Source organism: Pollachius pollachius, assembly GCF_949987615.1.
Source record: "Pollachius pollachius genome assembly, chromosome: 13".
Taxonomy (NCBI): Eukaryota; Metazoa; Chordata; class Actinopteri; order Gadiformes; family Gadidae; genus Pollachius; species Pollachius pollachius.
In genome coordinates, this window is record NC_136946.1 from 21394740 (window position 1) to 21460307 (window position 65568).

General features: G+C 47.9%; 3 protein-coding genes across 11 annotated transcripts in view; 2 read left to right on the forward strand and 1 right to left on the reverse strand.

Annotated features, from left to right (window-relative positions):
- Positions 1-13029, forward strand: part of snx13 (sorting nexin 13) — a 36000-nt gene extending 22971 nt beyond the window's left edge. For 3 of the 9 annotated variants that reach the window (XM_079749688.1, XM_079749681.1, XM_079749683.1), the window contains exons 13-26: positions 409-605; positions 755-859; positions 971-1103; positions 3983-4020; positions 4408-4477; positions 5531-5709; positions 6572-6691; positions 6800-6910; positions 7059-7220; positions 8304-8375; positions 8508-8653; positions 9757-9825; positions 9940-10052; positions 10476-13029. In XM_079749688.1, the coding sequence (XP_079605814.1) occupies positions 409-605; positions 755-859; positions 971-1103; positions 3983-4020; positions 4408-4477; positions 5531-5709; positions 6572-6691; positions 6800-6910; positions 7059-7220; positions 8304-8375; positions 8508-8653; positions 9757-9825; positions 9940-10052; positions 10476-10711 (1751 nt within the window). In that variant the 3' untranslated portion in view covers positions 10712-13029. The remainder of the gene's footprint in view (positions 1-408; positions 606-754; positions 860-970; positions 1104-3982; positions 4021-4407; positions 4478-5530; positions 5710-6571; positions 6692-6799; positions 6911-7058; positions 7221-8303; positions 8376-8507; positions 8654-9756; positions 9826-9939; positions 10053-10475) is intronic. The other 6 variants (XM_079749682.1, XM_079749684.1, XM_079749685.1 and 3 more) reach the window with 3 other exon arrangements.
- A 17962-nt stretch (positions 13030-30991) lies between these two features.
- On the forward strand, positions 30992-34195 carry btd (biotinidase). Its single transcript, XM_079749968.1, has 6 exons — positions 30992-31306; positions 32273-32422; positions 32509-32657; positions 32777-32954; positions 33047-33667; positions 33821-34195. Exons 1-6 carry the CDS (start codon positions 31040-31042, stop codon positions 34091-34093), a joined length of 1638 nt encoding a protein of 545 aa, XP_079606094.1. The 5' UTR covers positions 30992-31039; the 3' UTR covers positions 34094-34195.
- A 717-nt stretch (positions 34196-34912) lies between these two features.
- LOC307084630 (serine/threonine-protein phosphatase 6 regulatory ankyrin repeat subunit A-like) lies at positions 34913-60157 on the reverse strand (the record flags this gene model as incomplete). The annotated part of the gene is made up of 29 exons (XM_079749092.1): positions 34913-35471; positions 36103-36194; positions 36286-36368; positions 36546-36628; positions 36706-36854; positions 37110-37193; positions 37295-37382; positions 40241-40460; positions 40891-41008; positions 41657-41744; positions 42236-42437; positions 44439-44513; positions 44631-44657; positions 44857-44968; positions 45124-45264; positions 46259-46327; positions 46487-46550; positions 46836-46918; positions 47308-47422; positions 48621-48699; positions 49322-49426; positions 49798-49905; positions 52481-52623; positions 53160-53247; positions 54351-54551; positions 54969-55039; positions 56349-56427; positions 57607-57690; positions 59990-60157. The coding sequence occupies 29 exons, from the start codon at positions 60155-60157 to the stop codon at positions 35170-35172; spliced, it is 3321 nt and encodes a 1106-aa protein (XP_079605218.1). The 3' UTR covers positions 34913-35169.
- Between the last annotated feature and the right edge of the window lie 5411 nt (positions 60158-65568).

Here is a 65568-nt window from a genome sequence, read left to right on the forward strand (position 1 = left end):
ATCATGGGCCCCTAGAATCCGTCTCCTTTACCCCCCCTTTTCGGCGCCCCTGGGTGTGAGTCCAGTTGTGGTCACACACCATTACGGAGGCCCCGTTAACACACCTTTGGTCGCGCTATGAATCATATGGGTAGCTTGTCATGTTGGAGGAAGGAACTCGTAGAGTAAAAGGGTAGGGTGCATTCCAATAGTCGTGCCAGAGCTACTTGGATCGCCCTTGCTTCATTTATCTCCAAACGCTCTACTCTGTCTCTGACGGTACCCAGTGTCCAAGTGTGAAGTAGGCTGTAAAACATGCCTAAATCTGCCTCCCAAATAGCTTCGGACCGGTGACCGACGTCATGTTGTAATGACGCTGGTGTTGTGTGTGTGTGTGTGTGTGTGGTTTGTGGGGTGGGTGGTGTAAAGACTACATGCAGGTGGTGGGAGCGCAGGCGGAGCTGTTCTTCTGGCTGACGGTAGAGGGCTACCGGGTGACAGCGCAGCAGCAGCTGGAGGTGATGCATGCCTGGCAGCGCGACGGCAAGAAGCAGCCCAGCAGCACCACAAAGGGCCTGCTGAAGGCAGCCGCGCAGGGCGTGTTCGAGCAGTACCTCTCGGAGAAGGTAGCGGCACCACGCGGGCCGGCCATCCCTGCTTAATAGTAGCGACGCCCTATGCGGTTATCAGTCATATTGAAGCTGAAAAAGATGGCTCGTTTTCTCACCAGCTCTCTCTCCTCCTTTCGTTCTGTCGCTCGCCCCGCGACGGCCAGGCCTCCCCAAGGGTGCAGGTGGACGAGGCCTCTGTGATCAAACTGGGGGAGAAGCTGCTGAAGGAGGACCCCACGGCGGAAATCTTTGATGAGATCCAGAGAAAGGTGCAGAGGAAGGCTCATCACTTGGCTTTATGGCTTTGCGTTGATATAGGTGCAGTTACCCTTCAGCATTCATAAAGTGTGTGTGTGTGTGTGTGTGTGTGTGTTCTCCAGGTGTACGACATGATGCTGCGTGATGAGCGCTACTACCCGTCCTTCAAGCAGAGCCCGCTGTACGTGCGCATGCTGGCCGAACTGGACATGCTGAAGGAGCCCAGCTACCGGGGCTCGGACGACGGCGACGGAGGTGTGTGTGCTGCCGTAACTGTGTGTGCGTGTACATTTGTTTGGTTTGTCTTTGCTGTGACCCATGTTTAAGGGCAGTGATTCTTAAACTAGGGGTCGCGACCCCAAATGGGGTCTCCAAAAACTTCCGTGGGGTCGGCAATTATTTTCTGTATTCAGTCTGAAATTATTATTATGCCAGGTAAAACAAAGGAAAATCATATTGGGGGAAGAAATCTGCCTTTTTCTTATTTATACGCAGTTAAGAGAAGAGAGAACATATGTTTTTGTCTTTCAATGAGATCTGGTTCAGCCTATGGGCTACTCCGCTGATAGAAACAATGTAACTATCTGCTCCCACTATATGCAAACTCAACTTGTCCCCGCTATTTCAAGTAAAACAAAATAAAAAGACATAGGTAGCTTAATAGCCAAAATGGAGAGGTGGCTGCTTAAAAAATCGAACAAAAGTTCGGAAGTGCCAGCTACCAGTGCGTCTACTCCTCCGCGATCCTCAGATGGGACAAGTCTACAGGCCGGTGAGAATAAAAAGGAACAAACGAGGCGTCGGCATTATCAGAAAGAATTTCTAAAATATGGATTCACTTGCCAAGTAAAAGATAACCTCGACCACCCACAATGTGTGATTTGCGGCGATGTTCTGGCGAATGAGAGCTTAAAACCTGTCAAAGTGAAACGACATCTCGAAACCCGCCATCCCGAGGACGCTACGATACCAATTACTTTCTTTCTGCGAAAAGAAGCTGCCCTGCAAGGGCAGGAGACCGTAGTGCATGGGCAAGCTACCTCGCCCACCAAAGCCTTGGCAGCTTCCTACGAAGTGGCCCACCTTGTGGCAAAAGCACAGAAGCCACACACAATTGCCGAAAGCCTCATCCTCCCTGCAGCATTTGCGATGACCACCGCAACGCATGGTGAAAACATTGCAAGTGCGCTCAAGCAAATCCCCCTCCAATGATACAGTGTCCAAGCGCATTATCGAGATCGCTAATGACATGAAATGTCAGATAATCGAGAGAGTAAAAAACTGCAGGTTTTCTTTACAGTTAGGTGAGTCTACTGACGTGACAAGTGTCGCGCAATTATTGGTGTTTTTTCGCTACAGTTATGAAGGAGAACTTCACGAGGACATGCTGTTCTGCTCTCCGATGGAAGGAAGATGTACCGGCAGTGACATTTTTAATTGTCTCAATGGGATGGAAGACGCAGGGCTGCAATGGGCCAACTGCATATACACAGACGGTGCGGCAGCTATGTTGGGGAAAAATAAAGGGCTGAAAGCAAAGATCCTTAGCGTTGCACCACATGCCAAGTTCACCCATTGCATTATCCACAGAGAGGCCCTGGCATCCAAGACACCCGAGCTTAACAATGTTCTCCAGACAGCAATTAAAATGGTGAATTTCATCAAATCTCGCCCACTCAATACTAGACTCTTCACCCTTCTCTGCCAGGAAATGGGGTCTACACACAAATCCCTTCTTTTCCATTCTGAAGTTAGGTGGCTTTCACGGGGCAAGGTCCTTACACGCCTATTTGAGTTGCGAAGCGAGGTGCGCACCTTCCTCTCAGACGCAAACTCCGCTTTTGCGCACCATCTCACTTACTCGGAATGAATAGCCCTTGCTTATTTGTCATGCATATTCGACAAATTAAATATGCTCAAGCTTTCACTACAAGGCCTCAACACTAACATCCTGACCCTCTCGGACAAAGTGAATTCTTTCACCAAAAAGCTGCAGCGTTGGGCAGTCCGTGCGGAGAGTGGGGATTTTGAGATGTTTTCGGAGCTGCGTGACTTTTTGGAGGAGGATGACGTGAATGTCAATTCATTGAAGGCCTCCATCAACGCTCATCTCCAAAGCCTCCTCGAAAAATTCCATCAATATTTTCCGACGGAAAATGTGGAGAATTATGATTGGATATGACAACCATTCACCAGCTGCTCTTCAAACGATCAGTCATCTGAGCTCGAAGATGCACTGCTTGAGCTATCCAGTAACCGAACCATACAGACATCGTTTGCCTCAAAATCACTGGATGAATTCTGGCTGTCTGTTGCGCAGGAATACCCCGGATTGTCCAAGGCTGCCATGGAAATTCTAACGCCTTTCTGGTCAACCTATCTGTGCGAGAAGACATTTTCGTCCCTCGCATATAAAAAAAATAAATAAATACAGATGTCGGCTCAGCTCCGTGGAGGAAAATCTCTGTGTCGCCGTATGCTGCATTCCTCCTAGAATTAACTTGCTATGTTCACGGAAGCAGGCCCACCCTTCACATTGAAATTGTTAAAGATAGTAAACCAGAAAAGCGAAATAAAAAAAATACCGTTATTGTTATCGCCATGAATATAATCCATGTAACGTTGTAGGCCTAATGCTGTGTGTGTGTGTGTGTGTGTGTGTGTGTGTGTGTGTGTGTGTGTGTGCGCTTGTGTGTGCACGCACGCCACGCACATAGCGTTCTGATCTGATAGCGGCAGCCTACACTTGTTTAATCGTGATTGTTTGGTTTTCTCGGTTCTTGTTCATATGGAATAAATAAAACTAATTACTTTGCTTACTATTTTTTGCTTGATTTAGTTGTTAACGTTTGAGGGGGTATTTTGAGTAAGGACTTAGAATGGGTTTGGGGAAAGTGGGGTCGTCAGACCTCGCCATACATTTTCGTGGGGTCGCCAGACAAAAAGTTTAAGAACCACTGTTTTAGGGGATTGAACATTCGGTTTTTAATACTAGGTTGTTGTCTGATGATGGTGTATAGCCAAGGTATAGGCTATGGTCAGATGAGGGCGTATAGCCAGGGAATAGGCTACTGCCAGCACTTACTTGTAAGCATGTGGACCTTTTTAATTGTGGTATGTCTCTTGCTCTGCAGAATCCTTCAACGGCTCGCCCACGGGAAGCATTAACCTAGTACGTTTACTGTCTTGTCTTACTGTTTTATTATCGCTGAATACATAGTCCTAATTTGTGTTGCTTCTTAATAGCCCCCAATTTTTGCAGTAGGCAATGTAGGTAATATTGTTCTTGACTAAACAGTGAAATTAATAATAAGTGGTAATCAGTAATGATTTTAATTGTGTTTGACTGCAAAAATTGTTTCATACTCTTGAAAATGGTTAAAATAAAAACTGGCCCCAGCCAATGGAGGATTGAGATGATTGGTTTGCTGGTACAAAGATTCCGGGTTACACATGAATTTGGTTGCTTGGCTTGTTAGGTAAAAAGACAACATTCCCATGTATTTTGGAACCTTCTCTGGAAGTTCTCAAATGTTTCTGACCTCCTCCCTTTGTTCAGTCATTGGATGACCTGTCTAACTCCTGCCATGATGACACTATGCAAATCCATGCCTTCATCTCTGATACAGGTACGCTCCCTTACACACTCTGAAGTCATTCCTTAACAGACCGTGTTGATGTTTAGCAGTGCTCCCAGGCATGAGATGATTAACCCGACATTGATGTCAAACATGCTGGTGAGATTTTAGCAATGCACTCTTAAGATCTCTGGATGTACTTGTGTGTAGTAGTAAACTTGGAACATGCAGACGTGCCAGACAAGCAAGAACAATGTTCTTTTTTTAAACCTCACTCTTACATTATCATGTTGATACGGAATTAAAATAACAAGAGTCCTATAAATAATAAATCGACAACATCCAAACAAAACGGCTGACTTTCTGCACGCTCCTATGCAATACCTCTTCCTATACGCTCCGCCTGTAAGGCTGATTGTGATTGGCCCACTGGAGAATGTTTTAACATCCGGTATTATAAAAGAGTGTTTTACTTGTGTATTGCAAAGTGTCTCCTAGCCCTTCCCTGCTCCCTCGCCCTCCTCCCCTCAGGCTCTCTTTATTATTTGATCCTTCCCGCCATTGATTAAAATCATCTGTTTGCTTTTTTGCCATTATGCATGACACACACGTTGTGTATTCCATAATTGCTCTCCTTCCACCATTACTTTCAACATTTTTTTGTTCTTCCTTTTTCCTTCTTCTGTTCCTTCCGGTCATTTTCCTTTTCTGTCCCTCCCTCCACTCTATTCCTGCTCTTCCTCTTCCTGCTTCTCCACCGACCACACACTCTCCCTTTATTTCCTTCTTCCTGCCTGCTATGGAATATTCACTCTCGCTTCTTGATTACATCATCCCCCTCCTCTTTGATCACCCCCCCTCCTCTTTGATCACCCCCCTCCTCTTTGATCACCCCCCCTCCTCTTTGATCACCCCCCTCCTCTCTGATCACCCCCCCTCCTCTCTGGTCACCCCCCCTCCTCTCTGATCACCCCCCCCCCCCCCCCCCCCGATCATCCCCTCCTCTCCCTGGGCTCCTCTGCTGCTCTGCCGTCCCCTCCCCCTACCCCCAACCTACCCCATGTGGTTGTGGTCGTGGTGCCTTTGTGGGGGGTGCGGGGTTAGCTGATCCTCCTCTCCCTGGCTTCTGGGGTGCCTCAGGGGTGTGCAACGACCACGGCAAGACGTACGCGCTGTACGCCATCACCGTGTTCCGCCGCAACAACGACGGCAGCGAGGACTGCTGGAAGACCTACCGCCGCTACTCCGACTTCCACGACTTCCACATGAGGATCACCGAGCAGGTGGGCGGCGGGGCTCCCACTAGTTTACACATCTGCGCACACATGAACATGGCCAGAGGGGTCAGGTCCGGACATTACCCGGAGTCTAGCCCTTATTTAAATATTAGAGGATTTCTCTGTCAGATGCGTGCTCAATTACTGGAAACATTCTGTTTGGTTTAGGCCGGGTAAACGTCAGCACTATCTGTGAATTCTTCTTCTTTGTGTTTACCCATCTTGAAAATATGCCAGAAGTCCGATTTGTTGTGTTAAACCGACCCAGAGCTCGGCTGGTCACGCAGTCTTTGGCCTGCTGTTCACTGTTGTAGGGCTAGCGGGATACCCGTCCAAGCAGCACTTGTTATCTCCATCGGGGGCGTTTTGAAACGTGACGTATCCCGCCAAAGGAGGAGCGCTGCTGCTCCGATGGCTTCCCTGGGAAGCCCTGCCTCCTCGGCAGCTACAGACGCTAGACAGACAGGACTGGTACCGGCGATGGTGACTTCAGTACCCCACCTCAGATCACTGATTCAGAGTCGAGCCCTCTGATTGGTCTTAGCGCTATCCAATTACGTCCAGAGCCATTTTGGTCTATGCCCGTTGACAACGGCCCTAGGAAATTGAAAATGAACTGAGAGGTTTAAGACTTATATGCATTTGGGAAATGTAATGCTGATGTCAGGTTACCTTTTGAGCTAGTCTACCATTGGACTTGTGAAACTAGTGTCTGACAGAGCGGGCTATTGCCTGTCTTACTGACTGTGACTTGTTGTACGGTGTGGCATAGGGTACAGTAATGATGGTGGAAATAGGGCTTGTAGCACTACAAGGGGACGTGGGCCTTTACTTTGACAAAATAACCGCTAACATAATGACTCCTAAGTGTTCGCTGCAGTACGAGAACCTGACGTCTATCCTGCGGCTGCCTGGGAAGAAGACATTCAACAACATGGACCGGGACTTCCTGGAGAAGAGGAAAAAGGACCTCAACGCCTACCTCCAGGTACGGGCTCCTACTCACGACCATCTCTGTGTCTAGCCTTGTGTGTGTGTGTGTGTGTGTGTGTGTGTGTGTGTGTGTGTGTGTGTATTCACTGCGTGTGCTCTCCAGTTACTGATAAACCCAGAGATGGTGAAAGCCTGCCCTACTCTGCTGCCCCACGTCTATGACTTCCTAGAGAACAAGGCCTACAACAAAGGCAAAGGAGACTTTGCACGCAAGGTCAGTGAGTCGCAGACCCCCCCCAGAGGCTGTGGGTTGATGGGCGGATGTGTTCGTGATTTCGGATGCGGTTGAGATTTGTTTGATTCCGGTGCCGTTCACCAGAGTGGTTGTCCTAAACTCTCTCTGGCGGGGCGTCGCTCTCCAGATGGACACGTTCGTGAACCCGCTGCGGAGCTCCATGAGGAACGTGTCCAACGTGGTGAAGGCCTTACCCGACAGCCTGGCCGAGGGAATGAACAAGGTCTCCGACAACATGGGCCGCATGTCGGAGCGTCTGGGCCAGGACATCAAGCAGTCCATATTCAAGGTGAGCCCCGGCCCCCGCCAGAAGGTCCATGGATCCCTGCATCCAGACCATGAAGGTTTTCCTTTAAACTGATATTTCACTCTTCATTTTGGAGCATCATTTATAATATTGTGGTGAGGTGTTGGAAACAGAAGCTGAGGTGTACCAGATTGCTCGCTCGCTGGCCAGCACCCCATCATCCAGAGTTATTTTCAAAATGTTCTAACATGAATTTGTAAATGTTTGCTTTTGATAAGACTATGTTTGTCAATGATTGCACTTCTCACCATCCCTGAAAGGAGGGATCCCCCACTCTGCGTTTCTCCTCCAGATTTCTTCCTTGTTAATGAATCAAATTTTTCATAGCTGTTGGGATGTTGGGATGCTAGGGTCAGGGGGGTGTCATAAATACATGGCCTGTAGAGCCCTTATGAGACTCTGACTATTTATTAAGGGCCATACAAATAAGATTGACTTGACTGCATCTATTTCGGGGCCTTAACTTGTAACACAATGATCATTCAACGTATATATTAACATACTCGTCAAATAGTCATATTATACATAAAACTATTGAAGGTATAACCAATCTAAATCTCTCAAGTCCCCCTTGAGCCTGCCCCTGTGGGCTGGTTAGGGGCCCCTGTGGGCTGGTTAGGGGCCCCTGTGGGCTGGTTAGGGGTCCCTGTGGGCTGGTTAGGGACCCTTGTGGGCTGGTTAGGGGTCCCTGTGGGCTGGTTAGGGGTCCCTTTGGGCTGGTTAGGGGCCCCTGTGGGCTGGTTAGGGGCCCCTTTGGGCTGGTTAGGGGCCCCTGTGGGCTGGTTAGGGGTCCCTTTGGGCTGGTTAGGGGCCCCTGTGGGCTGGTTAGGGGCCACTTTGGGCTGGTTAGGGGTCCCTTTGGGCTGGTTAGGGGTCCCTGTGGGCTGGTTAGGGGTCCCTGTGGGCTGGTTAGGGGCCCCTGTGGGCTGGTTAGGGGCCCCTGTGGGCTGGTTAGGGGCCCCTGTGGGCTGGTTAGGGGTCCCTGTGGGCTGGTTAGGGGCCCCTGTGGGCTGGTTAGGGGTCCCCGCTACAGAGCTGGTGCTGACGTTGGCTCTGTGTGTTCAGGTCCCTCCGCTTCTTCCCAAGTCGGACATCGACCCCGAGCACTGCCGCGTGCTGGCCCAGCTCGACGACAACGTGAGTGTGTGTGCGGGACAGTTTGAGAATACATTGAAGCACTGTACAATACATTTAGTACTGCCGCTCCAGAACCTGACAAGCTGGTGTGTGTGTGTGTGTGCGCGTCCCTCCGTCCGTCCGTCTGTCCAGGTGGACGACAACATCCCTCTGCGCGTGATGCTGCTGCTGATGGACGAAGTGTTCGACCTGAAGGAGAAGAACCAGTGGCTGCGAAGGAACATCAAGAACCTGCTGCAGCAGCTCATCAGGGCCACGTATGGAGACACCATCAACAGGTCGGCACAGCCTCATCCCTCCCTTAGCTCCCACCCTCACCCCTACCCTCACCCCTACCCTCACCCCTACCCTCACCCCTACCCTCACCCCTACCCTCACCCCTACACTCCTACCCTCACCCCTACCCTCACCCCTACCCTCACCCCTACCCTCACCCCTACCCTCACCCCTACACTCCTACCCTCACCCCTACCCTCACCCCTACCCTCACCCCTACACTCCTACCCTCACCCCTACACCCCTACCCTCACCCCTACACTCCTACCCTCACCCCTACCCTCACCCCTACCCTCACCCCTACACTCCTACCCTCACCCCTACCCTCACCCCTACCCTCACCCCTACCCTCACCCCTACACTCCTACCCTCACCCCTACCCTCACCCCTACCCTCACCCCTACCCTCACCCCTACACTCCTACCCTCACCCCTACCCTCACCCCTACCCTCACCCCTACACTCCTACCCTCACCCCTACCCTCACCCCTACCCTCACCCCTACACTCCTACCCTCACCCCTACACTCCTACCCTCACCCCTACACTCCTACCCTCACCCCTACACCCCTACCCTCACCCCTACACTCCTACCCTCACCCCTACACTCCTACCCTCACCCCTACCCTCACCCCTACCCTCACCCCTACCCTCATCCCTCCCTTAGCTCCCACCCTCACCCCTACCCTCGCCCCTACACTCACCCCTACCCTCACCCCTACACTCCTACCCTCACTCCTACCCTCACCCCTACCCTCATCCCTCCCTTAGCTCCCACCCTCACCCCTACCCTCGCCCCTACACTCCTACCCTCACCCCTACCCTCACTCCTACCTATACCTAGCTAACTACTCACCCCTACCCTCACCCCTACACTCCTACCCTCACCCCTACCCTCACCCCTACACTCCTACCCTCACCCCTACCCTCACTCCTACCTATACCTAGCTAACTACTCACCCCTACCCTCACCCCTACCCTCACCCCTACCTACACTCCTACCTAGCTAACTTCTCACCCCTACCTACACTCCTACCTATACCTAGCTAACTACTCACCCCTACCCTAACCATACCTGACTAACTGATGGTTTTCTGCTCGCAACAGGAAGATCGTGGACCACGTGGACTTCCTGACCTCACCGGAGCAAGTGGCAGACTACGTCAAGAAGTTCAGGTACCTCCTGTCCCTCTTACCCCTCCCTTCAGCACACGCATATCATTAAGCCCACTGTGATTGGTTAGGGGGACGTGTCAGTCACCCTCTCCGGCCCCACCCATTTCTGTGCAGGGACTCCTACTGGCCCAACGGGATCCTGGCAGAGAGCCCGCCCACCCGGGACAAGGGGACCCGCATGAGGACCCGTGTCGCGGCAAAGACCAACCTGCTGGGCATCATGCCAGGTGGGGACACACACACACATATGTGCAATACATTTTCTGAACATGGGTGGCCCCACTGGGAATCAAACCCCAACCCTTGCAGTGTTCTGCCAGTTCAAAACTGGCAGAACAGAACATTTTCAATTTCTTTTCGAGGTTTGAAAAATGATAACCTATTAAAAAGTCTGGAAATGCCAATGAATATAAAATCCGTAGTACCAGATCGATAGTGCTTGGCGCTTAGTTTTATGAACATCCTTACTGTACCAACAGCGATATATTCTTTCACCTTCTTCTGACGAATGTACTTCATGTAAGTCGCTTTGGATAAAAACGTGCTCAATGTAAATGTGAATGGCAACCATCTCCATGCACCTGTACGCCACGGCTTACAAACCATAATAACCTGACCTGTCTCCGGGTCTGACGGCTTCCCCCCTCCAGACGAGCTTAAGCACATCATCGGCGCGGACACCACCCGGAAGGGCATACTGCGCGTCTTCGACATGTTCCAGCACCAGCCCATGAACCGCCGGCTGGTCTACGTCTTCCTGGAGAGCTTCCTTGAGACCATGTTCCCGCAGTACAAGTTCCCTGAGCTCTTCGTCAAGCTGCACTCACGCTCGCCCCGCACCCACCGCTACAGCCAGAAACTCAAGAGCACCGCCCTCAAGAGGTGACAGGACAGAGGTGGAGATGGAAGGGGGGACGGGCCACCGGGCAGCAGAATCCCAAGGCGTGGAGGCGTATGAGATGGGCACGTCGCAAGCGTGCACATGTAGACCACCGCCATACACACACACAGATAGACTCAAGAACAACCACGATGAAGAGTGAAGCGATTTGGGGAAGCGAGGTGTGTGTGTGTGTGTGTGTGTGTGTGTGTGTGTGTGTGTGTGTGTGTGTGTGTGTGTGTGTGTGTGTGTGTGTGTGTGTGTGTGTGTGTGTGTGTGTGTGTGTGTGTGTGTGTGTGTGTTCTCTTCCATTCTCTGGACCTCTCTTGGTCTCCCATCGACACTCCCCACCATGGTTCTTCACTCCTTCCAGCTGAGACTTTAGAAAGACTGAAATGACCGGGAACAAGTCGACACTCGCACACTGCCCTCCTGACACACAAACACGAACAGACGTTGTTTGATTTTCTATGATCTTCTGTTTGGACATTTTATTTAGGTGTTTAGCTTTAGCTGGCCCAGGCCGTGCCCACCCCCTTCCTGGTCCAGAGAGCAGACCACATACTGTTGATGTTGGACGGTTGGTTTCTAACCTGCAGTGTAGCCCGCATTGACCCTCACCTTGCCTTACCCTCCTGCTTCTCTCGGCTTGCATATAGACAGATTGAGCTCTTATTCATTTGTTTGACCTTTATGTGTTGAGGAAGATTGAGCGAATAATCACTTTGGTTTTAGATAATTGTGTATATTACATAATCGCATATTTAGAAAACTGATTTTGTCAGTTGCACTGGTTCAAAAGGACACGTCTTGTTTTTTAATGTGACTAAACTCTCTCTGCATCAACCTAATTCTAAAGAGTTAGTCAAAGGCTTCCAGGCCTTTCCAGACTGTAAGAATGCCCCATTCAACACTACTGTCAAACTACCAAAGCACCTGCACACACACACCTGCGCACACACACACACCTGCATACACACGCACACAAGCAGATGATACTCCAAACACTACTGTGCTCCATATCAGTTTTCATGTGGGGTTAAAGGTTAATCCACAATGCACTGTTCACCTTTAACCCTTTCCATTAAAAGGGTTAAATCTATACTGTGGTGTTGGCGGCCCTCTGGCTTTGAAAAGTGTACTACTTTAGTATAATGTTTAAGAGAATGTACTTTGGTCTGGTCTGTACTTTGTTCATTGAGAGCGTTGTGTGTCTGTATGAACGTGCGTGCGTGTATGTTTGTAGCATGATGAACTCTTTTCAGTCCGAAACTGTGCCAGTGTGTGCTAGTGAGCCAGCCTTAAAACGCTTTATTATATTAGTGACCAAGACGTAGCTCTCCTTGAGACGCACACACACACACACACACACAATGGAGCGACACAAGGAAACAGATTTATCCCTAATTAATCACTTATTTGGTTTTTTTTTATTTTTGTGCACTATTTTTCTTCAGTGCATGTATATTTGAATAATTGGGTACTGAAAAAAAGTTTGAGCATACGTCTAGAGATTAACAGGTCAAAAGTAAATCAAATCAAATAATCAAGCCAACAATTTACATTCCGTTGTTGTAAAAGGACTTCTTTAATTAACCGACCTGTAACTTAGTTTTTATGGTTTTTACTTTGAGTTTTGTTTTTGTTTTTTTGGGGGGGTTACGTGACTAGCTCTTAAGCCAAGGCCTTGGCCTAGAACAAACTTGCTAGATGTTTAGTGAGATGTGGCTACCGGTCAGAGGCGCTCTCCTCCAATGGAATCGCAGGAGTGACACTTCCTATGACCTCATTGAATCGCTGCTTAAAGCAGCACAGAAGGGAGTGGTGGGCAGGATGTGTGACTACCTGCCTAGACTGTACCGGAACCCTCCCTACCCATCTGCTGGGATTGGCTTGCACTGAGCAGCCCTGTTGGACTTTAATTGGCTTGAGACGAAGAGAACTGTTGAACCTCTTGCCCTTTAAGAGCTGAATATCTGTCCCCATACTCGATGCAGTGACTTCCCCTTTATGTGTCCCTATCTGTCCATAAAGGAACTTGTCATGCTTTTGTTTTTTAAATTCCCAATGTATATGAATCTATGATGATAAAAAATTGTGCATATGTGTACAGTATGTGTTAATAGTGTGCCTAAATGTACTGTCAATTCTATTTTCATATTTTTCCTTATCTACAAAAAAAATGAATCAAAGTCATGGTAATTTTAAGCGACTGAAGAGGATTTAAGGGTGTTGTTTTTTTTTTCGCATCATGCATATCAAACTGCTACTTTTGGAGCAGCCGTGCTCAGATCAGTATAACACTAATAAAACAGTAACTGAGACTAACTGACCAATTGAGTGTTTCATATATACACTGTAAGGGCTGTATGTACATCAAGAACAACAAAGTAATTGGCTTTGTGTATTGCTGGGTGATATGCAAGCATCAACTATTCTGTATTACAGATTTGAGGGGTATTCCACCAAAGTCGCTAACGAATGCGGCGCTTAGTTGATTAAGCCCGACGCCAACTTCCACTTGAGGCTAAAGCCAATCCATCAACGTAGTTCAAGCCATGCTTACGTTATCGTGGATTACGCGCGGCCACTAAATATGTAACCAGCCCAGAACCGTGAATGTCGAATCATGGATCAAATGTCCGAAAAGGACCGAGCGGGATGTTTTCCAGAGGCGAACAGAAGCTGCTTGTGGAGGTCTATGACGAGTACAAGCATATAATAAATCAAAAAGGGAACACCGTATCCATTAATAAAAACGGAGGCCGGTTGGCAATACAATCGCCGATCTTCTGAATGAATAAGTAGCATTAAGCGTAACATATTTAAATATAATATTGTCAGTAGATTTGTGTTCAGTTAGAGAGTCTCGAGGTATGTTGTCCTTGCACCCGGACGTCCGGGGTTTAATCCCCACCTAAATTAGCCTGGCTCGCCAGACCTCATCTCAATCTGGGAACCACACAATCATTTTCTCGTATTTGAGGCGTGGTTCACCCGGAGCCGTTTATTGGGCGCTACGAATGTCTATCATATTAGTCTGTAGGCCTACGTAGCTTATAGCCAATCAAAGCCTGTTGGTAGAAAGGGAAAAGACATCCTTCTTGGTAATGAAAGAGTTTAACGCCGAAAGTTGCTTTTTTTTCCAAATAAAATTGCGTTCTAAACTACTTAATGTGCGTTCACACCAAAAGCGAATTGCGCTGCCAAGACGCTTTGGTCGCTCATAAAGTATCGCTGCGAATATTTCTGTTCGCTTTTGTCGCTCATGACGTACAATTCAATTTTGCAGACGCATTTAAAGGAGCCGTATGCTTTTAGTACAGACAGCCATATCAAAGAGTGAACTCCCATACACTTTGGCCATATTGCAGACGGTTTTGCTTGTTGGATAAACTGCTTCGACAGCAAGTAGTAGACAGTGATTCCCCTCCAATATATATATAAACTCCTAAAATGTAATTACAACCGAGAACAAAAAAACGTTGCATGCTGTAGTAGGCTAGTTAAAATATGTTTCACGGATCTGCATGTGCAAATCATGATCTGCACTCATTCGTCAAACAAATGTACATTGGCGCACATGGCTAATTTGCATACGAGCACAGGACTGGCTGGCTCCGCAAGGCAAATAATGGAACGAACCTACCTACCTGCCTACCTACCTACCTACAAACCAACCACCCACCCAACCATCCATCCATCTATCAACGCGTGTCTACTTTTAATGTGATGTATTTTGTGTATGTCCAGTCAGACTTGTCTCCCTTGTTCTGTGTGGTCTTGTACGCCTGTGTGAGCCGAATCACCTAAATGAATTCCCGACGATTTGCGTCGTTTGGTATTAATAAAGACTTTACTAGGCTATCTATCTAGACTATTTAATTTAAAATGATTCACCTCAGGCTCCGTGAATAGTGGGGAATAACGGGAATAGAGGGATAAAAGGCAAGAGATATATCCCTTGTCATTTATCCCTCGTCTTGTCGATTAGGTTGTGTATGTGACGATTTCGAAAACGTGCTTTGTTTAAAGCATGACTACACGCGATTGGTTGGTTAGATTGGTGGTATGGAGAGCAAATGAAAATGATTCCCGCCTAAATACGAACGTTCTAGATCACAAATATTTTCTATAAATACTCCCGCTTATCATCACTTTGTATCAAAATCACTATGGATGTTGTTGGGGCAAAATAACCTGCTGAGCACATCACATGTACATTATAAATATAGCTAACTCCTACCCTAGCTTAATGAGCACATCACATGGCAGTCACCTTATAATATAGTCAACTTTTAACACATAACACATACATGAGAATATAGTCAGGTCAGGGCCGGAGCCAGGGCCCCATTTCTCCTCCCGGCAGATGGTAGACACTCAGACAATGCACCAGTCATCCTCAAGGACGGGAGGACCACAACAGGTGATGCTCTGAAGCTCTCCCCCGTAAGGAGGAACACAAGAAGATATACATGCATACACTAGTGCCTGGGAACCAAGGTCAAGTAAAAACACACAGAACCACACACATCTCAAACGCACACACCTCATCACGAGGAGATACAGCATAAGACTGTATCACTCTGAGACTCTTCACCTTCTTCTGAAGCAGACCTTCCACGGAGGCGAAGCTCCGGACGAACCATCAGCGCTGATTAGGGACTTAGACATATTCGATTTCTCACGCTTATGACTCTGTATAACCGTTGCCACTTTACTTAATAAATCCAAGGTCCTCGTGCCGATAGACTTTATTACCTCTCCGTCTCATTTCATCTGGTCCAGTAACTAGACAGACCGTTTTTCCCAACAATTTGGTGACCCCGACGTGATTTTTTCTGAATTGGACCGCAACTGGGAAACGAGAGACGGAGAGCGGCACGGCCTCGGGACCCCGGAGAACCGGACCGATTCCTGCAGTCTCACCTCGCGATCGCCCAACAAAAGGTAGGCAGAACCTGTTGATAAAATCCAAACTCTGCATAGTTATATAGGAACCACATTAGGAGATGAGACTGTGAGAACGGTTCGCTACGGGATATCTCGTGGGGACTAATAGGACTGCACCCCAGCATTTCCCCGTAAAACCCGATTGACCCCGAATGCGTGACACATCGAATATCGGCTCGTTGCATGGTGAAAGAATACCCTCGAGACCATAGGGCCTATAAGAATCGGTTAGTGATACAAGACTACCGATGGCCAGAATATATATGCCTGAGCCATTGAGTGGACTCAGAGGGATGCCTGGGCCGGGGTCGGAACCCAGATGGAATATATGCCTGAGCCATTGAGTGGACTCAGAGGGATGCCTGGGCCGGGTTCGGAACCCAGATGGAATATATGCCTGAGCCATTGAGTGGACTCAGAGGGATGCCTGGGCCGGGTTCGGAACCCAGATGGAATAATCTGTGTATTAAATAATTCTATGTGGTGAGAAGTTTAGAGTCCTTTATCAGGGTTAAAGTCCCTTTGCAAAGGAAACAGCGTGTGTATGCGCGAGTGAACGAGAGGCAGTGTGTGTATGCGCGAGAATAAGAGAGAGAGAGACGGAGTGGCTGTGTGTGTGTGTGTGTGTGTAAGAGGCCCAGAGAGAGAGAAAGAAAGAGAGCGAGCGTATTTTTGGGCCGGCTAAAATATGGAAATATGTGTGCAACGCTTGCTTGCTTTGCTATGCTTAACGCTATTCTGCTGTGTCTGATGATTGTGGGTGCGGGACACAGAATGAGAAGTCTGTCGATATGTTTCTGGGTGCGTCTGCGAGAAAGAGGGAATCTGTGAGTGAATCAGTGGGTGTGTATGCGTGATAATCTGTGAGTGAATCAGTGGGTGTGTATGCGTGATCCGCTCTATCTTTGTCCGTTAAAACGGGTAAATGTAGGAATAGATAGATTGATAATAATGAATAAATGTCTCTCTGACGTATTGCGTTGCTCTATGGCGTAACCAGCGGAAATAGATAAATTGACAATGATAAATAACCTTTTTTACTGTGTCGCTTCAATTTACTGTTTGAACCGTTAAAACTAGACCTAGACAAGTTGACAAGGATAAATGATATCTCTTTTACTGTGTTTCTTTGAATTACTGCCGGACCTGTCGCATAGATAAACCACAATACTAAACAACATCTCTTTGCCGCGTTGGTTGACGGTTTAGTCTGATTGACGCAGATTAATCAATAAAGATAGATAACGATTATTGGCTATAAAGAATATCTGGATGTATTGAATAACGTCTATAGGCCCTGTTGTTGTTTTTTGCTTCCCTCCCCCCTGTTTTTTCCTCCTTTTTCTCGTTCTCCTCCTCCAAGAGTGACAAAAGTTACCCCCTAGTCTCTCATCCGCTCTTGTGTGTTAGACAGGCCACACAGAGTTATAGCATCAGGGCCGCCATTTTTTGAGTTCTCTCGCTCAGTCCGAAGCCACACCTCCCCCTCCGCCAAAAGTTTAGCCACTCCAACCTTACCCTTCCCCAACTAGACTGCCCCCTACTGGACCACTCCAACTTTACCCTTCCCCAACTAGACTGCCCCCTACTGGACCACTCCAACCTTACCCTTCCCCAACTAGACTGCCCCCTACTGGACCACTCCAACCTTACCCTTCCCCAACTAGACTGCCCCCTGCTGGACCACTCCAACCTTACCCTTCCCAAGCCACAGCGCCCCCTGCTGGACAACTCCAACTCTACCCTTCCCCAACTACAGCGCCCCCCACTGGACAACATCAATACCAATCCAACCCCGACTCTCGATCACCCCCTGCTAGAAGAATTATCCCGGTGAATAATAAAGATAAAAAGACAAACCTCCCCGCACCCGGCCTCCAGTGCAAAGGCGTCCACGACCCCGACCACCCCCACACCAGGCTGCTAAGGAACGGCGAACACACCCACCATGTCGGACGAGCAACGGACCAGAGCGGTGGGCTGGTTGTGCCTCAACGCTGAACCGGGAAAAATATTGAAAGGCCAAGACCGGAAGAAATGGGAGAACCGATGTGATGTCTACATTAAAACCTGGCAGAAAGAGGGCGTGATCCGAATGGGACCCCTCGACCACACCGGCCGGGCCGCCATACACGCGTACATTGGCAGCCAGTATGAGCGGGCAAAGGTCCGTCGCGACAATGCAGGAAGCCCAACCGGAAGCAGAAAGGATGCGTACGCGGATCGGCGTACCTGGCGCCAACACATTGGACTTGGCCTCCTTCCTGATCAACCTATCGTCTAAAGAAGAAGAAACGGAAGTGTCAGTAGCAACAACAGAAATGAGAAGACACTCCGGGATTCCCCAGGGGAGACACGGAAGACACGAGGAAAGAGACCAAAGAGGTGAAGAAGACGCAGACACCGTGGAGTGGGACCCAGTGGGAACGAGATGGAAAGAAGAAGCGCTGGAAAGAATGTCCCTCGGCATCGAGACAGAAGTCCATCTCCTGTCTCGACAGCTGCGGGAAAGGAGCGAAGGCAGAGATCAGAGGTGGGGAAGAGGCGCAATCCACAGGACAATTGGCCCGGGCAGATTACAAGCCCGAAGTACCGCAACCCCGATCGCGACCCTGGCCATCACCAGCACTCCACAAGCTGGCCCCCCGACACAACGGAGCCAAGCCCTCGACCGCCGGACGAACCGCGACCTGGATGAGGGTCCAGGACTGATGTTCCCGCTAATGGACACCCCTGCAGGACGAGCGATGTACGTTCCCTGGACCCACCGCGACCTCAAGGGACTAGTGGAAGACCTTCCCCCGATCAAACAGGGGGCGGGCAAGTGGATCAGAAACCTCGAGCGACTGACCACAGCTGACCGGCTCACCATGGGGGACATCCGAGCGGTCCTCATGAGAGGAGAAGGACCCCGGGCAGTCAACGACGTGGAAACCACAGCCAGAACCACCAGAGAGCCGGACGACTCCCCTTTCGACCCCTTCCGCCCCATATGGTGGGAGGCCCTGAGGGGCCTATACAGGGGCGCCGAAAAGGGGGGGTAAAGGAGACGGATTCTAGGGGCCCATGATGGAGGGGGGGCCCAGAGAGGCACCTAATGATGATGAAATTATAATACAGAAAAAATAATGACACTAAGTTATTAACTAACATATAATCACACATATTTTATTTTCCATGTCCTGGTAACAATTCCTTTATCTGTTTTGGAAGCATCAACCCCTGCAGGGCCCCCCCTTCCCCCCCTCTATTTACGTAAAATGGTTCAGTCCGACTGGATCAGCTGCGGTAGCGCACCGGCGGCCACAGCGGGCAAAGCGGAGGAGACAGCAGTATGCCTCAAAAATCAGGCAGCCAAAAAAGAAAGGAAAATAAATTAAGAGAGGAGAAGGAGTTGAAGGGTCGACAATATGTCACCCAGTATTTCCAAAAAAAAGGTGGGTTTGTTGTGGTGGAAAGTTATGGATATTAACTTTGTCCCTGTCTGTGGTCTATAAGCTAGCTCACTTTTCTCACCATGTTAGCTCAAGAAAACTCTGGATTTTTACATTTTACTGCTATATTAGTTAAATAATCAATCCAGTCAAACATTTATCAAGCTGTTCTTATTCAATAATAGTTGATCTCCCCTCTGTGAAAATGATGCCTCGTTCTGAACAGAGTCAAGTGCACCAGAAGCTGCAGCAGCTGTCTGTCAGCCCCCAACTCCCCCTGCCCCTGAATCAGCCCCAGTGCCCCCACATGAGGAAGGAGGTGAGCAGCTGTGTGTGTTGAAATAATAATAATAATAATAATAATACATAATATAATACAAAATATAATACATTTTACTACAGTCTCAAAACAATACAAAGATGAAGGTAATTCATTAAGAAAATGAATTAAATAAAAGGCATTTTGAACAATTTTAACGGTTTAAAAAGTATAAACCCTTTTAAAAAATGAAATAGAAGACGTGCAGTAAGAACAGAGGAGAACATCTGTGGTGTGTGCAGCAGACTGGGGTGACTGCTCTCAGTCCAATCAGAGAAGTTTACATGTTGGTGACTATGCTATTACAAATAGTTATATTATAGGAAATCCTATATAATTAATGTATGTCATGTACACTCTACAGAGCCAGGTCTAGGACCCTCTTCTGGTTTGTCAGGGAGGGATGTGGAGGAAGTGGAGGAAGAGATGGAAGAGGGTACAGATGACAGTGAGAGTGCAGAAACACAGGCGACAGAGAGTGAGGGCGAAGAAGTTGAAAGGAATTCAGAGGAGGATGGACTGAATACAGAAAGAGCCAGAAAGACAACAGAGAGGCAGGAAGAACAACAAGCTGATGTTCAGGTCTTTGAAAGGGAAGAAGATCATTTGACTGATGACCCTGGTTTCTGGCCAGCAGCTTTAACTGATCAGGATAGGGAGAAGATAGTAAGGAAATTGGCCATGAGAGAGAAAGAAGTAGAAATGCCATGTGATTCAAAGGGGAAGCCATTCCCTGACTACCTGAATTATACAAAGGCAGCAAATAAAAGAGAAAAGGTAAACAGAGACTGGCTGACTTTTAGTCAAAGTAATAATTCACTTTATTGCATACCATGTGTGCTTTTCTCCCATGTACAGAAAAAGCCTTCCACTAGTGCACTGACCAGTCAAAATGGGTATAAAATGTGTGATGTGGAGTGGCGTCGAATGTACAATAAATTCCCAGTCCATGAGAGGAGTGAGGCACATAGAGATTGCTACTTAAGATGGAAAAATCTGCAAGGATCTGTAATGAAAGATAGAGGTGTGGATTCTCTGTTAAATAAGGAGTTGCAAACAGAAATAGAGAAAAATAGAGCCATCTTGGAGAGACTCTTAGACGTAACCCTACACTTGGCCTCAAGAAACCTGCCTTTCAGGGGCAAAACCAAAGACCTAGATGACATTCATAATGGCAATTTCCTAGGCACACTGGAGCTCTTGTCACATTATGATCCTCTGCTAAAAGAGCACTTTAAAAAAATCAGGGACAACAAACAAAAACAAAAAGAAGGAAAAGGAACCAGGCTAACACATTATCTTAGCTCTGACAGTCAGAATGAGTTTAGCAACTTATGTGGACGACGAGTTCTGAAAAGAATTCTGCAGGAACGGGAGGATGCCATATATTATGCTGTCATCTGTGATGCCACACCAGACATTTCCCATACTGAGCAAAATGTGGTGCTCCTAAGGTATGTTAAATATGACAAAGAAAAAGATGAGTGGGAAATTACGGAGAGGTTCCTTGAATTCAGGGATTTTCACAAAAAGACGGGGAGTGAGATCGCAGAGATGATTCATGCAGTTCTTCGTGACCATGGGATAGACATCGGTGATTGCAGAGGGCAGGGCTATGACAACGGGGCTAACATGTCAGGGAAAATAAAGGGAGTCCAAGCTCAAATACTGAAGAAAAACAAGCTGGCTACTTATTCACCATGTGCCTCCCACACATTAAATCTTGTTGGTGTGCATGCTGCACAGTCAAGCCCAGAGGTATCCACATTTTTCGGCTGCATAAATCGCCTGTACACATTTGTAAGTGGCAGCCCAGAGCGTTGGGCCATCTATAAAGAGCAAACAGGTTGCTCATTGCATCGCCTATCTGATACCCGCTGGAGTGCAAGGATTGAGGCTGTTAAACCTGTGGCAAAGCACCTACCTTCTGTCCTCAAATCCCTTGATAGCATAGTTATGACATGCAGTCTCACCAGTGAAGCAAGATCAGAAGCTAATGGTTTGAGGAAATACTTCATGTCATTTGATGCTGTTGTTCTTCTCACTGTCTGGCTGAAGGTACTGCAAAGTATTGACAACAGGAATGTTATTCTCCAGTCAGGAAAAATATCACTTGACATAGAAGCAGCCAATATCAGAGACTTGACAGAAGAGATGCAGTCTCTAAGAGATGCATGGGACACTCTCCTAGCTGAGGCAAAGTTGATAGCTGGGGAAATGAATGTTACACCTCAGTTAAGCAAGGAGTCCAGCCGCCAGAAGAAAAGGCGGAGATTCCATGATGAAACCGCTGAAGAGGAGACAACTCAGGAGAGTTCAGAAACAGTGTTTCGGAACACTGTGTTTTATACAGCCATGGACCGTATCATCAGTGACTTGGATACTAGGTTCCGGGGCATTGCACATATTGTCAACGAGTTTTCTGCTGTTCTGAAAGTTGGGCAGATTAGTGAGGGCAAAATCTCTTCTGTGTGCCAACCACTGATCACAAAGTATTCTAGTGATCTTACTCCTGATTTTGAAAATCAAGTAAGACACCTAAACAGTGTATATGCAGCCAACTTCCCCCCTAACCTGTCCCCTCTTGAACTCCTGAATGCAATTTGTAAGCTGCAGCTGCAAAGCATCTTTGGAGAAGTGTGCATCGCCTTGCGCATATTTTGCACCCTGCCAGTTACTGTTGCTGGTGGTGAGAGAGCGTTCAGTAAACTAAAAATGATAAAAAACTATTTGAGGTCCACAATGTCTCAGGAAAGACTTTGCAGTCTTGCCATGCTGTCAATTGAGAGTCAGTTGGCTAGAAAGCTGGACTTCAAAGACCTGATAAGTGATTTTGCACATGAGAAGGCTCGGCGTTGGGCTTTGGGTGAGAAGAGTTGAGCAAGGACCAGTGATTGAAAGGTTGCAAAAGGAAGCTTGACTCAGTCGGCAACGTTATATTATATATTTGCCATTCTTTCATATATTAAGTTCTACTTAAATGATGAGAAATCATATATGGCCATTTTGTATTCTGATGGCGTTTTTGTTTTTGCTGAGATTTCTTTCTCTCCACTGATTATAATTGCTATTTTTTCATGGAAGAGTTTATTTCCAATTTAAGAATCAGTGGTGCAGCAAATAAATTACTCAAAATGAATTCCATTGTATTCAGAGTGCTCAGTTCTTCCCCTACTGTACATGTCAACTGTCATGCTGTTCTTCTTTCACAAATATGGTAATGATAGTCAAAAATACCATTAAAATGCATAATTGTATGTAAAATAGCATCAAAAAATTTTGCCGCTGTGTTGGGGGCCCTGTAAAGATTCTTTTCATGGGGCCCAAAACCCCTAGCGGCGCCCCTGGGCCTATACCCCCCTCAGAACTCAGCAGCATGCATGACCGGCCTGAAAAGAAAACCCAGTGAATCAGCGGGCGAATACCTCACAAGAGCCACTGAACGATGGAAAGACGGATTCGGAACCCGACCAGGAGCCTCCGCCGCCACCGAGGCCATGTTCCGGATCGCGGTTGAGACGGGTCTCTGCACCAAGACCCGCGAAGGCCTCAAAACAGTGATTGGACTCGGAAGAATGAACGCCATGGACTGGGAGGAGGCCATTACACACCACGTGAACCTGGAGCAAGAACGGGAGGACGAGGACGTCAAAGAAGACCGCGACCTGAGGAAACGACTCTTGCGCATGGACGTCAAGAAAGCAACCCAGGAACACAACCGGGACAAGAAGGAGTCCAACAAAGACCACGCCTCCGAGATCATGCCCCTCGAAGTGGCCACGCCTCCGGCCCCGCTGCCTGGACAGCCAGCGATGCAACACGGCCAACAGGATCATCAGCAGCAACCCGGCCCGACCCGCGGTAACCCTGGAAATGGACCGACACATGCCTCAAACCCCGGGACCCCGATGTACCCTCTCTGGGAGGACCCGGGATACAACGGTCAATATTGACGGGACCCGAGAGCCTCGAGAGGGACCCAGGTGGTGAACCTGGGAACGGGAGCCCCAATGGTGGACGGACTCGTAAACCAAACACCAATTCGTTTCATGGTCGACACCGGAGCAACAGTATCCACCATCGGGGACCTGAACCATGAAATCCCGCCCCTCTCCACTCGAACCCTGACTACCATGGGGTTCTCGGGAATAGAAAAGACCAACCCCTTCACCACCCCCTTGCCGCTCACCATCCTGGGACAAACCTTCTACCACTCCCTCCTATATGCCCCCAAGTGTCCCACCAACCTCATGGGTAGAGACATCCTGAGCAAAATCAACTGCCTCATCAGCTGTTCCCCCGAAGGGACTACCATGACGACAGAAGCCGACCAACCGCTCCAGATGATGCTGGTGCATGAACCCCCGCCCCGAAGCCCCCCGTCAGACGTATATTGGATCCGGAACATGACTACCCCGGACGGATTCAAGCCCCTAGAAGAAACATACCGAGAGTGGGCCCCCTGGATCCATCAACAGGGGGACTTCTACCCACCGCACGACCCCCTCCACACGACCCTCAATGCCCTTCGAGACCCAGACGAAAGCTACGACGAACAATGGAGACGCACCATGGAGGGAACCGGCCAGAAGTGCCTCTACGAAACAATGTTCATCGGACCTGAGGGGGTGGCGGCCCTCACCCTTCTCACCCCGGATCAAGAATATTGGTACCGCCTCAAACCCGAGTCCCGACCACACGTGACCCTGGCAGTAGCCAAGCACCACACGGCTATGAAGCTGGGGCCCATGGTCTGCCGAGCGACTCAAGTACGAGAGTGGGCCCCCACCGACAACCCACACATTCACCTAGCCCCTGACAAAGGCTTGATCCGGGTCTCCTTCCCCCAAACGGCCTCCTGGGGGGTGGCAGAACGAGTGGAGTGCGACCGACCGCTCGCCCCTGAGGAGGTCGACACCCCCAGCCCCCTGGAAGCCGAAGACCCCGACGTAAAGATCATGCTAGACGGCCTCCCTCAGAATCTCTGGGCCACCGGCGCCTACGACATGGGGTTTACCCCCCAACACAACATCCAAATACCTCTCAAACCCGATCAAACCCCGATTCATCAGCCCCAATACAAGGTTAGACCCGAGGCAGAAGCAGGGATCACTGCCACCATACAGGGACTCAAAGAGGTAGGAGTGCTCCGGCCCTCTCAGTCCCTTTGGAACACCCCGATTCTCCCAGTGAAGAAGGCGGACGGACTCACGTGGAGGATGGCCCATGATCTCCGCCTAATAAACGACGCCACGGAAGGACCCCCGAGAGGGTGCCAAACCCGCAGGTGGCGCTCCACGTGGTTAACCCCGACCACCTCTGGTTCTCTGCAATAGACCTGGCCAACGCCTTCTTCTGCATCCCCCTGAACAAAGACTCACAAGACATCTTCTCTTTTACCTGGAGGGGAGAAAAACTCACCTACACCCGAATGCCACAGGGGTACCGATCGACCCCCACCATATTCAACGACTGTGTGCGGAAGGACCTCAAGGACACTGTACTTCCCGACGGAGTGGTTATGGTTCAATATGTAGACGACATCCTGCTCGCCGCGCCTACCAGACAAACCTGTGTGGATGCTACCAAGACCCTGCTCGAAACCCTAGGGAAAGCAGGGTACAAGGTCAAGCGGCCCAAACTACAGGCTGTCCGGCCCAGGGTGAAATTCCTGGGGAGGCTGATCGGAGAAGATACCAGAGACATGACCCAGGATACCCGAGAAACCATCCTGAATTACCCAAAACCCGCCACGGTTCGCCAAATGTTGGCCTTCCTGGGCCTGTGCAACTACAGCCGCCAGTACCTCCCGGAATTCACAGAGCGAACGTCCGAACTCCGCCAGATGGTCACCACAGCCGGGGCCCGAAACCTACGGGCCCCGCTGGAGTGGGACTCAGGAAAAGACACCGCCTTCCATCAGCTGAAACAGGCCCTCCACTCAGCCGCCACCCTCCAAGCCCCCGACTATACGGCCCCCTTCCATCTGGACGTCACACAGAGGAACGGAAATGTAGCGGCCACCCTCTGGCAGGCAAAGCCCGGCACCCGAAGGATCCTCCACTATCACAGCTCGGCCCTACCCACTCCGGACCTAGGACTCCCTCACTGTGCCAGACATCTCATGGCCATCGCCATCGCCCTACGGAAGACACAGTTCCTCACCATGAACAACCCCACGGTAGTGCACACCACTCACGGAGTCAAGGCTGCAGTGGAGAGCTCACTCTTCACCCTGTCGGCTGCCATTACCCAGATCCGGTTGACCGAGGCCCTGACAGATCCCTCGGTGAGCTACTCAACAAAAGGAGTAAATATGACCGGAGAGTATCCCGCAGACACAGACGGCACCCCCCACAACTGCGCGCCTCGCATCCTGTCGGAACTCCGAGCACGACCAGACCTCCAAGGGACCCTCCCTCGCCCTGCAGCCTCTGACTTTGAGGACGAGCTCCCCTACACACTCCCAACCTACGCCTCCGAAGAGACACTCCCAGCCCCCGCCGACGACTGTGTCCCCGCCGAGCCGGACATCTACCCGTGAGTGCGAGTGGCCTCTCCAGATGCACGGCCCCGGCGTCCTGTTTCCATCACCGTCGGCTGACACCCCACCGCAACACCCCTTCCCTCTTCCCCCCCCCGCCTGTGACGTGCTAGTAACCTCTCCAGGTGGGCTGCCCCATTCCCATCCCCGCCAACGGCATCACCCCCCCTCCCACCTGAAGCACCCACGACGCCCGGACCAGGGATCTGCGTACCGGTACCAGGGGCTGCGGCCCGCTCCCTTACGGCTTGAGGGCACCCCTGGCTGTATTCGCTTCTGTACGCTTCACTGTTTTTAGCCGCTCCCATATCTATGCCCGCGTCTACGCAACCGACGCCGGGAACGTAAATGTTGTTGTTTATATCGCTGTCCCACTAGATGGAGCTCGGGGATTCACACGGGCGAGATTCCAGGGGCCTTGATTGCCCGTTTATCAGACGAGGTCCTGAGCGCAGTTGAATAAAAGGGTCTAATGCTCAGGTGGCGCGTTGCGACCACCTGCCCATGATGACGCTCAGGACTATTCCATGGTTTCAGTTGTTCCCGTGCCCCGGGCCTACCCTGGATGCCCCATGCGTGTGATTGCTTGTTGTAACACGACCAGTCAACTCCTCCTCACATCCTTAGTGTGTGGTCCTCTGGGGATGGGTTGAGGGGGATTGCCATTCGCTATCTGCCTCATATCTTCGCTATTATTTAGGGACACGTTTCGTGGTTACATTTCTTTCCTGTGATCGTTAGTGTATTTGTGTGATTGTTGCATTTATATTGTTATTGTTTACTAATGTTATGATGGTAGTCCCGCGCTGGAGTCCTATCCCTCGTACCCCTAATGAGTAAAAGTCGTCTTGCGACGACTTGAGGGGGATATGTTGGGGCAAAATAACCTGCTGAGCACATCACATGTACATTATAAATATAGCTAACTCCTACCCTAGCTTAATGAGCACATCACATGGCAGTCACCTTATAATATAGTCAACTTTTAACACATAACACATACATGAGAATATAGTCAGGTCAGGGCCGGAGCCAGGGCCCCATTTCTCCTCCCGGCAGATGGTAGACACTCAGACAATGCACCAGTCATCCTCAAGGACGGGAGGACCACAACAGGTGATGCTCTGAAGCTCTCCCCCGTAAGGAGGAACACAAGAAGATATACATGCATACACTAGTGCCTGGGAACCAAGGTCAAGTAAAAACACACAGAACCACACACATCTCAAACGCACACACCTCATCACGAGGAGATACAGCATAAGACTGTATCACTCTGAGACTCTTCACCTTCTTCTGAAGCAGACCTTCCACGGAGGCGAAGCTCCGGACGAACCATCAGCGCTGATTAGGGACTTAGACATATTCGATTTCTCACGCTTATGACTCTGTATAACCGTTGCCACTTTACTTAATAAATCCAAGGTCCTCGTGCCGATAGACTTTATTACCTCTCCGTCTCATTTCATCTGGTCCAGTAACTAGACAGACCGTTTTTCCCAACAATGTTGCACTCATTAACTATTGAACACAAAACAGAAAACACAGCTGTCATTATCACTGTCACTGTCAGCGATATATTGTTTCACTTCTAATGACAAATGTACTTATTGTAAGTCGCTTTGGATAAAAGCGTCTGCTAAATGGTCATTTGTCAGCTGTCTATCTGTTAGCAGATGAGGTTTGCCCCACTGTCCTGGCGTGTATACCCAGTGCTAGGCCGAACTAATATATAGAGGAAAATATCACACAGTGAGGCATCAGTACAGTTTAACTGGAACTAAGTCATTTATTGAACACCAGCGTATACGAACACTCCTTCAGGTCACATGCTCATCCAGGGACCCCATTGGCTGCCATCGAATGCAACACCCATGGTGACAATTGAGGGCACACTCATACATCTCAACAACACTATCCTCTATTAAACTGCATTGAAGTGACACGTTTGTTCCGTGCATTATTCATTTGCATTATTGTTGCATTATTATGCATGCATTATTCCTTTGCACAACGTATTATTCTTTTGCACAACGTATGTATTTTCGATATTTGAAAACGATATTGTCCCATTCAAACAAGGAAGATTAGTATGCTAGGACCTCGGTTAGCAGGCATGTATCGCGCCTATTTTACAATAATCTCAAACGTTTCATTAACTCACACACCAGACCAACCAACCACGCGTGACACCTCCGCCCCGGCCAGAGCTTTTTTGTTGCGATCTCTGAAATGAAAAGGGCTCGGATCGTACAACACCGGGTGCCCAGTTACAGCCGCGATTATTTTTTCAGTCGACATTTTGTACAGTCAGTAGGGACCAAAAAAGTAGGTAGGAACCAAAGTGCCGATGTTCGGTGTTCCCTGGGACCCACGCAAGCAAAGAGCGTCTACATTCCGATTGGCTGTCAGTGTTTTGCCGCTGAAACGCGTCATATTAATTTGCATAAAGTTCAGCCCTCTTCAACTTTTTTTGGTCGCTCTGGTCGCTCACCTTTTGCCGCTGGTAGCGTTTGACGCTTGTGTCGCTATGGTCGCTCTTGCCCATAGAAAGTGAATGACTTCCGGTGATTTGGCAGCTCAATTCGCTTTTGGTGTGAACACACAGTTAGAACACTATCCGTAAACTACTAGCTTCGGTGTATTGCATAGACGTCCTCATCGTCTTGCCGTTCCTCCCCGTTCTGTGATTGGTTCCCTATCCCTTTTTGCAAGTTATATTTTGGTTCTGGGGATATTGTAAGACATATTTATTATATAAAAAGTCAATTGTTAGGCCTAATTTCTCTGATATAAAGGAAATTACAAAAATGAGCCACTGTAGTGAGTGTAACATAATTCACCTACAGTATTTTGTTATGTGTTGTTCTTTAGACTGTGTTAGGCATGTCGTTTACTGTCTCTGTGTTTCAGGGATCGCTGTCCCTTTAAGGATTACGAGCTTCTCATGACGCGGAGCCCGATGCGGCATATGTTCACTTGCAGCACGTTTTGATTCCTGTTTTCTAAAACTAAATAAACGAGTCACACAACTGTGTGCTCAACGTGCGAAATTGTATCCTTCATTTAATGCAATTTCCACACCACTACTAAGGACGCAAACTCGCTTCACCCGAACCACAGGGCAAATGCTAGACCATTCACCCAACTGCTAGTTCACAAAATTGATTAAGATAAAAAAATGTTGAGAAAATATCCACGATAACAATAGATAGCAATTAATTTAATTATTTTATTTGCATAATTGAATCTTAGACCATTAGTGAAACTATACGCTGTTTATACTTCATATATGTACATTTATGACAAAATCGTGAGGACTAGGCTTGGCGTACCTTCTGATGGTACACTTGTTTCCGACAGATGGACTTATCTGAAACACTGTTCAAGTAAGCCTGGTACCGACCAGGTTAGTTTGGTTGGATAAATTGCCATGGTTACTTAGCGGAGATTCCCTTAAGCCACGTTAATGGAACGCAACTCTAGCTGAAAGTAGCGAGGCTTGGCGAAATAAGCCCGGCTTTGCCTTTAGATTGGTTGATGGAATACCCCTCTGGTATAATAGGGAATATTACACAACCGCCACGTTTACTTCATATGAATATTGATTAGAGTGTAAAATAGTGTTAGTAACATCCAGAAAGAGACACATACAATAAATACCTTGATAAAATGTACTCATGAAATTGTGACGCAATATACTGCAGCAGGAAAACATATGAGTAGCCTCCAAAGCACCGGAAACCATTCTCTGATCACGTTGGGGCAATTCAAGGAGCCTCCACCAGCTGGCGCTGTATGAACGCCAGTATTGTTTATTAGAATAACCTATTTCACCTTCGTTGCCCCTATTTGTAAACAATCGAAATCTAACCCTAACCAATATTGAGTGTAAATAATAAGTTAATATTTAAATAACGTTAACATTATTCTTGACAACGAATAAATAACTGCAGCGAACTAATTTGGATTTCTGACATTTTTATTTGACATAAACATTTGAAGGATAAATAAAGTTCCTAAATTTATACAAAAGGTGGCATTAGGACAAATCGGGTTCGACTACATGATAGTCAAATATACATTATGGTTTTGTTTCATAATGTCATTCATCTGTCGAAGACTTCTGTGCTTTTCCTACAGGGTCAGCAATCACAACAATCCCCCAGGCTCCCAAACCTGCAAAACAAGCGTTTGTACCGAATTTAAATCTGGATATCATTCATCATCTACACAATAAAGCACAATCACGAAGGAAAGCTTACTAGCAGCGAAGGTGAGCTGCATGGCCAGGCCGATGGTCGGAGGGGCTCCTGTCCGCATGACGCTCTTAGCCGCCCGGAACACATACAGCCCGCCGGCGATCAGACCTCCGCCCGACAGCAGCCGGCAGCTCCAGCAGCTCTGGAACCGCTCCCTGGGGCTGGGATTCCTCTCCCCGGGACTAGAGACCGCAGCGGCTCCCACTGTCGGCGCTGGTTCTGCTACTGTTGACATTGTCCTTTTCTGGACTCGGCTCTATTCCCCCTGACTGATGATGCTTCTGCACTCGGACGATGACGTATATGATGTCCGAAGTGTTCCGCGACAGATATGTGCAGCCACCGACAATGAAGTCAAGATATTACTTACAAAATAATGAAATCGTGTTCTGTAGGGCACGGGTGTGAGGATTGTTTACAGATCACCTTTCAGACAACAGTTCCGGGTTGTGTTTTTTAAACTTCCAATCTGCCTCTTTCAAAATAAGATTCCACGTATTATGCTTTCGTAAGGCGCACTTCCGTATGCATCACATTGGGCTCCATTATTGGGAGAAAAATGTATTTTACTTGAAATGTAACGTTTCAATGGCAGACTTTGTGTGTCTCGGATCTCAGCAAGATCACAAGACACGAATAAACTATATTGTGAAATGATACCCTGGTTACGTCGGTGGTGCTCGGGAAGCTCACTGTAAAGGGGGCGTGTCGTTAATTACGGTCTAAAGTACACGATCGGCTGGTCTGCACAACTCATCAAATTATGTTCAACTCACAATCCCTCCAATTGCGGACGAGTCCCTGGTTGGACAGTAACGTATGGAGACTCTTACAGCGTTAACTATGGATATCAGAGGTTTCTCGATAATTCTTTGTTTTCTGATTTGCGTCCTTCCGTCGTCGTTTGGTCTGAATCCCGATGAAGTAGAGAGACTGGGTAGATATTCATACATAGCGGCGGTGTATGAACACCGGGTTGTGTTGACCCCTGAGCCGCACCTGGCCCGGACGCGGGCCGCTGCGCTCCGACACATGAGGACCAACCTGGACGTCTTTGAGGAGCAGGCCAGGCGGGCATCTCAACAAGTAAAGACAATCCATTGTTTGCATACCCTAACCGAAGTAGTGATTGCTTCTCTTGGAAATAAAGTGTCCGTAAATGTACAATTTTCTTGACGACTGTTTGGGGATTTTCTTTTTCTTTTTTTATTCATGGCAAAAACACTAGTCAACTAGTCTCCCTGAGTTCCACACATAAAACAAACACAAACATAACAAAACTTCCAATGAAAGTGAGAACCCATCAAGACAAAAGTAGCAGGCATAAAAGCTGGTTATAACACAATACATACAATCTTACAAACAGATATGACTTGGTTTTAAAATAGACAAGACAACCCCTGCTACCAAAACATTAACCATTAAACCAGTGGTTATCAAACTGTGAGGCGCGCCTCCCCTGGGGGGCGCCAGAGTTCTTCAGGGGGGGCGCGACGTGAGAAAAAATAAACCAGAAAAAGTAACAGAAAAAAACGCGAAGACGCAAAGTCAAACGCAAACTCATTGCTCCCACTAAAGTAGCGGTGAGCTAAAAAGGAGGCTAAACTGGCAGTTTACAGATTAAGCTGTTCAAATGTATTTAAAAAAAGTTAAGCAAAGATAAAGATGTTAAAATGTGTTAAGAAATGTGATTAAAACCGCACAAAGATGATTAGAATGTTTCAAAAATATGTTTAAAATGTTTCAAAAATAGCTTTAAAATGTTTCAAAAATAACTTTAAAGTGTTTCAAAAATATGATCAGAGATATTTAAAATGTGTAAAATATGATCAGAGATGTTTAAAATGTGTATAATAATTAAAAGATCTTTCAAAACACAGGGATTTATAAAAAAAAAAATTGGGGGGGGGGGGCTCAGCTGAAATTTGTTCTCTGAGGGGGCCTCACTCTCTCATACTTTGAAAACCCCTGCATTAAACCATACCCCCAGCTAATACATAAAACTTACTGAACGTAGCACAACACAAACAATGTATTTTTCAATTTCTTCAGGGAGTCCAGATCCTTGTGTTTCCAGAGGACGGCATTCATGGTTTCAACTTCAGCCGCTCCTCCATATCCAGCTACCTAGAGACCATCCCTGACCCCCAACTTGAGAGCTGGAACCCCTGTACCCAGCCGGAAAGATACAACAACACTGACGTACCACTCACGTTATCTTCATTTAAAAATTAACCTTTGGATCTTTACTTCGGATCAAATCATAAAGAATTGGCTCTGTGTCTCAGGTGCTCCAGCGGTTGAGCTGTATGGCCCGTTGCTACAGCCTCTACCTGGTGGCCAACATGGCCAGCCTGCAGCCGTGCCCTGCAAGCACGGACCCCCCCAACTGCCCCCCTGATGGCCGCTGGCAGTTCAACACAGACGTGGTTTTCAGGTGCTGTTGTTGGTTCAACTCCTCCTGTCGTTGGATTTGCTGATACGGGGAAATTGCGTGTTAATAGTCAGACTTTTATTTTATTCTGTTGATTTCTTTATTTGCTCGTATGACAACAGTTCTGACGGCCAGCTGGTGGCACGCTACCACAAGCAGAACCTTTATTTTGAAAAGGCCTTTGACGTGCCCCCAAGCCCGGAATTGATCACCTTCGACACGCCCTTCGCCGGGCGGTTCGGCGTCCTCACTTGCTTCGATCTGATGTTCCGCGAGCCCACGGTGCGGCTGGTGGAGAGGGTAAAGGAAGACACACGAAAAGCATGTATGTCCTCCGAACCAACTCCCAATCTCCCTCATCTCTTCCCCTTCGACCCTCCCTCCCCTCCCAGGGCGTGCGCCAGCTGGTCTACCCCACCGCCTGGATGAACCAGCTGCCCCTGCTCGCCGCCGCCCAGTTCCAGCGAGCCTTCAGCCTGGGCGCCGGCGTCACGGTGCTGGCAGCCAACATCCGCAGTGATGTGCTGGGCATGACAGGAAGCGGCATCTTCACCCCGGCCTCCGCCCTCGCCCACCACCACGCGTGCCAGGGCCAGCCCGAGGAAGGCCGGCTCCTGGTGGCCCGGGTGCCCGTGTTGGATCCCCTGTGGTCGGGAGCGGGGGCGGAGGCTGCTGGGGGAGAGCTGGAGGACATCGGAGGAGATGGGTCCTCTTGGTCCGTGGTGGAGTCCAGACACTGCAAGCAGGAGAACAACTGTTTGGATTCCATGGCTTCAACCCCATCTCCCTCTCCTTGCCCTGGTACCTCCTCCTCCCCCACCTTTCACGCCTCCATGATGTATGACCGCTTCACATTCGCCCTGCTCCCGGCGGCAGAGGGACAGCTGAGGGTCTGCCAGGGCGCCCTCTGCTGCCACCTGCAGTACCGGAGGTCACAGCCAGGGGGCGGCGAGCTCTACGCGCTCGGGGCGTTCGCCGGCACGCACACCGTCAATGGCCGCTACGCCCTGCAGGTACGACCAAAAACTCTGAATGCAGAGAGCCAGTCAGTCTTAACGGTCGGGGTGTTTGACTCACTGCTTGAAGGTTCCGGGTAAATCACTCGGGTTATTTTCCGAAAATAAAAAGTGAAATTGTAACATCTCTTTACTTGTCTCAAATTCAAGGTTTGTGCACTGGTCCGATGTGCAGGCCCAGAGGCACCGTCCTGCGGACAGGAAGTGGTGGAGGCCGAGTCTAAGATGGACTTCGTGTTGAGCGGGAGGTTTGAGACGCCGCACATCTACCCGTCGCTGGTGGTCAGCGGTGTGAAGCTGGAGCAGCCCCGACACCTTGCCATAAAGCCCAACGGCACCGTTACCATGGCGCACTCAAACATGGCCGCCGGCCTGGTCACCGCCTGCCTCTACGGACGCATGTATCACCTGGACCGGATCTGAGGTTTTGCATTTTTCCAATGCAAATGTTTACACAATTTACAAAATGTATCAATTTGTATTGAAATTAATTTAATTTAAGGGATAGTCTTGACTGAATAAAAGGGTTCATGTATAAAATATATATATAAAGCGCTAATTTAATTTTGACAAATCTCAAGACTTTGCTGCGACCTTTGACCCTGTGATGACTTCAGCGACACTTCCAGTGAATGATGGCGCGGTCAGATCGCTGGGGATTATTGGGAAAACATTTTCGCTACGTCGGAGAGTTCTCGTGAACGACACCTCATGACCTTCTGATGATTCTACTTCTGTTCGCCAACTGGGCCAGATTTGATAAGAGATGCCCAGTTGGTGACGAATAGTTCGATTCCGAACGCAGTGCACATGAACGGTCGCTGTCAGGAACGCGTGTAAGCGTCAGTGCCGAGGCATTACCAGGATCATGAACGTGCCTTGAATAACACCACTCATGCTTTAGTGGAGTCTGCTTTTGCCCATTACCATCCACTCCCCAAGAAACAACATCTTCTGTATCTTTTCAAAACATACCTTTTTTTTATTAAGTCATTGATAACGCCTTTAAAAACATTTACAACAAGGACAAATCTGTCCTCTGTGGAAATGTTTTTCGGATAGTCCATGGATCTTTTCTATCTCTGACACAGATAATTTACCCTACACACACACACACACACACACACACACACACACACACACACACACACACACACACACACACACACACACACACACACACACACACACACACACACACACACACACCTCTTCATTACACTACAGTACAGACCAAGACCAAAAAATCCAAAGTTGCAGTCCAGAGGCGTCCCACACCCCGGGCAGTGGACAGGGAAATGATAAAATTCAAATGTACTGTATACTATTTATATTCCATTTCATCCAACATCAATACTTTCATTTTCCCTCTTTCCCGATCTCCTGAGTGGTTGGCTGGCCTGTCAGTCAATCAGGGGCAGCGGCCAATAGCAGCGTCTCTGAGACACATTAACCGGGCATTAGTCTGTGGTTAAAGGGGAGCAGTGGGCGGGGCCTCTTCAGTACGTCTCTGAGTCCGAGTCGTTGAGCTCCTCGTCCGCCGAGGCCGAGGAGTGCGGGCGGTCCTGCCTGCGATGGGGGCCGTGGCCGGAGCGCAGAGAGGGCGGGGCATGCACCACGCACTTGTCGGTGTGCTTCGAGGAGGAGGGGTGGTGGTGATTGACGGCCGTCCGGGCCCGAGGCGTGGCGGGCAGCGTCGCTATGGTGACCATGGGGGAGGAGGGCATCATGGAGCTGAGGATGAGCGCCAGGCAGTCGGCCACATCCCGGTTGGGGGCGCACGCCAGCGCCGGGGTGTAACCTACAACACACACGCGTGTATGTGGGGGGGGATTTGTTATGGCAGATATCTTATATATTTTTTAAGATTTATTTTTAATGCTTTAGTATAGAGCGAGATTGAGTGGCAGGTATGGGCGATAGAGGGGAGGACATGCAGGATTCGAACCCGGGTTGCTGCGTTCAGGACTGTGCCTAGATGGTACGCGCTGCAACCCGGTGCGCCACCGGGGCGCCCCATGGCAGAGGTCATTAAAGCTCATATATCTACTTTTACTATTATGCAGTAATATAGAATTGGACAAAAAAACATATCTTTCGGGTGCCTATTTCAGGTGCTCTGCAACGCAAGTTAGCTGTGCAGCACTTTATAATCGTATGCTTGATTCTCAATTGTAAGGCTCTTTGGAGAACAGTCTGCGAAATTTAAGTGTGCTATAAATGTTATCATATCATACTTCTTCATATAAATAAAGGGAAAACATTTCTTGAAGAGCAGGACATCGGTACCATGTATCTCTGGGCTAACTTAATGTCCTGCTCCGGTCCCGAGAGCAGTGATCCCCTCCTCTTACCCCACGAGTCACGCTGGTAGCGAGACTCGTGGGGTAAGAGGAGGGGATCACTGAGGACCAGTGACCCCCAGGGCTTACCGTTCTCATCCACGGCCTGGATGCTCGCCCCCTTCCCCAGCAGCTCCTGGACCACCACGGTCAGGCCGCTCTTGGCCGCGACATGTAGGGGCCTGGGGGGAGAGAGGGATGAGAGAATGAGGGTCTCTCGGGGCTCTGCAGTCAACACCTAAAGCAGCCGGTTTGGTGGTGTTGGATACGTACGTCTGCAGAGCAACGTTGGTGCAGTTGACCAGGTTCCGGTCGTGGATTTTCTCCAGGATCAGCAAGGCGCTCGTCTCGTGACCCTGGAGAGGGAGACACCAAGTTGGGGAGGGGAGGGAGGACGACGACGAGAAGAAGAAAATGAAAGCTTAGTTGCACAAAGAGATTAAGAAAGAATGAAATCTGAGCTGATCTGAACATTATTTAGCTGATGCATTATGGGATAATGAGTAAGATGGGAGTGTGTGAGTGATCTTTACCTTTCCACATGCCAGGTGTAAGGCCGTGTTCCTGTCCCTGTCCTGCAGCGTGAGGTCGGCTTTAGCACTGCTCACCAGCACCTCTGAAACCCAGAGCGCTGGTTACACCCGTGTGTGGGTGCGTGCGTGTGCGCGCGTGTGTGTGCGTGCGCCCACTGACCCACAGTGTTGGTCTGTCCGTTGTGAGCAGCCATCATCAGGGGTGTGCTGCGGGTGTGTGTGTCCGTGGTGTTGCCGTGCGCGCCGTGCCCCAGCAGGAGGGACACACACTCCACGTGGTCGGAGAAGGCCGCGGCGTGGAGGGGGGTCCTGGGGGTTCAACGCTCAGTCAGTAACACCGCTGTGCCGCTTCATAGCAGAGACCACCTTATCCAACGTTATCCAAACTTTATTTCTCCCCAGCGTTTTATTTGTTTGTTGTTATTTTTTAGGTGGAGCAGGTTACATGTGTATATTCTGATTGTACTCACAAGCTATCAACCTCTGAAGCATATAATAATGACATTCTGCTGACAGAGGGCAGAACTGTGTGTGTCTGTGTGTCTGTGTGTGTGTCTCTCTCACCGGCCCTTGGAGTCTATGGTGTTGACGATGGCGCTGCCCAGAGAGTCTAGAAGCATCTCCGCCACACCCTCATTGTCGTTCATCCTGCAGTAGACAACACACACCGTCAGAAATCTCCAATCCACATAATCACTAATCTGTGTGCGTATGTGTGTTAATGTGTGCGTGCGTGTACAGACACTCACACAGCACAGTGCAGTGGACTGAAGGAGTTTCCCTGAATGTTCCTGAAGGCCTCGTGTTCCAGCAACAGCTCCACACAGCCGTCATAACCTGGAGAGAGATCGCAGAATGGTTTCATCTATGATGTTAAAAACTGCGCTCACAACTTCAGCCCTGTCTTGGTTGGAGAAGGAGTTTCACCATAGGCTTGAGCCCATCAGAATACAGTTAATGACGTATTCTATAAATGCTCTCTCTGGATGCAATTGGAAAGGCCTAAAACCAATCAGAGCAACGGGATGTGTGACACAACAGCAGCAGCCATCTTGGTAGTTTATGATAAATACCTTAATAGCGCTCGCATTTGGCCATTTTCTGTACAGTCATCATATCAACACACCGCATATTAGACAAACGGTTGCAATTGTCCCGATCGGGACCAGGTCTGCCTGAAATCGTATAAATTTGAATTATTTAAAATTTGTATAGAATTAATTTAATATATATATTTTTTCGTTATATTATATCTTACTTTATTTCAGAGCATTCTGCTCATTAACTACTCCCAAAAATGTAGTCCAGTCAACCATTCACCCTGGGTCATACATCATGTTTTCACCCAATAACAATAATAAAACTCATCAAAGAGTTCTCAAATACAATCAGATCAAATACAATAATGTAGGCGGATTGAACCTGGGGGAGGGTCAAACAGCAATAGAGTCCTTGATTGGCTCTGAGAGGCTGTTTACTAATGAGCCGTGATCTGATTGGACTAAACCCCCAGCAAGCTTTTATTTGGTGGAGATAATGTTATAAACTGCAGTCTTAACAAGACTGCCTTCTCGCAGGGGTAGGGAGAGCCTTTCCTTGTCTAAATACCTTATATTTTGTTGAATTAACATAAGGTAGACAATTATTGATCACCTTCAGTTATCAGGGCTCATGTCCAAATAGCTTGTTGCTCTGGCAGAAATACGCTGGCATGGTGCTGGGACGCACTAGGACAAACTGAGATGAAGTGAATGGTCACTGGATCAAAAACCTGCTGCATCCTTGTGCTTTCTTTACCTTTTTTATGACAACAAGATCCCCTTAGCTCCTAGCCCTATCGTAGCATTATCTTCCTGCTATACCTCCACGGTTGATGAGCAGTGTACGCAGACACAAACATTACAGTTTTGCTTTGTTACAGCAACTACCGTAGAGGCTATGATGTGTATGTAACAACCTGCTCTTTTCTGAAATTATGTTTGTTGACAGTTGACATAATCGTTATTGGGTTAATAAACCACAGTGACGACGGCAGCGCTCTTCTGAATAGTTCAGAGATTTACAACCTGAAGCGCCCGGCACAGAACTCAGAATAACGGGCAAAATGAAAAGAAATTGAGAACATATCCGGAAGGATTCCAATCCAAGCAAGGCTAGGGGAAGATTAAAAAGATTAACTAGAAACAGATAATAAGTGCATTAAATCTCTCATTGAAAACATGGTTAAACACTATCACTAGGTGTGGCTTGCAGGAAGAAACGAAGATCCTGAAATGGTGCCCTCATGACCTTGACTTTTACCAAGCAAATTGGACGCAATTATAAGGGATGGGCTCAACAGGACCTCTCCTCATACTGCACCTTCTTTAATAAGGGAACACTGAGCGACTTTCAAACGTTAAAAAGACTGCATGGGTTGAACAGCTGTGATTCTTTTTCGATTTCTACAGGTACGTCATCACATAAATAGTTCCCTGTTAGCTAGTCAAAACGCCTTTCAAAACTCTTTAAAGAAAGTGTGTACAGTTCGGACTCTAGGCTTAAAGTAATCTCAAGATTATATAAGGGCCTTCAGGATATTAAACAGGCAAGTACCACCTATATAAAACAAAAATGGGAAAGGGAAACTATGAGGGGTATCCCTGAGGAAGTTTGGCTCCAATATTGTAATTTTCAATGGAAAATATCAGGCTCAGTCTGGAGAATGTTTGGCTGGAAGAGTCTAAGTAGCTCCTTCACTACTCCTGTTCAGTCTTCTCATCCCTCAGGCTCTTCCACCTGCTGGAGGCAATGTGGCTCCGTGGAAAGCAATCACTGCCACTTGTTTTGGGAATGTCCTAAAATCATTACGTTCTGGCAGAGGATCCACACAGAGCTAGAATCTGTATTCGAGACAAAAAATATTTTCAATTGGGACGAATGACTTTTTGGTTTACTTCATTCAATATCTACAAATTATCAATCAAAACACCTTCTTGGAATTCTTAGTGTAGCTTCCAGGAAAGACAGACATCCCATCATTAGAAGGCTGGTACGATATAATCCATGATATATTTGTAATGGAAAGAATTATGTTCTACCATGAGGCTCCAGCAGAGTCAATTTGAAAAAATATGGGAATGTGGAAGAGATATATCTCCCAGAAACTACCCTCCTTTGTCTGATTATTTTGTCTTTGCCTGTTTTGCTTGTTTTGTTTTTCTTTTCTGCTTTGTATGTGATCCCTTCCGTATTTTTAATTTTAAACAGAAAACCCCCTTGTTCTGTTTGTTCTTTTTGTCTGTATAAAAAGAAATAAGGATGGAGCTGCGTATAGGTTGCATCAATGTTGATTGGAAACTATATATAAATGCTACTCCAAAGCAACATAAAAAAATAAATAAAAAGAAAAACTTGAATTGGGCAGCTAAAATTTCGAAAAAACCCAGACCTCCCAAACCGCAGGCCCCTCTGCCACACCGCAGGCCCCTCTGCCACACCGCAGGCCCCTCTGCCACACCGCAGGCCCCTCTGCCACACCGCAGGCCCCTCTGCCACACCGCAGGCCCCTCTGCCACACCGCAGGCCCCTCTGCCACACCACAGGCCCCGGCTCCGGGGATGCAGCTGGATGCTATTGCAGAATTCTGTGAAACGTCAGCATCTGTCTGTCTGTCATGGGTCTCTGACCATAGAGGAGTGTCTGTGTGGGAGTACCGTTGTAGCAGGCCCAGTGCAGCGGTGTGTATCCCTGGTTGTCGGTCAGCTGGGTGGGGGCATGGTAGGAGCTGGCCGCCTGCAGCAGGACCCCCAGGACCCCCACCCGCCCGCAGGCGGCCGCCAGGTGGACCGGCGTGCGGCCCCGCACGTCCCTCACACACACACTGGCCCCCCGCTGGAGCAGGGCCTCCACACACTCCTTCTGGCCCGTCACTGCCTTGGGGGGTCACAAGAAAATACAAACACACTTTAGTGGACATGTTCAGACAGGAGAGCCGTCTGTGCTGAAGAATGATTACCGTTGAACCCTCACCTATTGTGTGGAGTTAAACCCCACCAGATTGACCGTTTGAACAGACCTTGGAACAAGGGGAGATTTGAGCATTTCTACCATAGGAGCATCAACTACAACACAGAGTATTGCTTTTAATAGTGTCAGCTAGAGAAAGACGTGATGAGTTCAGGTTCAGCGATGGAACCACCATCGCTGAACCTGAAGACAAGGAATACCTCATGATAGATGCTGATTATTCACAGGAAAACAGGCTGATGTACCCGTGGAAACTCGACTGGAGCTTGGTCTGTGAGTGAGTGAGTGAGTGAGTGAGTGAGTGAGTGAGTGAGTGAGTGAGTGACTGAGCGCTCACCCCTCGGTGAAGCGCCGTCCGGCCCCAGCGGTCCTTGGCCGCCACACTGGCTCCCTGGCCGAGCAGCGAGTACACACACTCTGTGTGTCCGCTCAGCACGGCCAGCATCAGAGGAGTCCTGCACACACACACACACACACACACACACACACACACACACAGCTACTTAAAGTACCAGCTGTTACGATCAGAGTAATCTCTAGTAGGAAGTAACAGCTTTATCAGACCAGTTGGGTGGAAAGTCAATAAAAATAGATAAAACAACAAAAGCAAAGCACATCTGCTTGCATCTTTGCGGTTTGATTCTTGCAAGCACACACACACACACACAAAACACAATCTAACAAATCAGAGTATCTGAATCTGAAGCACCAAGTCTTGGGGGCTCATACCCTCCACTCACGTTACATGCGAGTGAGCCATCGATGAAAAAACAACCAATCACTCTACGCTTTGATTGGTTGGTGTTGACATAAAAATATAAAATGAACAAGTAGACATAAAAACCACTGACAGACCTAGGAGATAGCAGAGTTTATAGGGCGAGATATGACGCCCCTCGACACGGGGACCAGGGCCTGGTCTACGGCTTTGGTAAAGACGCTGAGAAACAGAGTTTTTCACTGCTACCACGGACATGTGGTCAAGTCGCACATGTTTACATATTACATGTTTATTACAACGACTTTGAGTTATCTAAATATTTGTATAGTGTTTGAGCCACATATTTGCACACACACACACACACACACACACACACACTTACTGTCCGTTGCTGTCCTGTACGTCGACTGAAGTGTGCTGGTTGTTGCCCGACATGAGTAGGCGCAAGCACTCTGGATATCCGTTCAGAGCTGGAACACACACACACACACACACACACACACACACACACACACACATTAAGCTAAACATCAATCTGCATCATCTAGCATTCTCATTAGATTTGTTTTAAATTATGATTCATATTCCATTCCACCAAAATACTGGAAACACATTAAGGATTTTACTAGATGTATCTCTATGTCAATGTCGGAGTCATAACACAGTAACACAGCTTCAAGCCATGTTGTCCACCTGAGACCTGCTTGGTCAGGCGCTCAAATGTACAGATACACAATTACACATGTCATTATTGAGCCCAGAGGAGATCATATTTTTACAGCTGCTCAGCTCCAGCCATAAACATGCAAGTAAATAGAATATAAGTAGCAAATAAAAACACAAAATACAATTGAAATATTCTAATCAAATAAATGATAGAAAATGTGCATTTAACCAACAGCAAAGTGTAATAAAATCTGTTTGTAAGTGTACGTGCGTGTGTGCGTGCGAGCGTGCGTACCTGCGGCGTGCACGGCCGTCCTCTTGTGTGAGTAGTCGCGGGCCATGGGTGTGGCCCCGTGATGGAGCAGCAGGGACACACACTCCTGGTGGCCCCGGGAGCAAGCCAGGCTGAGGGGGGTCCGTCCCTCGGGGCTCCTGACGTCCACCTCCAGCAGGGAGGACAGCAGCACCTCCAGGGCCCCGCAGTGGCCGTGGTACGCCTACAGACACACAAACATTAACACACATCTTTAGAAGCACCCACATTATTTATATTATACACAGTTTTTACCCAACAGCCATAACCTCACTAAATGTTGATACCAAAGCATAGTTGTGTATCACATTTGTGTAAGCACATTTATGAATGTGAATGTTTATGTGGGTGTGTCTTATGTGATTTCTAGTGCACTTAAGTTGACTATAGTGGACTATTTTTATAGTTTAAATTAAGCTGTTATTTATTAATTCATGCATACGTACGTACGACCTTAATGTGATGTTTTTGCACTGAACAAGGACTGCACTTAATTTCGTTGAACTTGTTACAATGACAATAAAGATATTCTATACTATCTATTCTATTATAATTCACAAACACACACACACACACACACACACACACACACACACACACACACACACACAGTTAAAATGGACATCAGGGGCCCTATTTTAATAGTCTGAAACGCAAGTGAGAAGCGCCAAACGCAAGTAGCTTTGTGGGCGGTTCTATGGCGATGTTGCTATTATACCGGCGGATAAATGACTCTTGCGCCCGAAGCAAATCTAAAAAGGGTTGGTCTGAAGTAGCCTAATTACCCGTAGGTGTGGTTTGGGTGTAACGTGCAATAAACTAATGAGAGTGCCATCTCCCATCCCCTTTAAGAGCCATGAGCACATTTGAACCTGACGAGTTGATATTTTGACAGCGCGTTTGCAGTCCCCGATGAGACAGATGCATGACCACATGAATTTTTAAACTTCAAATGGCTCAGTTTATGGCCAAATAATATTGCCTAATTCACACATGGAATAGCGTTTTCTTCCACAACTTCAGAAATACTGAGTCCTCAAATAAATTTCAGCAAAGAAAACTAAACACACATATGATATGCGGTAACTGTGGTTCTATTTAATGATATACGCTATACATTAACAAACATTGTTTCTTACCAGTGTTGTTTGCATTATCTCTTATCGACTTGTGTTCCTAATATGCATGTGTCCCCCCGTTAATATACATTGCCATGGACTGTATTATGCGTTCGTGTTTAGATTGCGTGTGTTTAAACAGATGGATGCACCCACGCGTGCCCGCATTCATCAATTATTTTACACATACACACATGCGCGCCCGCATTCATTCATTCATTCATTCTTTCTAACACTAACTCGCGGTAAAACAATGTTTTCTCACAATCAAATACTCATCAATCCTTAAAGTTATGGGCTTGCACACGATGTCTGTGTCAAGAAAATATGTGTTTGCTGTACAGTGTTTGCAGATGCATTGATTTAAAAGTATAACTTATTACCGCTGTATCAGCTGTTCTTTCCCAAATAATTTACCAGGAATGTGTGGCTAGGTAGATGAGAGAAGCAAAGTGTATGCGCGAGGTGCACAAGCAACATTATGCATGCGCCCTTAAAATAGCATCTGAACAACGCGCCACTGACTTTAAACCAGGTATTTCCTGGTTTGTGGCGGAATTGTTTTCTGAAACTGCAAAATAGCACCAGGGAACGTTTGCGCCAGAACTCCTCCTTTCGCTGAACCGCCCCTTGGGGCACAAGATCATTCCCTAATTTAGCGACGCGTAGCGGTGGAGCGAAAAGAACGCTCTGCGCCAGTTGCAAACTAGCAACGACACATGCGCCGGTGTAGAAAGTCAATTGCGCTGGATGCAAGATAGGGCCCTATGTCATTAGATCCAGAATGGCTTACAAAAAACACAATCCAATCACACAATCAAAATTTGAGTAACTACAAAAAAATCCACGTTCGGTATGACCTAGTTTCTAAAAATAAGTGGAGTGGAGGGTAGTGCAAAAAAACTAAAAACCCTCAGATGCATCTCAGAGATACACTGACGTCGTGCCTTCTAACTTAGACCTCATCAAATTGAATTAGACAGCGAGCTGTCGAATGAGCTGAATCAAACACACAAAGGGAGGTGGAGAAGAGCGGGGAGGTGGGAAAGAACCATTGCAGGACTCACGGCCAGGTGCAGCGGGCTGACGGGAGCGCTGCACTCTGAATCAGTCAGCAGCTCCAGTCCAGATGTGTCCATCAGCTGAAACCAAAGGGGAAATGCACTCAGCACAACAGGCTGCAATACTCACTACATTCCCAGCAGAGGGTGTCGACGTTGCCCTCTTGCTCACTGTCTTGTAAAACCGCCCAAACTCACCACATCCAGGGGCGTCTCACTAGCGATCTGAAACAGAAACCGACACAGAAGAGCGTTCATTGCGACTGGTAACGCGCTTGAGTACTATAATTACAACGTGGTTAGGGTTAGGGTAAGAGCCGACACACACGAGCGTTCATTGTGACTGGTAACGCGCATGATTACTATAATTACAACGCGACACTGGGAGTTTAGGCGAGCAGTATGTTGGTGGAGCAGCTCGCACCAGTTCCAGGCACAGCGTGTGACCGTAGGCCGAGGCGTAGTGCACGGGGCTGAAGCCGTGGTGGTCTCGCACGCCTGGGTCCGCATCGTTCCTCAACAGGTACTCCAGGCACCTGACACACACACACAGAATACTATTGGAGAACGAGGACATGCACTGGAGGGAAAAAAGAGAATGCAAGCACTTTTCAGTTACAGATTCAATTGTAGAAATTTAGCACACACACACACACACACACACACACACACACACACACACAGTACTGACTTCCCGGCTGCGTCTCCGGCAGCTGCGTAGTGCAGGGGGCTGCAGCCCCTCTTGTCCAGCTCTCTGACGCTGGCCCCAGAGCCCACCAGGGCGAACACACAGTGGTAGTTACAGTTGGCCGCAGCGTAGTGGAGCGGGGTCCTGGGGGGTACAGAGAGGTTCTGGTTGAGGTTGTGATTGGCCGATAGGTTGAGCGCAACTAAAAGGAGTATCTGGGGACTGGTTACTTCTGAGTGTTGGAAGTGTTTCAGTCCATTACAAGGGGAACTGGAAAGGGAAAGGTAGGAGTGTTGGTACTAGTTAACAAATAGGGGTTGGTGTTGGGGGCGAGACAATATATTATATTGACCGCAAGTGTTTAAAATGGGCACTGCGGTCCAAATTCACAATATTGTTGTGGTCTGCGCCGCTCCTCCCCAGACTCAATGCTCTCGCGGGTTGCCGGGTTAAGGGAAGTGAAGAAACGCCTTATATTTTGAGAGAAGCACAATTATTATATTTTGACAATAAGCGCGGACGAGTCCTAGACTTCGGCCTCGCACGTGCACAGAAAGTCTGAACGAAGTTTATCAGCTAATGTATATGTTTGCAAGTCATTTATTGTTTTCAAATCAATAAACAGCTGATGTGCCATCAATCTTAAATCCTTCTGGGCTCCAAGCCGTCTCCTTCTTTCAAATGCAACTCCAAGGTTCACCTGTGTTTACCACAATCTCAGTGGATTACTTGCATTACAATGGCGGCAGCACAATTTGTTTAAAACAATTTGTTTAAAACCCGGCAACCCTGGGTGCTCTGAGAACAGTGAAACACAACATACAGGCCAAAACAAAAACAAACATTCCGACCCAGGACGGAAATCTTAAAGTTGACGATTCTGGCTGTAGCATTGTTGTCGGAGGATGAACAAAAGAAATCGGCAATCTTATGTTTTATTTGCTCTGGCTTTTCCGACCTCCCCTCCTTGCCCTCCCATTTGCGCATTGGTCGACAGCCCCGCCCATCTGAACGTACACGGAGCTTGTAACAAATCATGAAATGTCCAAACAGGTGACACAGAGTGTCACTTTACTTCAGTACGTCCCTCATACATGCACGTAATAGTAACAACAATACTATTGTTGACAGAGCTTACCGGCCAAAGTTGTCCCTCCTGTTGAAGTCTGCTCCCGCGTTCAACAGCAGGTTCAAACACTCCACATTCCTAGAGGGTGGGGTCAGAAAGAAGATGGTGTTATGTTATTATTTGTAATTTATTGTTTGAGTGATAAGATACAGACCTAAATAAATAAGACAAGGATAATGTTTATAGAATAAAAACAGTCTTAGTGACCGACAGGTGGGGTGAGCTACAGCGACTGACCCTCCTGCTGCAGCAGCATGTAGACAGGTCCTTCCGAAGTCATCCGGGGTGTCTATGTCAAAGCCTGCAGAAAAATGTCAAGGATGAATTATTCACAATTGTTTCCACACCACACTGTGTGTAGCATTGTTTGTGTGTGTCTGTATACAAGTGTGTGTTTGTGCGTTTTTGCATGCTAGTGTGTGCGTCTGTATGCAAGTGTGTACGTATGCAAGTGTCTCTATATGCGAGTTTAAGAGTGCATGTGTGTGTATGTGTCTGCGTGCGACCGCGTGCATGCGTGCGTGTATGTCTATGTCTGCGTGTATCTCTGTGTCTCAGTCGGTGTCTGGGTGTGCGTGCGTGAGACCTGAAGGGAGCAGCTTCCTGCAGCAGTGTGAGAAGCCGCTGAGTGCGGCGAGGTGCAGGGGAAACATCCCATGAGATCCTCTCCTGAAACACAGACAAACAACACACCGCTAGAGGTAGTGACAAGAGAAGGCCGCTTCTGTGCTACAATCCTTCACTCCATTACAGGGACAGATACTCAGAGAGATGTGGAGACAGAGGCAGAGAGAGAGTCAGAGTGAGTTAGAGTGAGTCAGAGTGAGTCAGAGTGAGTCAGAGTCAGTCAGAGAGAGAGAGTGAGTCAGAGAGAGAGAGAGTCAGAGAGAGAGAGAGTCAGAGAGAGAGAGAGTCAGAGAGAGAGTCAGAGAGAGAGAGAGACAGAGAGCGAGAGTCAGAGAGAGAGATGGAGAAATAGAGTCAGAGTCAGAGAGAGAGGGAGAGAGAGACAGAGACAGAGAGACAGAGAGAGAGAGAGAAACAGTGTGTGAACTGACTTGGTGGTGGCGGCGCCGTGGTCGATGAGGGCGGCGACCACCATCTGGTGGCCGTGGCGGGCGGCGAGGTGGAGCGCAGAGTTCCTGCTCTTGTCCTCCAAGTCAAGCTCCGCACCTAGACACACACACACAAAGACACCATTTAGAAGGCCTCAAAGAGACTTGAGAGGGAGAGCTCATATCAAAGAGCGGTAGTGCACTACAGTTCAGGTTGGGGGTTAGCCAACTTGCTCAGGAAGGCCTGACAATAACGGACTGACTGATCCCATATGAACCATATGGCCTGGAGTCAGGTTGAACACCCTAGCGACTAAACAACCTCGCGTCCATTGCAACACGCACCCACACACACACGCACACACACACACACACACACACACACACACACACACACACAACAGCTGGAAGAGTACGGGGCAGTTGGCACCTGCTTTGAGAATGCACAAAACAGTCAAGTTTTAACGTAAGTGTTTATTAAAGTCAGTTAGACATACTAATGAACACAGGTAGCCCTCAGTGTGGCACTGGCCCAACCGTTGGCCATCTGAAACGTTCGGAGAGACTCGGACGAGTTCGGAACAAATCAGTGCAACTTTTCTGCCAAACAGGTCAGACGAGAGGCAACGGAGTGATCGGATAAAAGCAGTTGGCCGTTGGTTCTGGTCTGGGCGGTGTGTAGGCCCCACTAGCTGTTACCAAATAATTACACCAACCCCTAAGAGGTTGTGTGTGGAAAATCTGTAACAATTGTGCATAATTCTGGGGGTGGGAGCTAGGATTGTAGCTCAGTGAACACAGATCCCAGCAGCACACCTCTACACAGGATACTGGGCTGGTTTTACTGTTTAACTTGTCATTACAATCCAAAGCTATTCTAGAGTTCATGAGTGCAACAAAACATACAGACAATTTCAACTTTCATGCGAATCAATGTCCTCCTCTCTGGTCTTCTTAAGCTCTCCCTCGTTTACACAATAGCATGTTGTTGATTCGCTACAACTTGGTAGTGCTCAAGTTGAAGAGACAACTAACTGCCTACGCTCACTTTGCATTACAAAGTTGTTACTAGGCTGGACATTACTTATGTATTGGTGGTGCAACTGAAATTATTAAACAGCTAGTTTGAATCAAAGTAGGACTTACTAGGACTTTAGGTACCGACTAGCGGTTGCATAGCTGACAGTCGCTTCCCCCCTGTACACCTGACCTCGGTTGACCTCTCACACTGACCTCGGTTGACCTCTCCCAATGATCACGGTTGACCTCCACACTTTATGGGATCACCAGTAGCACCTTGTGTGTGTGTGTCTCACCGTTCTTTATAAGGGACTGAGCGCGAGAGAACCTGCCGTGGGAAGCGGCCATGTGGAGGGGAGTCTTCCCGTCTTTACTCTGGAGGCAGAGAGAGGTAGAGAGACTTAGATAGAAAGTGGAGTCAGTGACAGAGACAGAGAAATACCGAAAGAAAGAGTAAAAGAGAAACAGAAAAGAAAAGAGTGATAGAAAGAGTGAGCAACACAGCGGCAGAGAGAGAGACAGAGGCAGAGAGCGTGAGAAATGGGTAAAAACAAGATAGACAGTTTGGTTCTAGTTCCAGGGTTGAGATGGTGAATGAGTCATTTTCTCGGTATATCATAAGCAGCATGTGGTCGGGTGACTCAGTGGGGACCCTCGGTCAGAGCCAACTGGCTCAGTTTGGGAACCACTGATCTGTGTTAAAGATGGAGCCCACCAGCTTCACACACACACACACACACACACACACACACACACACACACACACACACACACACACACACAGGCCTCCCACTCAATATGAATGGTCACTTGAGGAACTGTGTGGACGCAACTTCAACTCAAGAATCTGCTAATAATGCGTGTGTGTGCTTCTGAGGCACACGTCAACAGCCACAGGGTTCCTGAGGACGAAGCATTTATCGCAGTGTGACATGTGAATATAATGAGTGAACGTCTAATCGAGCAGTGTAGTTATGGTGAATGATTCTGTACTCACTCTGGGGTTGACATGAGCTTTGTTGACCAGCAGCAGCTCTTGACACAGCGCCCCCTGGTGGGTGGAGGTGGCAAAGTGCAGTGCAGTGAATCCCTGCTTGTTCACCTGGAACAGGAAGGGGAAGTAAAATAACTATGGATGTTTTGTTTTTCTGCACACCAACGCACACCATCATGTGAAGCAGTGGTTCTCAAACTAAAACAAACTATTTAGCTTGCGAGCCCTAAAATGACTTTTAGAGCCGATACTTGCGAGCCGACACAACTCACACACACAGAGACAGACTGTTACTAGCAGGGCATGTTAACACTACCAGACATAAATGTTACTTATCAGAGACGCTATGAACTTTGGCATAGGTATCAATCATTTTCTGGTGATCTTGATGGCACATGCCGTTTCATTGTATACCAAGACTTTTCTTTTAACATTTCTGAAAGTGTTATCCATGACAACAGGAGGCGTCTCAGACTCACCTGGTTGACGTTGGCCCCGGAAGCAAGGAGTTCATGGACCACCACGTTCTGTCCGTTATAACAGGCCACATGGAGCGGGCTGTTACCCAGGCTGTTCACATCGTTGACCTACACACACACACACACACACACACACACACACACACACACACACACACACACACACACACACACACACACACACACACACTTTAGAACCATATGGCTACATTATGACTGAAGTATCAAAGCGAGGCTGCGACTGGTTATCATCTTTCCTTGAGGGCTTCTGTGTTTCTTCTTCTTTTTTTTTTTCTTCTTCGCTTTTTAACCCCGTTTTAATGCGTTATTCCTGCGTCTCCCTCAGTACGGAGCCCATTTCAGCACTGTGCCAGTAGACAGCTACAATCCTACGAACGTTGTGCAGTGTGTAGTGTAGTGAACGCACGTTCATGTTAAGAGGAGTTTCGGGAAACGCTCCAAAGAAATTTACGATGGATCGCAATATCCATCGTGAGAATGATCGCACGAGCGTGGATCCATCGTTATCGGGAAACGGGGGCCCCGTTTCCCGATAACGATGCTGACACACGGTGCTGACATACGGTGCTGACCCGGTGCTGAAATGGGCTCCGTAGGAGGGGGAGACGCAGGAATGTCGCAGGAAAATGGGGTTAAAAACCGTTAAAATATCTCCCCATCAAGGCCAACAGCAGAGTAGCCTACGAAAAGAATAGACTGCAATAATATGAATGCTAAAGATATTAAAACACAATTGATTAGGCCTAGGCCGACATATGTATCAGTCCTAATCCTGAATGCACTGTGCGTACATTTTTTTAACGGCATTCTCCCCCCTGAAATAATTCTGTATTACAAAAATCTAAAATAGCTTGTGTGACAACTACATTTATCTTAATGTACTGATTTCTGAAACATGCTTTGCGCAGCAAGAGAGCCAACTTTATCTGATTCTGGTTTCATTGATTGGTGTGCACTCTCTAGTCTAGAATATTTGTAGACAGTAAAAATGCAACGTTCCATTCATTCAGTATCATTCAAAGGCAGAAGCTAGGCATTGACACACGGCTATTGCTGACCCGATTAGGAGAGCTTGGTCTAGATCCTGCCCATATCGTTGGGCAGGATGATATAGGCTATAGCCTAGGTCTTTTTACACTGCTAAGCTGGTTCGGTCGCAGCTTTGGCACGCCCGGCGATTTCACCTTCTTATCTCAAGTTTCCTGTGTAAAACCGAGGGGGTCAAATCCCCCGTTCGTCACGGCGCAGAAATTCTCGGACACCCGCTGGTCTCAGCATGATTCATGCAGTAGCCTATGTCTTCTGCCAATGATCAATATGAGGACATTTTAACCGATGGTTGAATTAAAATCAGAGAGAGACAGCAAGTGCAGCTCGAAAGCGACCTCCCACACAAGAGCAATGGAATCATTTGATTTTATTATATGCCTTGTGACGTGGCGTTTGATCGGTACATTTCGGCTGCGCATGTATTTTTGGAATTTTAAATTGCTGCAATAAAGTATGTTGTTGATGTGTCTATCTTTGCTGTTTAAATCTAACAGTAGTCTATGAGTAATATATCGGCAGTAACCACTGGTTGCGAAATTGCGCCAGCTGGGCATTCCGTAGTATTGGATGTGTTTTTTAATAAAACACATCCAATACACGGAATGTCCGCTGGTAACGCCACTGAGGCTATAATAGGCTAACAATGCTCTTAGCATCCTACGAATACCCCTGGAGTCCTCGTTAGCTGCGAGCGTTTTCACGACGTTCGTTACGAATGATGCTTTCGGGAAACGGTGTGAAAACTGTACGATGCTCGTACAGCGCACTTAATGATCCACTTAGGCTAACGATGCTTTCGGGAAACGGGGCCCAGGGCTGATTGAGGTAACAAAGGTAAGGTGCTTCTTGTTTGACCCTAGGTAAGTGGAAGATAACCCTATTCCCCCAAAAGTCTGAGTTCTTCTTTGATCAACGACATTGACAGACATTGGAAACACTGTGGACTTATCTCATTCATTTATTCACATGCCAGCAATCCACATGAATGGTATATGACTCATGTGATTTAAATACATCCAACACCATCGCCAAAGAGGTTATGTTTTTGCCTAGTATTTTTCTCTGTCCGCCTCTGTTAGGATGGCTATGGGCCAAGAAAGAAGTGATTCACTTTACATGCCAATCAGCCAACAGGGTCCTTTATGTTTAACATAGAAAATTATTGTTTTCTATGGAGAGTGTGTGTGTTTGTTTAATCAGATCAAGATTTCTGTGCTTAAGTTTCAACAAACAAAATGAAATGGGAAAAATGTCATATAGCCAACCAGCTTCAAAAACACGAAATGAAAAAGAACAAACAACACGTGTTGTTTGTGAGTGTAGAGTGTTTGTGTGTGGTTGAGTCACCGGTTTTCCAAGTCATTTTATGCATTTCTTACACAATAATACTCAAGTCGATCTAAAGTAGGGACTCATGTTCGGGGAAGCTGCACATTCCGTGAACACAACCAGAACTTGCAACGCAAAGACACCAAAAGCCGATTTTATCTGAAAAACCTCAGCTCAGAGCCGGCCAATTGGCTCCCTTCCATGCCACGCCCACCTCTGGTGAGTGGATTTCTTGGCAGAGGAATGTGCTCTACTGTGGGAGTGTGTGTGCGGGCTCTCTTACCGGGACCCCCAGGCCCAGCAGATGATGCAAGACGGCGCCCATGCCGCTGGAGGCGGCCGCATGGAGGGGGGTGAAGCCCTGCTTGTCCTTACAGTCCACCTCCGCCCCTCTGACCACCAGCAGCCTCACCACGTCAGCTTGACCTGGGAGAGCCATATGGAGACAGAGAGAGAGAGAGAGAGAGAGAGAGAGAGAGAGAGAGAGAGAGAAAATATAAATATATTAAAAAAAGAAGAAAAAAAGAGAGAAAGAAAGAAAGAAAGAGAAAGAGAGAGAGACACACACACACACAACGGAACGAAGATAGATATATACGGTGAGAGAGGAAAGAGACGGATTGAAAGATACAACAAAAAAAGAGGGGACGTTTAGGGGAAGACCAAGGGAGACAACAGGAAACAGACAGATGGGGAGAAACGGGAAGAGCAACTTAAATGTCTTTATCACAATGAACCCGTCTGTTGACAAGGGGGTCGAGGCGGGACGGGGGGAAAACTCTCCATCTGACACAGATCCAGACCCACAAGTTTAGTGGAAGCGGCTAGATGTAGCAAAACAAGGTCTGGGCACTAACAGTAAACACACACACATGCTCGGCTTGAGCACGAAAACACATGTGTGCGTTTGTCTGTGTGTTTGTTTGTGCGTTTGTGCATGTGTGTGTGTGCAGGGGCCGTACCCATGTAGGCTGCCCAGTGAATGGCCCTTCTGTCCTTTTTGTCCAAGGCGTTGATGTTGGCCCCTCTGGACAGCAGCAGCTTCACCATCTAAGGGAACGACAGCCCTTCAGATTCACACATCCACTCCGCACATCGGTTTCACATACTCAGTACAACAGTTCAGCTCAGATCAACTCTCCGTTTCTCAGTAAAATCACATGTGATTGAGTACAGGTCAGATGCAGGAGTTTTTAATGTTTTGGTAAAAATATAAGATTTGTAAAGATATGTAAAATAAAAATATCTAAATATACTTATTTTGAGCTGCTAGGAACATGATGAATGGAGGGAAAGAAACATTTGATATACGCAGCTATGTGTTACAAATACTTTGTAACACACAAATACTATGTAACACATTGTTTTGTTTGGTTAATGTCCCCGGCCCCTAAACTGAATGTGAAGCAAGGAGTTCTGTGTGGGGTACGGAGGTACGGAGGTCTGTGTGAGGTAGAGGTCTGTGTGGGGTACGGAGGTCTGTGTGGGGTACGGAGGTACGGAGGTCTGTGTGAGGTAGAGGTCTGTGTGGGGTACGGAGGTCTGTGTGGGGTACAGGGGTCTGTGTGGGGTACAGGGGTCTGTGTGGGGTACAGAGTCTGTGTGGGGTACAGAGTCTGTGTGGGGTACAGAGTCTGTGTGGGGTACAGAGTCTGTGTGGGGTACAGGGGTCTGTGTGGGGTACAGAGGTCTGTGTGGGGTACAGAGGTCTGAGTGGGGTACAGAGGTCTGAGTGGGGTACAGAGGTACAGAGTCTGTGTGGGGTACGGAGGTCTGTGTGGGGTACAGAGGTCTGTGTGGGGTACAGGGGTCTGTGTGGGGTACGGGGGTCTGTGTGGGGTACGGCGGTACAGACTCTGTGTGGGGTACGGAGGTCTGTGTGGGGTACAGAGGTCTGTGTGGGGTACAGGGGTCTGTGTGGGGTACGGGGGTCTGTGTGGGGTACGGGGGTCTGTGTGGGGTACGGCGGTACAGACTCTGTGTGGGGTACGGAGGTCTGTGTGGGGTACAGAGGTCTGTGTGGGGTACAGGGGTTTGTGTGGGGTACGGGGGTCTTTGTGGGGTACGGGGGTCTGTGTGGGGTACGGCGGTACAGACTCTGCGCGGGGTACGGAGGGGAGGTGGAAGTGAGGGTGGGTATGGGTGGGGCTGACCTCCAGGTGTCCGCTGAAGGCCGCGTGGTGCAGCGCGGTGCGGCCCGCCCGGTCCGCCACGTTGACGTTGCTCAGCAGCGGCACCAGCGCCTCGGCGCAGCGCACCGCCTTGTTGCCGGCGGCGACGTGCAGCGGCGTCTGCCAGTTCTTGTCGCGGGCGTTGACGTCGGCGCTGTGCTTCAGCAGCACGGACACTGCCTCCTGGGGGGGGGGGGGGGGGGGTTTCTGTGAGTGAGACTGTTCCTGCGTCAGTTTATGTGAGTGAGTGAGTGAGTGAGTGAGTGAGTGAAGTTCATATTAGCTACAATCAGCGCCCCATCAACCTCAATTTCTTTGGAAAGAATAAGCAAATTATTTTAGAATCCATGTTCTTTCTATAATGTACATTAAATATTTAAATATAAGTGTACGTTTGTGTGTAGATTGCGTGCATTTACTGCAGTTTGGTGCAGCATTAACTAAGGCCAACACTGTACAAATGGCATTAGGTAATCAAGCGTGTGTGCCTTCGATATATAATTATTATGAAGCAGCCACAGCATAATTGATAATGAATGAAATGTGGGTGTAAGTGTGCCTGTGTGCATGTGCATGCGTGTGCGTGTGTGGGAGTGATACCTCACTACAAGAAGCGACAGCTCGGTGAAGAGGAGTCAACCATTTGTTGTCTTTGGCATTAACTCTGGCTCCTGAAGAGCGGCAAGAGAGAGGGAGAGAGAGAGAGACGGTTAAAACCTGTTAAGGGCAGTTGGAGACGGGAAGACAAAGATAGAAACTGGTGTGTTGAGCACACGCGTGTAAAGCATGGATCTATCTGGGTCAGAGAAGAGAGGCAAAGCTTCCAGAGAGTGAAAGGGCTTCCTCCGTCTCTGTTGTGTGTGTGGCGGGGGGGGACCCCGTTAAGTCACAAAACCCTGGGGTTATAAGAGCCCAGGGGTACACCTGTTGGAAGGGTTAAAATAGCCCTCTATACTGCACCTGTCGCTACACATCACTGAGAAAACAGAGGAAAAAACACACACACACACACACACACACACATACACACACACACACACACACACACACACACACACACACAAAACTCCACCTCCTAGAGAAGAAAGTGACTCTGGTTGTCTGGGCATGTGCATGAATGCTGAGCCCAACATGTCACTCAACATGTAGCGAGCTAACCAGTGACATCCTGAGAACCATGTGTATCTGCACCAGGGCCCCACTATACCAGAAAAAAAGAAAAGAAAACCTTCTTCATCTGATCAAACTTAGGTCATTTAGAATGTCATTCGTGAAGATTTCCAAAGGTTGGGACTAATCAGGTTTTCAAACCTGTTTTCAAACCTGTCGTACACGTACGACAAGCATTTGAAAACCTGATTAATCCCATACCCTTGGTGAATACCGGTTGTTCTTCATCCTCGTGCCGGGCTTTGGTCACTACTTATATTCACACCCATAATTAACCATGTAAGCTCACAGAACCTCCCCTTAACCCTTTAAACACCACAATCCACACAATAGAAATTGAAGATTCAAAAGTTGACGGAATGGACAAGTGAACGGAAAAATCCAAAGACCAAAGAAAGAAAATCTATGGATCACAGAGTGAGACATAAGTTCTTAGGACAGGAGTGTCATCAGAGTAGAGGACACTTCTTGGTGCACTCTGCCACGCTCCCTAGACGCTGACGAACGTGGTATGGGAGGGGCACGGTTTGCCGTAAACTGAGTGAATAAACTGACCCTGCACAGGAATTCATCTGAGGTTAAAAGTGTCCTGAAATCAAGTGCGATAAATCAGTGTTTGTTATCAGCGCCACACTGGTCCCAACGGGTGCGAAACTGATCCCGTTCTCCAGAGACATCAGCAGCATCATTGGCAGGGTTCGATAGGGAGAATGGATTGAGAGAGTCAAAGGGCGAGAGAGGTAGGGTTCAATAGGGAGAACGGATGGAGAGTGAGAGGGGGCGAGAGAGGTAGGGTTATAGCAGCGTCACCTGAGAGAATGAGCAGCTCCATGATCTCGGCGTTCCCCAGGTACGCGGCCGCGTGGAGGGGGGTCCGCTTCTCCAGGTCCTGGAGGAGGAAGAGGGTCGGAGACTTATTACACAACCAATCACACACAACCAATCATCAAGGCGTTGCCGACACAGCCGACCGCACAATCAATACACACAAGTGTAATAGCAGGAGAACAGTGGAAACAGCCAAGTTTGACACCTATGTCTGTGCACACCCCAACACCAACCAAACACACACACCAACATTAAACAATGTATCTGCTCCTTAGATGCATATATAGTACACTATGACGTCATATGTTTCTGCATGGGAAAAACGTCAATCAATGACCAATCCTCAAACTACTGGATGAAGAATGCACTGTTTTGCAACAGTGATTAAGTGGTCAGGTCACCCTCTGTTGGCTGACACTTTTACACTCAAAAAGTGGGAGGGTTGAGAAATGGGTGATGAGAAGATTTTGATCGCCCTCAATCTCAAACTCTCTGACAGTACAGTATAGCTGCGGTCAAAAGCACATAAACAAACACAAGTGTGTCTTTCTCTTCTTCAGCATCGAGCCATATAAACACCTCTACCAGAAGCAATAGAGCACCGCATCTCCCTTTACTCTCATCGCATTGATCTCTCCATCCATCTGTGTCTTTCTTCAACCCCCCTACCCTCTCCTTTACAGTGAGGTAGAGGGCAGTCAGGAGGACGCTGGTATAAACAAACGTGTCACGTGCTCCCGGGGAGCCAATCACACGAGGGCCAGGCCATTGTTGCTGACTACTGCAGGGACGACGCATTGTGATGACCCCAGCAATAAGAGGGGGGGGAGGGCGGTAGAGAGAGGAAGAGAGAGAGAATAACCGAGGTATATAGGCAGATGGAAAAAAATAAAACACACTTGAAAGTAAAATGAATGACAGAATGCGGGGTGTCCTATGGGCATAGGTGGGACATTATAAACAAGAGCGAGAGAGAGAGTGAGGTAGGAAGGAGGGCAGGAGCGGACAAAAGGTATTCTGATCCATCCACGAGGCCATTAGACCCAGGATCCTAGATCAATACTAGCACGCTGGCTAATCACTCTCCTCTCCGGTGTGTCACCGAGACAAAAGCAGGTCCGTCATCAGGATACAATACAAAAGAAATACGCTGAGATATTCAGAATCCACAAAACAAAAGAAAATGTGCATTTGGAGGAGCACGTTCAAAAAACGATGACAAAAGGTATTAATCTACCACCTGGATGTTGACATCCTCTTTCTTGAAGATGAGCGAGCGAACTTCATTTGCGTCTACCTTGAAGATGGCTTTCAGCAGAGAGGCCTGAACATAGATAGGAAAAAACACAAATTTTAGTGTGTGTGTGTGTGTGTGTGTGTGTGTGTGTGTGTGTGTGTGTGTGTGTGTGTGTGTGTGTGTGTGTGTGTGTGTGTGTGTGTGTGTGTGTGTGTGTGTGTCATAATCCATTACATTGCTTGTATAAAACTCCATACAGACCAGATCATTGATTACAACACACTAGCAGAAGACACAAGTTCTTCACACCATATAAACAACTCTCGTGCCAATGATACCACACACACACACACACACCAGATGTTGGAACTTGTGAGGCATCAACCCAGCCCCAGTTGGCACCTAGGTTTGCACAGATGTGTGGAATGCGAGTAGCACTGTAAAACACAGGGGCCATGAGAAGCATGCAAAACAGTGACAAACGTCTGTCTGTCTGCACTAAGCACCAAACTGCCATCCATTAAAAGCAAAACATTAAGGACATAATAGTGGAAGGATGAGACGACATGCAGGAACAGGAAGGAGCTCAGAGTCGATGTGAGTCGTAGGTTCATAAGAAGCAGAACTTTATACATTGGTGATTGTCCGATGGAACATGCAGGTCGTGGTCTTTCAATCACAGCTCTGAGGTGTGTGCGTGTGATTGGGATTGAGCTTTACATCAATATGTTAATGGGATTATTGTGATGATTGTGATACTAGACTGGATAACATCTGGGAACAAATGCATCTTTACTGTAGTAGGACTACTATTATCCTAAATCTACAGGCCATTTCTTTTATTAACCTTAATTTTTCCAGGAATATTCTCATTGAGATTCAAAATCTATTTTACAAGAGAGTCCTGGCCAAGAAGGCAGCATACAAACATTAAAAGTTTAAGATTAAAAAACAAAATTTCACACTAAAAAAAAGTCGCAAAGCATCAATCTCATTAGCAGTAAGTGTAAGTAACCGAGCATGAACAATTTATGGTTAAATAGTAACATAACAGTCCTTGATCCTACTTTTGTAATTGTTCACGGTGATTAGGGATTCCAGTTTAAGGTGTTCCTGTAGCCTACACCATGATGAGGGGGCAAAAGATTTAAAGGCACTTTCACCAAACGTAGGGCGAATCCGAGGAACGTCATACATAATCAAACTGCTAGACCGAGTGATACGAGCACTGTTTGTTCTAGGAACCATTAGAGAACACAAATACGGAGGCAGACCGTGCAAAATTGCCTTATAAAGAAACATATACCAGTGTTCCATCCTACGGGTGTATAAGGAAGACAGACCAACTTGTCATACAATTTACAATGGTGCGTTCGGAAGCCAGACTTTGAGACAAACTGTAATGCTGCATGGTACAAAGAATCTAGCATTTTCAGAGATGATGAATTTGCATAACACTGTGCTCGACTGAAAGCCAGCATTACCAAGTATTCACAATGTCTTTGGAGGGCTAAGACTATGTAACAGTAGCTCGATCGCACCTGAAATTCCAAGAATTTTAAGATTTTCAGTTTCGGCTCGTGTAAAAATGTTTATTCCCCTCTTGGGAGGTGGGCGGGGGGCATACTGAGGGTTGTGACCCCTCCTCTTTGGCTCATAAAGAGGCCTTCCCCCTGTAGCCAGGGGCTGTCATCGAGGGGAGATTTAAGCTATGCCTTTCAAACATCCAATGTCCTGCCTCCATCCACCTCCACGCCCCCCGACCCAACCCCCCTCTAAAAATACTGGGGGTGGGCGGCTGAGCGGGGGTGGAGCCGTGTGTCGGCTCCGTGGGTCTCTTACCATAACGACCACCGTACACCTATAGGCAGGGATGAGGCGTCGCTAGAAGTGAGCCAACTGGACGCTGAAACAAGGCTCCTCTTCCCATTGTTAGCGCCGAGCTGCACGGCTCTCCCCCTCCCCTTCACAGACAGCTTGCTTCATTAGATCAAAAGGCACATTTCTATGGGTAGGCTTGTTTACAAAAGGAAAACCGGTACCACAGGCGGACACGGCAAGCCCTTGCAAGTGCATATCCAGACAAAGCAGGAGTCCTCCCGCTGCCAGGCTAGATGAGCGGTTGTATCGGTGCTATATTCAGCGACAGCAGGTCATGTGTTACATAGACGTGCGCCAGTGCGTGTTTTCCTGTAGCGAGGCTATTAACGTCAATTTTAGGTAGTGTATTGCGAACAAGATGTCCTTTGATTGAACCTCAAGCCTTGCAAGGTAAAAACTGATGACAGGACTGTTCCTACGGACGCCGTGTGGGGAAGCGAGAAGGGGCTTTGATTGCAGCCATCTCATCATCTGGTTTAACAGGGTACAGCAGCGCAGCTCTCACCTTGTGGTCCTGATGAGTTAGAACCCGACGCGGGGCATGATGGGACTTGCGGTCCGGAGAGGATTTTGGCCGAGGAGGTGGTGGTGTGGTCGAGGCGGTGGGGGACTCGTCTTCCTCCACCTCCTCCAGCACCACGATACACACGCGGCTGGTCCGCGCCGACTGCATCAGGAACTAGCGACCGCGCGCGCACACATCAACACACTCCTCCGCACCACACAACATGAACCCGCTGTCCACCCGCCTCTCAAACATGTGCTGTGGTCCACAGCTCCTCTCTCTCTCTCTAGTACAATCCAACACAGATGCACATCCTTCAGAGAAAATCCAGGCGCACCAAGTGCCCTGTGTCCTTATCTGGAAGCACTGCTTGAATGCAGGTCTCTTTCCTCCTCGCACTCCCTCTTTCCTCCTCTCGCTGCCTTGCTCGTCCCACTCCCTCTACCGCTACCACTCTCGCTTGATCCCTCTGCTACACACGCTCAGTGAGAGGCGGCGGTAATGCAGACAGCAGGGAATTCCTGGTGGTGGCGGCATTGGCTACCGGCATGCGGCAAAAATGTGTCTGGTTGGCGGGCGGCAGCACGCTCAGCGAAGTCCACCACGACTGCAGATAGGCAGACGTTCTGCGCACGCATGCGCGCTCTTTTAGTGGAGAGAGAGCCTGTGATTACCATGAACAAGGCCGGGAGCCGGAGCCACAGAGTGAATATGTATGAGAGATCTATAAAGACAGATTGCTGAAACCAGCTCTTTCAGATAGAAAGGCAGAGAGGGAAGGAGAGAGACAGAGGGAGGGGGTAGGGGGGAGAGTGAGCAAGGGGAGAGGGGAAAGCAGGGCAATGCAGATCAGAGATAGAGAAACAGCTGAATTGTTGTAGGCAGGAACTGGAACCTCTGTCCCCATGAAGAACACCAACCCCTATGGAAACCTGGGGGACAGGAGGACAAAGACAAGGGTGGGGTTGGTGGTGGTGCAGCTCCTGGATCCAAAACGGAGAAAACCCACACCTTAACAAGCAGGAAGAAGAGAGAGAGGGAGAGCATTCGGGAAGACAGCGATGAGAAAAGTAATCTACCTAATTCACTTCACATGAACTTTAGTACCTGTCCTCTACACGAGTACAATAGGACAACACAGTTAGATATGTGAATGTAATGGAGCTCGTCTTTTACCAATACTGTCCTTTTTACTCATTTCCTTTTAGTTAATAACAGTGTGCTGGGGCAGTCCATTAATTCTGCAACAATTTATTTATATTGTATATATAAAATGGATTATTAAACAAACTACTGAGGTAACCTCCAAACACCAAACAGAATTTTGATAAGAGAAAGTGATCCCGTAGCTTTATAGGTTACAGTATGAACCCCGACCAATGCAAAAAAGCATGCAATGATTCTGGATGAGCTGAGTACCATTGATTTACGATTGATCCCACAGTTATATCATCAACAAGCCCGGTAGTTGGAGGCTCCCAATTGCTCTTCTCAAGTTCTGAATTGTTTAACACTATTAATATCTGCATTAACATGCAGTGCTCCCAAACACACACTGGACAAGGTCTACTCAAACATCAAGGGGGGCTACAGGGTCAGGCCACTACCACACATAGCCCAGTCGACCACCTGTCACTGCTTTTGCTTCCTGCATACACCCCCCTCAGAAAATCTGTTTCTACCATCAGAAGGACTGCCGAAACATGGCCCGATGGAGCCTATCAGCAGTTGCAGGACTGCTTTGACAGGACCTGCTGGGACATTTTGACAGGACCTGCTGGGACATATTCGACGCATTTGGGTTTATCCCAACAAGAAGCCCTGGATGACTAGGGATGTCCAGGAGCTGCTAAAGAACAGGAACACCGCCTTCAGATCAGCTGATGGGGCTCTGTACAGCGCAGCATGCTCCAATCTCAAGAGGGGCATCAGAAGGCCAAATCGAAATACAGGAGGAGGATCGAGGACCTCCTGGACAGCAACAACATCAGACAGGTTTGGCAGGGAATCCACTACATCACCAACTACAAGGCCAACCCCGGGGCTGCTGAAGGAGATGCCTCGCTGGCGGAGGAGCTGAACCACTTCTTCGCCCGTTTCTAGGCAGAACCACCAGGGGCAGCAACGCTACATCCAGCATGCAACAGCGACATCATCCTCACAGTAGAGGAGCATGACGTGAGGTGTACGCCGCAGGCTGTCAACCCACGGAAGGCAGCTGGACCCAACGGCATTTGCGGACGCTTGCTGAAGGACTGTGCGGACCAGCTGGTGGGGGTCTTTACTAAGATCTTCAACCAGTCACTCTTCCAGTCCACTGTCCCATCCTGCCCGAAGTCCCTTACCATAGTCCCCCTGCCCAAAAGAATGAATGTCACCACCCTCAACGACTACCGGCCAGTAGCACTCACCCCTGTGGTGATGAAGTGCTTCGAAAAACTGGTTCAGAGTCACATGATGTCATTAATCCCCCCCACCTTTGATCCACACCAGTTTGCTCACAGGGCTAAGGGGTCTACTGAGGACTCTGTGGCCACAGCCCTCCATGCTGCGCTGTCCCACCTGGAGCAGCAGGGGAGCTGTGCTAGGCTGATCTTCATAGACTTTAGCACTTCCACAGCCCTCAGCCTCAGCCCTGGCTCCCCGCAGGGCTGCGTGCTGATCCCCCTGCTCTATGCCCTCTACACCCACGACTGCACTCCTACCCACCACAGCAACACCTTCATCAAATTCGCCGATGACACCACAGTAGTGGGGCTCATCTCAAGGGGGGAAGAGACCGCCTAAAGAGACGAGGTGTGGAGCGTTTGGTGGGGTGGTGCAGAGCTAACAACTTTCTCCTCAATACGTCAAAGACTAAGGAGCTCATTGTGGATTATATGAGGATGAAGACAGCCAGCCGCTGTTGATAGGCGTGGTCTGTGTGGAGAGGGTCTCTGACTTGTGCTGCTTTTTGGGAGTTAACATCATGGAGGAACTGACCTGGGGCGTCAACACCACTGGGCTAGTGAAGAAGGCCCAGCAGAGACTTTACTTTCTTAGAGTTCTCAGGAAGAACAACATCCCCCAAAAACTGCTGGTGTCCTTCAACCGCTGCTCAATAGAGAGCATACTGACCTACTGTCTCTGTGTGTGGTTTTTAAGCTGCACTGTGGCAGAGAGTTAAACACCCCAGGGGGTCATAAAGGCAGCACAGAAAATCATCGGCGGCCCTCTTCCCACTCTGGAAGAACTTCACAGCTCCCGCTGCCTCAAAAAGGCCAAATCCATCCTGCAGGACTCATCAGACCCTGGTCAAAAACAGTTTTAACTAGTGCCATCAGGCAGGAGATACAGGTCCATTAAAACTAGAACAAACAGACTACAAAACAGTTTTTACCCAACAGCCATAACTTCTCTAAATGGTGCTACTAAAGCATAGTTGTTACCACTTACATCTATGAATGTGGATGTTTGTGTGGTCTGTTTAATGCCTATAATTGTACTATACTATACTATATATTATTTATGCATACTATGTTTTTGTACTGAACTCGTGTTTTTGTACTGAACAAGGACTGCACTTAATTTCATTGCATCTGTTACAATGACAAGTAAAGATAATCTATTCTATTCATTAAATCTTTGACAACTCTCTAGCAAAGACAAACTAAGGCATTTTAAACTGTCATTGGACGATTAAATCTTAGAATATAATACAAAAGAAATTGATATACGGATACACTTTTTACTGTGGTATAATTGTGGCTTGCAGTTGGAGTCAGATTTGGATTTTGTTAGCCTTTTGAATCAACAACTGAAATAAAAAAAGAACTTTATTCCTCTGCATAACTCTGTGTGTCTGTGTGTGTCCATCTCCTCATTAAGAAATTGGAACAGATTAGGTTTGCAAGTGAAATAACTAACAACAGTGTTTTTGTCCTCTTATTCAGGACAGATTCAAAAGAGGCAAATTTTCTAAGCCGCACAACCCTTTTCACTGACAAAGAGAAAAGAGGCCGAGAGGATCAGAGTGAACGATAGATATGCAGCCGGAGAACCTCTTAGGGCCATAATAGGGAGAATGATGGGCCTACCATATATGAATCGAAAAAGAGAAGCATGTTGCCTCCTCATTTTGCTACTGATTTTCACAAGGCAGTCTTACTTTGAATGGCCCACAGAGAAACGCCTCCCAAATGAGACACAGCATGAGAACAAACCCTTCATTTTCTGAGTCTCCCTCCATCGCACCATGTCTACAGCACTTTCTGTACTGCAGCACAGCCGGCTTGATAACTTTATCTTAACAAATAAGCAAAATCTCACACTTCTGCAATACGTACATGCCTGCGTGTGCGTGCGTGCGTGCGTGTGTTGTAAAGCAAGCAGGGGCTAAAAACCTGTGGTTTTGCGCTGATCGGGATCCTTAGTGTCATTGGGCCCATGGTGAAGTCAACACTGAATAACGGCCCCCCGCTTGCTTACCACCACAACAACATCATGGACACGTGCTTTAGTGAGGCAGGCCATGTACCGTTGACATGATCTCCCCCTGATCAGGGTTCTCAACATATGGGTCAAGAGCCACTAGCTGCCCCAAAAATATTAAATATTCTTCAGTGATAACTAAAAGATCTGTTGGTTGAAAAACCACGTCTGTAATTTATGACTGATCCTAGCTCTGACGGGACAAAGTGAATAGGCTATCTCACACACAAAATGCTGTAAATTATATAAAAGGTTGAGACAATATATGGGTTTCTTATTAGGCAAGATTACCAATTAAACAACAAAAAGCCTTTCCCTGTCTAAACTGTTTAAAGTAAAGTTCAGAATTCCCTCCTCCACCTTCTTTCGACCCACAGAGGGTACAGGGCTCCAGACTAACTTTTTGCATTGGTTGCACTGGTGCGGCAAACTTTTTTTTTTAGCTGCACCAGCACAAAACTTAGGTGCACACACTTTTTCATTGCATCGCCTTTAACGCCAAAAGGTCACCTTTTTATCGCTCTCCATAACTTTCATATAATTTGAATGATTTTTTAACAAGAAAAAGGTGTAGAGAAATGCTTGTATTAATTTGAAGCACAATCTTATATATATAAAAAGATAAATAAATTGTTTAAAGTGCTTCACTCAGCTGAAATTGAAAATTTCAAGTAAAATAAATAAATAAAAAAGCGCTGCTGTTTTAAGAGCTTCACTGACCTGAGACATAACTTCATGTATCAATATATCAAAATGTCATTAAAAAATAAAAGATTAAAACCTAGTACACTGATCAGTATGGTTCACTGGTTAACATCAGCTCCAAAAGACTGAGGTAAGTATTGCCCTTGAACATTCTGGCGATTAACTCAGTGTTAACACCATTTCTGAAATTGACATGGAATAAACATCAGTGTCTATCAGTGTTTAAATTAGCATGAGTGCTACCAACACTACTACATACCGTTGTGTAGTGGTACACTATGCTACTTTGTGACAGAGGTGGAACCAGACTTTGTGTGCATCTGGGGCTTAGCCCAGAGGGGGGTCTGGGAGTCCTCCCCCAGACAATTTCTAAGATGCGATTTCCTGCATTCTAGTCCATTTTA

What these genes read in the sequence shown, in the direction of transcription:
- btd (XM_079749968.1), top strand. Translation starts at nt 31,040, where the DNA reads ATGGAGACTCTTACAGCGTTAACTATGGATATCAGAGGTTTCTCGATA. An exon ending in AAAGATACAACAACACTGAC is followed by an intron (nt 32,423 to 32,508) that starts GTACCACTCACG and finishes TCTGTGTCTCAG; the next exon opens with GTGCTCCAGCGGTTGAGCTG. An exon ending in AACACAGACGTGGTTTTCAG is followed by an intron (nt 32,658 to 32,776) that starts GTGCTGTTGTTG and finishes GTATGACAACAG; the next exon opens with TTCTGACGGCCAGCTGGTGG.